Genomic DNA, 72,089 nt, shown 5'->3' with positions numbered 1-72,089 from the left:
GTATAATATTCACTTGGTAAATGGAGCTTTAAGAGATGCATTGGGTGTGGCTGATTGATTGATCAATTGATTGATTGATTGGCTTGTTGGTGGGTTGGTTGGTGGGTTGAGAGTAATAACAATACGCGAGCAGAGTCCGAATTCATATTTTATTACCACTGTAGTTACACATTTAAAACATATGCATCATACATTATGTCTTTTACAGACACTACGGCAACAGAAAAACATGAAGTAGGTGAGTAACAGTGAGAACATAAAGAATTACTGTGGTCATAAACTATAAAATGCACAGCTGTGATGACTGACAACACCTGTTATCAGATTGTGTCCTACCATTCAGTTGTGACATTTAAAGTGTAATATGCACTTTGCAAGATAAGGAGCTTTAAAAGATGCAATGGATGTGATTGATTGGTTGAGCACAGAGATTGATTGATCGATCGATCGATCGGTCGGTCGGTCGGTCAGTCGATCGATCAATTGATCGATTGGTCGATCGATTGGTCAATTGTTTTACTGATTGATTGTTTTATTGATCGATTGATTGTGAGGCATTGAAATTAAACTTTTAAAGATGAAAACCCTTTACTGAGCCAATTCTTAATTAAGTTTCCATCGACAGTGGGGTTAATGTCCTTGTCCAGTCCTATGTTGGATTCTGTGCTAGATTGCTTTTATGCATGAGGAGACTTTTCATTCATGTTTAATACCACTGTGGTTGCATCTTTAACTCATATGTAGATACAGTATATTTACATAGACAAGAGTCATTCATTTTGGTAGGAAAACGTAATGGCCTGAAATGTCTTTTACAGGTACTGCCACTGACAGTCCAGCAGTAAATATGAATGGTGAGTGACAGAGATTTCTTTTGTTTCTGTTATTGATGCAGCATCAGTAACATGGTTGTAACTTCTCAAAAATCTTTTCAACTTTTTCTTCACACATGATCTGAATTCATATTTTATTACCACTGTAGTTACACATTTAAAACATATGCATCATACATTATGTCTTTTACAGACACTACGGCAACAGAAAAACATGAAGTAGGTGAGTAACAGTGAGAACATAAAGAATTACTGTGGTCATAAATATAAAATGCACAGCTGTGATGATTGACAATACCTGTTATCAGATTGTGTCCTACCAGTCAGTTGTGACATTTAAAGTATAATATGCACTTTGCAAGAGAAGGAGCTTTAAAAGATGCAATGGGTGTGATTGATTGGTTGAGCACAGAGATTGATTGATCGATCGATCGATCGGTCGGTCGGTCGGTCGGTCAGTCGATCGATCAATTGATCGATTGGTCGATCGATTGGTCAATTGTTTTACTGATTGATTGTTTTATTGATCGATTGATTGTGAGGCATTGAAATTAAACTTTTAAAGATGAAAACCCTTTACTGAGCCAATTCTTAATTAAGTTTCCATCGACAGTGGGGTTAATGTCCTTGTCCAGTCCTATGTTGGATTCTGTGCTAGATTGCTTTTATGCATGAGGAGACTTTTCATTCATGTTTAATACCACTGTGGTTGCATCTTTAACTCATATGTAGATACAGTATATTTACATAGACAAGAGTCATTCATTTTGGTAGGAAAACGTAATGGCCTGAAATGTCTTTTACAGGTACTGCCACTGACAGTCCAGCAGTAAATATGAATGGTGAGTGACAGAGATTTCTTTTGTTTCTGTTATTGATGCAGCATCAGTAACATGGTTGTAACTTCTCAAAAATCTTTTCAACTTTTTCTTCACACATGATCTGAATTCATATTTTATTACCACTGTAGTTACACATTTAAAACATATGCATCATACATTATATCTTTTACAGACACTGCAGCAACAGAAAAACATGAAGTAGGTGAGTAACAGTGAGACCATAAAGAATTACTGTGGTCATAAATATAAAATGCACAGCTGTGATGATTGACAATACCTGTTATCAGATTGTGTCCTACCAGTCAGTTGTGACATTTAAAGTATAATATGCACTTTGCAAGAGAAGGAGCTTTAAAAGATGCAATGGGTGTGATTGATTGGTTGAGCACAGAGATTGATTGATTGATTGATTGATTGATTGATTGATTGATTGATTGATTGATTGATTGATTGATTGATTGATTGATTGGTCGATCGATTGGTCAATCGTTTTACTGAACGATTGTTTTATTGATCGATTGATTGTGAGGCACTGAAATTAAACTTTTAAAGATGAAAACCCTTTACTGAGCCAATTCTTAATTAAGTTTCCATCGACAGTGGGGTTAATGTCCTTGTCCAGTCCTATGTTGGATTCTGTGCTAGATTGCTTTTATGCATGAGGAGACTTTTCATTCATGTTTAATACCGCTGTGGTTGCATCTTTAACTCATATGTAGATACAGTATATTTACATAGACAAGAGTCATTCATTTTGGTAGGAAAACGTAATGGCCTGAAATGTCTTTTACAGGTAATACCACTGACAGTCCAGCAGTAAATACGAATGGTGAGTGACAGAGATTTCTTTTGTTTCTGTTATTGATGCAGCAACAGTAAGATGGTGGTAACTTTAGGTTTAAGCCACCACCATCCCTACCCCCCCCCAAAAAAAGATAACTTCTCAAAGATCTTTTCAACATTTTCTTCACACATGATCTGAATTCATATTTTATTACCACTGTAGTTACACATTTAAAACATATGCATCATACATTATGTCTTTTACAGACACTGCAGCAACAGAAAAACATGAATTAGGTGAGTAACAGTGAGAGCAGAAAGAATTACTGTGGTCATAAACTATCAAATGCACAGCTGTGATGACTGACAACACCTGTTACCAGATTCCGTCCTTTCATGCATCATACTTAGGATGATGATAAGAGTCACATCCCTTTCTTATTTATTATTTTATATTGCCATATTTAGCCAGCTTATGGTCTATATTTTTTGTGTATTTGATAATGAATCCTATGTCTCTTTCTTAGCATGCTCCTAGCCAGTTACCAAATGCCTCAATTTGTCCAGTTGACTCAATTTTTATGAAGGGGTCAATTGGTTTGAAATGAGTGGGAAATTCTCATTTGTATTAGTGTCATGTTTTTCTGTCCCAGTACCAACTGGAACTGTACCAGGAACAAAAAACGTTCTCTCCGTGTTGCCTCATACCAACTCCACATCATCAGGTAATTGACTTCCCCTTTTGAAACAGTTTTCTGTACTCTTTATGAGAAACACATGTTGATATGATGACCATTTTTGGCAAATTTATAGTTGAAGCAAATAGTCGTCATGAAAGTATATTTTGATGACGATATCAATTGCTTAATTTATTTAGAACTTCAAAATTTATGTTGACTTATGTATCCTTAAGATTTCTGAGTACTGAGCACTAAATATTTAGGCATAAGTAGATATTTACATGAAAAAGTCATAAGCAGCGCAACCAACGGACATAACTAAAAAGAAGTGGTTAAAATAAAAACATAGCTTTATTTATCCAACAGTACTATAGATATAGTCTATTTATCCAACAGACTATATGTGTCATTGAGTAAATGCAGCAGATGTTATTTATGTATGTATATTAGATGAACTGGGTATTAACAGCAATTATTTACAATGGATTTCTGTTGGGAAAAGTACAAAGATAGATAGATAGATAGATAGATAGATAGATAGATAGATAGATAGATAGATGAATGGATATTGATGAACTTGGAATGAATATATGATGGAGACTGTGATGTCAAGACAGATATTTTCAGGGAAAAAAGTGAAAGAAACACAAAATGGCAAAAGAGAGAAAGAGCAAGCCCAGTGAAGTTACAGAGAGGTTTAGTTCCTATTGATGAAAAGGATGGTAGCACAAAGCATCTTAATATTGCTGAAAGAACTCAGGCTTATATTTAGGTGATGGCTTTTTCAAGATTGAATAAATAAATAAATAAATAAATGGCTTCTCATGTCAACTTGTATTGTACTCATAAAGCTTAATAACTTATATAGGTAAATTGTTTTAAATAATCTTAATATAATAGTTCCAAGGGAAAAACAAAGAAATATAAGACAGACAGCGATTAATTTATTATTTAACAATTACACAGTTCAGAACCTGATCCAAAACCTCTTTTTGTGAATGTATAAAGCACTTTGTTTTTTTTTTAATATTAGCATGACCGTCTTTATATTGTCTCTGCAATAAATTTATTTATACAACTATCAATATGTAGCAGTGGTGAAATTACGTAATATTGTATAGTAACTGCCAATATGCAGAAAAGAATTATTCATTCTTTAATACAACACTTTTAAATAGGCTTCTAAGTAGGTTTGGGGGGGGGGGTTTGCCTTTTTTTTTTTCTTTTTTTTTTTGCTTTTTTAACCTAGACTTTTTCAGCACTTTTTAAGTTTCACCATTATACTTGTTGCAATAAATATAAATAAGTACAGGTAGAGATATCCCAAGAGGCAGTGGAACAGAGGCCATAACACTAAAAGATGCTCACATATTCACTGTATTACTGTAGAACTTTGAATTGTTTTTTGACCAACATTAGTGTTTGGTTGGTTGGTTGGTTGGTTGGTTGGTTGGTTGTAGAAGTGGAAAACACCATCAATTTAGATAAATAACAATTTTAGAAAAATCCTAGTCTTAAATAATGAATAAACTAACATCGTTAATTTCCTGTTACCACACTGTAGGAATTGTTAAATATTATGGGTACATTTGATATTTGGAATGAAACCTCTTATGATTTACTCTTGCAGGACTCGGATGAGTGTTATGTTAATATTTTGTGCAGTTACATCCTGGTTAACTTTGCCTTACCCTGCACTCACACCGCCAGCAACTTTGTGGCTGTATGTGGCTGTGTCGCTGTGGCCTAGCTGTCACTTGCAGCCAGCTTGTGGCCGTTGCTAGTGTAGTTTTGAGGAAGTGGGCTACAAATGGATTAACAGGAGATGCATCAATTTTCTAAAAAAAATATGTATATACTGATAAATATTGTAAATATATATAATATTTTATATTTATCTATATTCTATATTTGCGTCGTCTTTGCTGTATTCATCGTGGAGTTCTGTGTTTATATTTACTTAAAGGCAGGCCTATTAATATATCGCCCAATATATGTGTGAGCCCAAAAATCAGGTGCATTTCTGCTGAAAATGTTTTGGTGGGAATTTATTTTTCTATAAATAGTGTGATCTTGGTTCAAGCACTACCGTTTCACCATAGACCGCAAAGTAGCAGGGATGCATCGTACAGGACAGGAAAGCCAGCAACAGCTGCAATCACTTTCTCCTTCATGTCGACTATAGGAACTAAAATGCTAATAATGGAACTAAAGTTTAAGAAAACATTTCACACCAAAAGAAAACAACAGGAACACATATGCCCTCTGATTGGCCATCATTTGACCCAGTTGCTGCTCATTTGCATAAAGATGGAGATGGTCAACTCTTTTTTGTCGCCAAGTTGCGGCGATTTTGTCGCCAGGTGACTCGCCGCGCCATGTCGCTCAGTGTAACCCAGCGACCACTGGAGATGAATGTCAGTTGTCGCTGCTGGCGTCAGCGCAGGGTTACAGTGGCCTTCTGTTCTTGCCCTGTGTATACAAGGTCATTTCATTGTTGACATGAAACAGTAAGAGGCTGTTTCACTAAGTTCGTATGTAGTGTTTCTGGGCCTACTTAATGGTTTGGGGTTTTTTTATGTCTCTATCTCTGACTGGATGGTTCCTTTTATTTTATCACAACATGTACCCTTTCAGTGATACAGTATTTGTTCTGCTACTGTTCTCTGTTTGATACTCAGTAATCTCTCTCTCTCTATCTATCTATCTATCTATCTATCTATCTATCTATCTATCTATATTAATCAGTAATAAATTTGTCAGAATTTCTTGAATCAAATAAGAGTCAATAATAACTGTGCCTTGTGCCCTTTCTGTTTGGGACAGACAAGAGGTGGTGGTGGGTCCTGCTTCCTCTGGGCATTGTCTTGGGGGCAGTAGTAATTTACTGCAAATTCAAGAGCAGGAGAGTCCACCATAATCCAGGTGATTATTGTTTTCAGCACATTTTCAGTAGTGTTGTGTAAATTTGTAGTGTTGTGTAAATCAGTCGTACTATGTAAATTGTGTATGGCCGCATAATCACACCAACTTCTTTTTTTTTTGGTCTTTGCAGAGACAACTGATAACGGAACAGAGAAGTGAGTGATTCCTCTGAAAATTAAGGTTGTTTTTCAAAAGCACTGAGCTTGGCTAAGCCACAAGATCTAAGGGCAGGCATTCCTTACACCAATGCAAACCAAAGACACTGCTGTTGCATGTTAGCAGTCCATCCTAGGAATTAAAAATCAAGGCTCAAATCTGAATTGGAACAGAAAAAAAAAATAAGATGAGTGACAATATAATGTTCCAAATATTGCTGTAGTGCCTTTTTGCTGTTTGCTGAATGCGTTAATAATGTTTTTGTTTTGTTTTTTATCTTTTTTTCTTCATGTTTTTATCTTGTGTTTTGTGCCAGTGCTTCTTTCCAAAGACCTGACAGTAATAAGGATGGTGTTATGTTGCTGGGAGTGAAGTCGTCAGGTGGGGAGGAAAATGGTATGTTTACTAGCCGTGTTTTCTTAAAGATAAAGTAATATTTCACAGAGCATATATCATATATTATATTATGTATAATCTTGTAGGTATCTTACAATGCATGTATAGACTACAATTGTTTGTGGTCTGCCCTCAATGTTCCCCATAAATTTCTCACATATTTAAATCTTACTACTAATTTCCACCCGGACTACAGTCCACGAATGTATTTATTATACAGGTAGACAGATGCTATAGTGCAGTCCATTAATGTAGATGTTACATAAGTAGACAGATGTTATAGTACAGTTTATTAATGAAGATGTTACATAAGTAGACAGATGTTATAGTACAGTTTATTAATGAAGATGTTACATAAGTAGACAGATGTTATTGTACAGTTTATTAATGAGGATGTTACATAAGTAGACAGATGTTATAGTACAGTTTATTAATGTAGATGTTATATATTTAGACAGATGCTACAGTACAGTCCATTAATGTACAAGTTATATATGTTATATAGGTAGACAGATGCTACAGTACAGTCCATTAATGTAAATGTTACATAAGTAAACAGATGCTATAGTGCAGTCCAATAATGCAGATGTTCTATGGGTAGACAGATGTTATAGTACAGTTTATTAATGTAGATGTTATATAGATAGACAGATGCTATAGTACGGTCCATGAATGTAGATGTTATATAGGTAGACAGGTGGTAAGGTCAGTTAATAATACATAGATCCAAATCTAAACCTAACATATCTTATGAAACTTACAAGGAATAAGTGAATGGTGCAAGATCATTCCAGTAGTAATTTTGGCCCATAAGCACATTTCGGGACAGTGTGAAGCCAAGCAGTTCAGCACCTGATTGAATTCTGAATTTGTGTGTAAGATGCTAAACTTTTTAAGGGTACCAAAATTATTCCTCTTCCTCGTTTCCCCAAGCAACCATGCCTCTGTTTTTTTTTCCATTGGATTCTTGACTTTCCAGTTACTTGGAGGCACCCGGTGCTTTGAGTGCCTTATGGTTGCCGTGAGGCTAATGAGTTTGGGTGTTCTGTTGTGCAGGAAAGTGTTTCCAATCATTACCCCCCGCCCTTGCCCTAGCAAACACCGTCAGGAGATGAAAGATAGCCTCTTCGACATACAAACACATGCCTTTTTTGGAATGTTTATGGTGTGTCTCCAGGGACTGTCTTATGTCAGTGTGCCCAGACATTAAAAGCCCCTGCACTGTAATAGTTACTTGTGACTTATACTGCCCTGGAGAGAGAGAGAGAGAGAGAGAGAGAGAGAGAGGAAATGGAGTCAACAGTTTAGAATTTCTCCCAAAATGGAAAACTTGGCTCAAGGGTTGTGCTTTCAGATGACTATTGTTGGTGCTACATCAATAGTGCATTGTGTTGTTGTTCCTATTTACTTTGGAGACTTGTTTTCTATCACACTCTCGCGTCTCTTTTTGATAAGGTTAGTAAACAAGCCAAAATTAGTCCTTAATTTGACATTTTCATTTAAGTGGAAGCAGCACTCTCAAAACTTTTGTTTATCAGAATTTAAACTCTTCCTCTGATGTTTATGATAAAGTAGACCACAGTGTGTTGTGAAACGAGTCAACAGAGGCCACTGAACCTCTGGACTCTAGAAGCCTAATCTAATCAGATATATTAAAAGAAAGAAAGAAACAAAAAAGAAAGAAAGAAAGAAAGAAAGAAAGAAAGAAAGAAAGAAAACGGTTGACTTTCTAAAGCCATGTTTTCACCGAACACAACGCGAAATTTGCAAGCGACATGAATGCATGAACAGTCACTGGCAGGAGGCAAATAGGTAGAATTAATTACGGTGAAACCGTGAAGACCAAAATGGCCGAAATGAGCGTTAGCTTGAGTTAAAAAATGTACGAAAGCCAATCACCTTCAAGTAGGGCTAGAGCCACGCCCCCTTCACAGAAAATGCTTCAGTAGTGTATAATCTGATTGGTGCAATCAGAAATGCTTGCTGTGATGTAGTGCTAATTTCAGTTGTTCATTTTTCAAGGCAAGCGATCAAATCTGCGCGAGGAAAGTGGAGCGAAATTTTGCTTTGCTTTCGGTTTAAACAACCCTTAAAGCCTTTCTTGTACATTTACGTCATACCGGTTGCATGTGCCCACAGATGTAGGCTGTGCATAAAAAGGTTGCAGTGAGGAATGACGTTACCGTTGTTCAAGACCTACCTTTCCCACCGTTTTTGCTGAAGAGGAAGAGTTCACGGGGCACAACGCTTAGTGTAGGATTTTGCAGAGTATCGAACACATCTGACCTCTAGTGGTTAATTCAAGGCATACACCCACAGATACCAGCGTCCGCACACTGAGGTAGTTATGCAGTATTGATGATGGGAATAATTTTTAAAGATTATTGAATTGATGTAATTTTTTCATTCTTTCATTTGCAGCTGGAGCACGATAAGACGTGGGACATGTCTAAATTGGAGCTTTAGGAAACCACACATTTAGTCACAATAAAAATCATTTATGTCATCATTTCACTGAAATGCACACCAATCAAACTGGATTCTTAACTGGATTTCAGCCACCTGTGATTTGAGTATGGATTAGTGTTTGTTAAATATTTCAGAACCTACATACGTACCTAACTATCTAAATAAATGAGTAAATTAAAGTGTTATTTTTAAGAAGTCTTTTGCGAAAGTTACCACTCACTCATTGTGGTGTGTTATTAAAAGTAAGACAGAGCAAGAAAATCATAGTGCGTTTCGTAAGTGTATAACATAATGGATTTATATGTGCGTGTCAAACACAAACACTTGATTTTGTCATTATTCAGTAATACACTGGATTAAGGGAAGTCTGCGAAATATAGACACCTCTCGATGAGAATAAACGTAGCGGTTGCAAGACTACATGATTGTGCCATTGATCTGTTTGCACTGAAAATGACCATTGTAAACCTTTGCTTTGTCTTTTTCAGGAGGCCTTTTAGTACACGTTTTAATGTAGTGGGTAGGTAAATGGTGTAAACACTTTTTGCAGTATAGGTTTAGTCTTTCTTCCCTTCTTGTTTCCATACAGCATGTTTGAACTTTAACATTCTTTCTTTGTATTTTGAAGCTTAATACTGATTTTTGTTCCACTTAACTTTTCATTTTTTCTTGTAATAATTACTACAATAATTCTGAGATGCTCTCCCATTGTGAATATAAAATTTTATGATACTATTTTTACTATTATTCTATATGTTCTTTTGTATTAGATCTTGAAGACCAAAATGTGTGCTTGTTGCATTCTCTATTTCATCGCTTGCATTGTGCCTCTGGTGTAAATATGTGCTAAATCCTTCTTTTTTTTTTGGTGGGGGGTATTATATTTGGTATTAAATAGTATTTAGTCTGCCTAACAAATACAAACACTATCAGTGTATTTGTCATCAACCTTTACACGACTGTTTCATCTCAAGTCTCTGATGTGATATCCCCCTGATTTGTGTATCCCCCTAATTTTTCAGTTCAATAAAATGTCTCTGTGAAAGAAAAAATAACCTGTGTTTAATGAAACGTGATTGACGTGTGTGATAGGAACATGTGTTGCCACCATAAGGTGAAAGAGTGTCACGGTTCTTCTGATATCTACATGATCAGATTACACGCGACAAGCAATTGGAGATCTGGAGGAAGAGGTTTCGCTTAAAATAGTCTGGTATGAGGGCCAGACATGACCTCCATACAGTACCGGTATCCATGTCGTGTCACCGGTATTCAACTCATTGACTTTACAGAATTTCAGACCTTGATATCTCACACTAAGATACGTAATTACGTACATTCAAGAGTGCAACACATTTGGTTTTTGTTTGACAAGAACAGAAAAAGAAGAGCACACACTGTAATCTGTACATAATTGTACAAACAAAGAGACACTATCCTACTAAGCCCATGCTGATTACCTACCTGTTATGACTGTCAAAGAATATTGACACTAGCATACTAGTATACTTTTTAATTAGTATTGTGGTGTTTATGGACTGCTGTCAAGCATTAACTCTGTCCTATTGTCCCATGTAAATAGGAAGCCAAGACCCCCCCCTCCTCTCTCTCAAAAAGAAAACAAAAGAAACTTTGCAGGCTGCTTAAGAGGTCCATTCGTTTTCTGAATGAACTCGTGTTTTATACTGCATTACAAACATATCTACTCATTATGCTGTGTAAAATTTATCATGCCAATATTTTACTGTTTGTTCCTCTTATTTTCACTTTAGACGTTTAATTCATGTATCTGGTCGTTTAAACAGTAATAACTAAGTAAACTACGACACTTCAATCATTTTTTGTATCACAAACTCTTATCCTATTTTGATTATATCCACATCAGTAATGAGAAAGATCACTGGCCTTTTTCACTGAGAATTGAGAACTCATACTCCTAACTCCACTTCGCAGACTCTCCGATTTGCAGTTTATCATTCATCCAGTCAAAGCTTGGAGGTCTGGAATATTCGGATTGATTGACAGGGAATGTCTGATTTATAGGTTCAATGAGGGCCTGCCAAAGATGAAAAATAAAAAAAAGCTCCATTTCAAGGGGCCTTTGCAAAGCAAACAAGAGGCGTTAAGTTATACTCTTGCTGATTTTTCAGTCTGTAAGACCCTGTAGAAATGAACACCGCGTAAAGAAATCGAAACCTGCGTAAACCTAGTGCAGTCTGACAGTGTGACGAGCGTCCACTACTGGCAACCTGCCACGAATGAAACTGTCACTTCGGTCACCAGAGACCCTGCACTCAGGTCACGCTCTTGACGTGGATACGCGCATCACTACACCACGCGTGCACCATGTCATTTTGGCACAGCTCAGCGCTCCCGAGGACACGTGTGTTTGTCGTTAGGCACGAGAGATGAACACATTTACAAGATTTCACCAGTTTATCTTAAAATATATTTAATATGTTGTATTATATGTTGTATGTGTTGTGTTGTGCTGTGTATTTGCCTGCATGTGTAATGAGAGAGAGCCCGGATGAAAAGTACAGGATAAGTTTATTACAATACGCAATCCAAAATCAAAGTCAGAAAGAGGCAGAGTTCAGGACAAGGTAAACAGGCCACTATGGGCAACCACTGAACGAGAGATCGGTAAACAGGCTGAGGTCAATACACACAGAGGCTAACCAAGGACATACGGGCTGAGAGGGGACCAGGCGGCTAACAGGGGAATGTTAGGCTAAAGAGGAACAAGACTAGACGAGACTAAAATTAGCACGGCTCATACACTCATTCAAGAAACCTTGCAGAGAACTGACTGAGATCAAGGTGTATCTGTACAAGTGACTTAATGAGACAACGAATGGGGAACAAGTAAACATGATGATTACATAATGAGCTGACAAATGCTGCTCTGATTGGCCAGAAGAGAGTGAACTTGAAATGGAGGTGTGACAAATACAAAAACAGCAAAAGTAATCAAGTACAATAAGAATAAAAGTATTAAATATTTTTTGTGAAATGAAGCCAGGCAAATGGGTGTTCATTGCTCTGTGTGGTGCGGATGACCAATCAGAGCACCTCTTTTGCTAAACATTTGAAAACCTCCCTTAGAAGAAATGTCTGAGAGAGTCAGTTTATATCCATTGACTTACATATCTGCTTACACATTTATGACAATATCCAATCAAAAGGTGTCCTAGCTGCCAAAACAATAACGACACTCTTATTCATTCCCACCTAGCTTTTAAAAATAAAAGTATTTCTGACAGACTAGCAAAATGTCATATTTCTCAGGGGGCTTTTGCTTTATTTTATCTCAGGTGTTAGTCATTTGTGCTGGCGCAGAGTACAGTATATTGAATTGAACAGTGGCTGTTTGTGCGTGGCAGCTGATTTGTAGTGGTCTGAATGGGGCCTCTGTGTGTGTGAGAGCAGTGAGATGAAACCCTGCATGGCATGTGGTTCACTCAGAGACAGTCGGTCAACGCTCAGGAGGTTTGACCGTGTTTATGTCAGTTCTCAGGGTCACAGGCAGAGGGCGCACATTCATCTATCGGAAGCACATGTCAGAAAAATTGCAATTCATTACCAGCACACACACACACACAGACACACACACACAGACACACACACACACACACACACAGTCAGCTGTGCAAACGCCAGTAAAATAAGGGAAATACACTGAGGTAAATACTAGTAAATACGAATACGAACTTTATTAATCCCGAGGGAAATTCGAGTGTCCAGCACAACAGCACTGTCCAGCACAAATCAAATGCAACAATAAAATAATAAAATAAAATTAAAAAAAAAGTTGCATCTGTCATAAAATAAAAATAGAATTTTTCAATATTTCAAGAAATGCAGAAAACTTGTAAACATCCCAGCTGACAGGTTTTACATGTTCGGTGCAATTAGTGGATTGTTTCTCCGTGTGCGTGAGAGAGAGGGACATAGAGAGAAAGAGAGAGAAAGAGAGAGAGAGAGGGTAAAAGGGAGTTTGTCAGATATGTAGCAACAAGTACAACAATATATATATATATATATATATATATATATATATATATATATATATATATATATATATATATATATATATATATATGTGTGTGTGTGTGTGTGTGTGTGTGTACACACACACACACACATTACACACACTTTTTTTTTTGTCAGCAGAGCTTGAAAAGTCATTTGCTTTCAGTGATCAAATCTGCTGGTACACTGTGTTGACTTCAAATGACAGCACTGTTTGTGAAGTAAACTGAGGTAGATGCAATGGGTGCTTGGGCGGCAGTGGAAGATGAGTCACTCTTCTTCACACGGAGGAAAAAAAACAGTGAGGTAATAAAAACACCAGAGGTTGCCAGCGTGGGCGACAGAGAACACGACAAACCGGCTGAACAAAAGCAAGCCCATCTCACTTGTCTCTTGCATATCACGCCGCTCTGCTCTCCAGTCCAGATTTACCCCACGTAGCAGTGCCAGAGAGAGGAGAACAACAGGCATGTGGCATGTTTTTAGCAGAGTGGTCATCTGTTTTTCTTTCCCCTTGCTTGAGGGCAGCCGGTAAAGCACATTATAATTCACACAATCCTAAAAGCTCACACCTTGTTCTTTAGCTTACAATTTCAGATTTCTCTAATGTTCAAATTACAAAAAAATTAATAGCATATATATTGGTCTGTGTAGTACTGTGACGTGTAACGTTGAAAGCGCACTGCTATCGTAATTGTTATTGCTGTTTCTTTTTGTTACTTTGTATACACACAAACCTCTCACAAAACAAAGTCTGAAAGACTGTCTGTCAAATGTATGATGTAGCTAAAGAAGAAAAAAAAATTAAACTGGAAAACATACAGGAGTCATCCATAGGAACATTGCAATATTTGGGGTTCATTATTACACTTCTAGGACAATCTCAGCATTAAGCCCATTGCTTTGGGGTTAATCAGCTGTAAGCGGAAAGGGGGTGAATTTTAACCAGAGATTCTGCAGCATGTCTTTGGGCTTTTCTCGGTCCAGCTTGGTAATCGAACCTACGACCAACCTCTTGGTCATTTGGCTTGCTTCTTGGCCCTTGTCTCTGAAATGCAAACTCCAGGCACAGCCCAAACCCATAATTGGCGCAGCCAACTTTACAAGTGCTGTTGTGAACTTACTATATGTTGATTTATGTGAAATTCAACACCATGTGTTGACCAATTGCACCGCTAGAGCTGGTGCGACTGGTGTGACGGTGTGTAGCATTTGCTTAGCAGGGACAGTGTATCCATCCAAGGCCTGTTCCTCGTTCGCTTGACCTTTTCATCATGGGATGTTGTTTCCTAATAAACTGCCTGAGATACAAACTAGCTGATTGGTCTGACAACACTTATGAGAAAATTTGTGGGACAACATTTGATTTCTATTGTTATTTCTCTACATTTAAGTAAGAAGTTTAAAAGCATGGCTGCAATACCATTCAAAATCCAAATATTCAAAAGCACTTTCAAACAAAGTATTTCTGTCAAAAATCAAGCCACGTTTCATGGTGACATTTTCAGCTCCACTAAATTTGCTTGGTGTTTAGGTGTCTTTATGGCCAATGAAGGCGGTCTATCCATTCCTAAGCCAACCCTCCACCATAACAAGACAAAAATCATCCACAAAGACTACATGGTGCAACATGGTAACCTTGGATACATAGTTCTGGAGTTTCTTACATAGGAGAGACAGAGAGAGAGAGACAGAGAGAGGAAGACAGAGAGAGCGATCAGAAAGGTGTTCCACAAAACAAGAGGATATTCTACAAAACCAGTGTTTCAGTAAGTCAGGATCTCAGTGAAGTTGAGCAAAAAGACAGCTGTTCAACAGAAAAAGTTTCCCTCACTGTTTGTTTTTCATATGGGCATCACCCTTATACCCTCATCAGAAAAGGACCATTTATTCAGTCATAACACAAAACAATGTGTTGTAGTGGTCCCAGAATCAACAGAATTTGACAAGCCTTAAATAAAAGGGCTGACTGAGTAGCTCACACTCTCTCTCTCTCTCTCTCTCAAGTGGTCTGATAGGCGACTTTTTAATGCCAGAGTTGCCCAATTGTCTTTGTCTGCAGTTGTCTCCAGCTAGGTGGACAGCTGTAGCTAGTTTTTGTTTGTTTATTTGTTTTGTTTTGTTTTTTTCAACTCGTTTCTCATAATATGGTATGGCCAACTTACTGTTCTATCTTAAGCACTCACTATTACAAGACCCCTGACTCAATCCAGGACAGTGGAAATCAACACACCCATCCGGTCAACCACTGCCCTTTTCATCTGCAGGGGTCAGAGTGCTGGAGGAGGCCTGTGTGCTTCCAGTGGGATTTGTCTGCAACTGCACAGGCGCCCAGTTGGTGCTAAGAATCGCTACAGTGTGATACCAAGGTGAACGCCCTGCAAGGCTGACCCTCCTAAAACACGTTCGGCGGTATTCTTCATGCCGCCTGACCCAGCCGGAAGTAACGCCGAGGTCAGAACTCATGACCTGATTGCTGGCGCATAGCACAACTAACTATCAGCCCCCCCTGGCGCCAACATGAAGATTCAAATTGAAGATTTTGAGATGTGTTTCTGGCATTTCACAAGCAGCAGTCCTAGTGTGGAATTTATGCACACATGTTCATGCTCTCACATCACTTATGAGCCAAACCTTGTGACTTCTGATTGTGTGTTTGGACCAGAGTTCAGATGCTGAACCTAATACTGAGTGCTTTGAAAGCATGCGTTGTTCCAAAGTACACAGCAAATCTGGCCAGGTCTTGTCTTAACACACTGGGAAATTTGCTGTGCAGTGCAGTTTCCTTGAGATTAAAGATTGCCATTCTTTACTGTGATCTGATGGAATAAAAATTAAGATTATGAAACTGGATTTCTTTTAAACTTAGACCGAGAACAACACTGTAACTGCGAGGCAAAGTACAACATCTTATTTTGGATTTCAACCCTGAGAAAGAGAGCACATCCATTTTTAAAAAGCTTGAAAACAGATCTTCATGTGTGTTTTTTCATCTGAATTAGCATCATGTCTCCATTACATCACTTCTGCATATTACATTTCAAATGGGCAACATGCATTGTAAATACAGCCACAATCCTGTCCCTATCTGTGAACTAGAGAGACCCCCAATCTATCCTTAGAGTGTTTTGAGAACACATTGTTGACATTACAAAGTATTAATAGCCTGTAGACCCATCACAGTAATGTACAAAAAGGCATGTAGTACCCTGTTAAAATCATTACCTGATCACTTGTTTCTCAAAACAGTTTCTAAATAATTTAGAAAATGCAGATATCAGTAAGTGTCGTTGTGTGTGGATGCTTTGTCTGGGAAACAAGTCAACACAGAGAACACTATTAAAGATGAACTGCTGAACTCGTATGTCATCCTTGTTTTTTCGTTTGCCTGACTGGTTGATTGTTTGTTTGTTTGTTTTTTAAGCCATTTAGTTTTCTAAGAGTAGTTTTTGTAAATCTATCTAAGTGATGGAATACTACCATATTAAGAGGAACTTGTACATAAAATAAAGGGCGACAATTGTTTAGCCAAACAGCAGTTGTCCACTTGGCATTCCCTTCTCGTTTCTGCTGAAACAGTGTGCTTGATCTTCCCTCCTTTCTCCACCATGTCAGCGTCACACTCACAGAGAGGCAGAGACACACCGTGCTGGCGTTGGCGCGTGACTGTTTTCTTGTGAGTATCTTGTTCATGCCATGTGACGAGGAACAGAGTAGCCTCTAGTTTGCTGAATTCCATTACCCATTGCTGTAAAAGGGGAGAGGAGGGGGTAGAAGAGGAGAGGGGAGGAGAGGAGAGGGGAGGGGAGGGGAGGAGAGGAGAGGAGAGGAGAGGAGAGGAGAGGAGAGGAGGGGGGATGGGTAGAGCCAGAGTCAGATTGCAGGCATGAAAAACAACTTTTCAGGCCTAAGTGTCATGAATAGACTGTGTTGACAGTGTTTTGCTCAAGCTCTATGCTGCTGCTAAACGTATGCAGTGTTCTGTGCCGTCTTGTGTACTACAGTCAAATGTTAACAGACACTTATGACTGTTTGTCACTCTACACCATCTTTGGCACTTTAACATAGCAGAGTTAACTTAGCAGAGCGTTAGTACTGGGTTCTCTTCTAATTTCTTTACAGAAAAATATCTTTTTGAATAAATTGATATACCTGGTCTAAAGCTACAAGGTGTCTCGACTCAAGTACTGAAACCAGAAGTAGTGCCCCCCCCCCCCCCCCCCCCCCCAAAAAAAACAACATAGTGTTAGTGCTACAAATTAGCTTAGGGTCCCTCACGCAATCTTGTTTTGTAATCAACAAATAAGTATTCTGAATGATGCTTTATTGCTATGCACCATCATCATTACATACCAATTATCTCAAAGGAGAGATTGTCCTTAATGAAAGAAAATATCTCTACTAAATATATAAATGAACAACAATAAGAATAAGAAGGCACGCTGTCTGGGGTGAATATGCATGTCTAGTACTATTATCAGGCTGGATTTCTAGTCTAATTTAGTATGTGAAATATCCACCCAATCAAGTCCTCTCGTAATACAACCGGACACTACTCTATCTTTACCTTCTAAATTTCCAAACTTGAACCAGTTAGGTCACCCAACGAAATCCTGCTTGTGGGACATGCATAAATTTGCGGGGGGGGGACTTTTCAAAATCCGTGGAATCAGAAGCTTTGGGGAAAAATATCAATTATTCAACGGTTTTGTTTTTATCATAATAATCAGTCCCCAGTTTGCTTATTTAAATACCAAATGCCGTGTTAAAACTGAACAGGTAGCAACAAAATAATGTCGTCCAACAATTGGTTAGTGGAAATTCACCTGTAGCAAATCAGATTTCTCGAATCAAACAGTCGCAAGGACACTCTTAGCTCGCGAGCTGGTTGCCTGGCAAACTTCAGCAATTTCCAGAATGTTAGACTTTCGCTGATTGGTGGATGCTGGTGAGTGTGGTCAGCTGTGAGCATGGAGTCTATATAAACCCACAGGCTGCTCCGAGGCTTTTACTTGGTGTGAATGTGAATGTTTGAGTGGGTGTGTGACGGGATTGGTTGTGTGTGGAACTATTTATATGAAACATTTTCAAACTAACTTAATTTAAGATATAACATAATCGTATTAAGGTAAGTCGCCTTTTTAATATTTCAATACATTTTCTACGCATATGTGTTTTCGTAATCTTGTTTCTTGCACGTAGAATTCACTAGTCTCCTAGTTTGTGTGCATTTCATTGACCGAAATTAGCAATTTGGCGTGTCACTCGTAAAGTTGATGAGTATTTCTTTCTTTCTTATGAGTATTTTGAGAAATTTGGGCGAGTTGGATGTTCTGAGAACCTAGCCAGTGAACTGCTTGTTTGTCCACTAAGGAAATTTAACTATGTGAACCTTAATCAAAAAGCTTTCGCGGGTTACATGGTCGTGCAGCATAACGTAATAAGCATTATTATTAAATGTGATTCACATTTTATCTTCTCATTTTTAGCACTAATCAAAGACGAAACGTTGGATTTTCACCATGGTTGCAACAAGCACACTGAAGAACAAAAACTCTGAATGCGTCTCGGAGTTGATTGACCGAAAATATGACCAACAATGTATTGAAGATGGTAAGTCATTGTCTTTATGCATTGTCTTTGACACCCCGACGATTACGGAGGCGTTCTTGCTGGAAAACATTAATTCCATGCATTGCAGTCTGCTCGCCGCTTATTTATTGCGATGTCAGTGGATGCTGCAGAGAAAGGCAGAGGGGAGGGGTTGCTGGATGAGCACAGTGATGTCAACAGAAAAGATGAAGTCATTCTGTTAGCCAGCTAAGCACCCTTTGTGTCTGTAGCCTTGGGCAAAATTTTTAGCTAGGGTAGAGAGAACTGTGAGATGACCTCTAGCACAGATTTAGAGGTCTGTGTTTTCAAAAAAAAAAAAAAAAGATCAAAAGATCTTGAATCTTAATATTATTTTAGCAATCTTGCTATCTTAACCATGCTAACAGTCTTAAATTTTACATTTTCTTTGACTTAGAGCTGGATTTCTGGGACCACTGCTTGGCCGAACCTCACCCGGGCACAGAGGTGTACGAGGACCGTGCCTGCTTGCAGTTGGCCAAGCTCCTGGAGGGCTGCTTGGCACGTGCTAAGAAAAGCACCCTCCACTGTGCGGAGGTGCTGGTGCCAGAGAGGCTGACCCGACGGGTGGCGCGCGACGTATTGCGGCTGGCGTCGGGCGAACCGTGCGGGCTCCGCGGCTGCCTCCTGGATGTGCGTCTTGAACTGGAGGAATCCCAGAGGAGTTGCAAGCGTCTGGAGCGACTGGCCTGTGACGCCAGCGTGGTGCCCACCTTCGAGCTGACTCTGGTCTTTAAGCAGGACTGTAGTGCTTGGCCAAGCCTGAGGGACTTCTTCCACATAGGTGCCTGTTTCACTCCGGGGGGGTTCCGTCACGCGCTCAAACTCAGCCCAGGCTTCAGGCTGATCAAGAGGAAACTCTACTCGTCCGCGGCTGGTACCGTGGTGGAGGAGTATTGAGCTTGCAGGGGGTGGGAGGAGGGAAGGGGGGCGGGGGGCTAAACGTAACTTGCACTTCAACACCCGGTTTCTGAATGTAGGAGTCAGCTTGTTAAGCGGCTCAGTTTTTTTCTACCCTTTTGTTGTTGTTTATTCTTGTTGGGGTTTTTTTTCTTCTTTTTTTAAACTTTGATAACATGAATGTATGTGCAGGGCTTACACCAAACCCTAGTTCTTGCCTGATTGGAACAAGTGTTAGACGTTTAAGGCTTTTGTAATAAGGGTTAGGTTTCTGTTTTAATGTGCCTGTGCTGTTGTTTTGTGTGTTCCAGGTTTTTGTCCCTCTTTTCCCTTTAAAAAAAAAAAACAAAAAAAAAAAACACCAGCCTGGTTGATGTAAAATCAACACCACTTGAGGCAAAGACTTGATTTTGTAAGACATCAGATCTAGTTTCCCCAGCACAAACCCAGATGTCCACCGTCAATGGGACTGAACTTAGATTGCCTCTTAAGTTCTGTGCAGTTTGCCTGTAAAATTCCATGGTTTCATGAAAACTGTTCAGACAACATCAGGCTGTATGTATATGTTATAGATTTGTGTCTCAGTCGTTTTTGGGGGAGGGATAGTGGGGTAGGGTCAGTCTTTTGAATTGTAGAAGCGTTTGTTTGTAGAATGTGTATGAAGGTAGAGCACATAGATGAACCTATTGGATGTGTAGTTAACAAATATATCGGTCAAACGACTGTCCTTGTGCGCTCTCAGAGGCAGTTTGTCTTTTAAAATGTAAATGAGGGTTAGATTTCAGATGAGCCACTTTGAGCAGTGATTCCAAACTCCAGCCTTGGGGGAGGGGAGGGGGGGGGGGGGCACTGGGTTGCGTTGTTGGCTGAGCAGTAATACACAATAGGTGATTGCAAATTCCAAATCCTTTGATCGGCAGTTGACCTAGGGATGGATCCAAATGTTCAGTGGATCAGTGTTGGTTTAAAGGTTGTTCACGTCAGGAAATGCTGGGAATGCTATGAGAGGTCAGGTTAAAACAAGGAAAGATACTGGAGCAAAAGTTTCTCTGTAAGCACACCTGTTTGCCAAGAAATGATTGTACTGTTTTGTGAAACGCTATAAATTTTTTCCAGCTCTGTCTAGATGGGGTTTTTTTTGTTGTTTTTTTTTTAAATGTGTCTGTATTATCACTGGCTGCACTATTACAGTCACTTTTTTTTTTAAACAAATTCCTGGTAAAGGAAGTGAGCCCTTGTCTATTTGACAATAAAGTGTATTTTCAGGAAAGAAAAATCTTGGCTTTGACTATTTCTTTTTTTAAAAAACAATATTGGACTTTATTCCAGTTTCATGTGAATTCATGTTTTCAGCCCATTTCAGTACATGACTACTGCACTAAAGCATACCAAAAATTCATCCCAAAACTATTTCCCTCTAAGAATTAATGATAATTACTGTACAGTGCAGACCTGTAGATGCCTTGTATTCTCTTTAATAAAATAGTACTGGTAGAGGAATGGCCCAGTAGATGGGTGTGGAAATGGCTGACTGGGTGAGTGAAGAACTCGACTCTCGATTCAGTAGATGGATAGTTGGTTAAAGTCTCTTGATTAAATAATAGATATTCTCCAAAGTTTAGTTTATTCAAGCTAAGGCATCTGTTTAATTCCATCAATTAAGCAAGCCATGAAACATCAAAATTGCATGCTAGGGTTAGAGAACCCCCAAAAAAAGAAAAAGCACAGAATGCCAAAATATTTGGCTATTGGTTTGAATGAGAAGTCTTGAGAGGGACTGCTTTAGGCCTCAAACTGTTGTATGCTCAAGGCTTCCCCTTAAATTCTGAGATACCAACAGAGCACTGTGTTGGCAAACTCCTTCTCTCAGGTAAAAGTAAAGGTCAGATGTGTCTCGGAGGAAACGGCTGGTGTGTAAATAATTCCCATAAAGCCTTTATACGACCTTCTCTGTATTAACCGACCGATCTTTAATGGGAAAAGCACTGTTCTGTTGACACGAGGTGAGAGATGATTAGCGGTACAAGAAACCAGCATCATTTTGCTATGGCTGACAGCCCTATAAAAGAGTGCTATTAAATTTGATACTCCATGGTCATTCCATATTGGCACGTGTTTTCAAACCTGACTCCACAGCCTGCCTGTTCTTTCCAACTGACCTCAGTCTCTCTCATTATTTCTCCTCAAAAATCCAACATTCAGGGTCAGAGCTAAACTACACCCCACATACCAGGAGTCCACAGGAGTGCAACTGTCCATGTGCCTTGGGTTGGGAGGTGAGACAGCTAGGGTATCTGTCTCCATCTTTTTTGTCAGGGAGCTTTGGCAGTAAGGCGAAGATGTAGTCGCACACAATGTCAAATGAATAGTGAATCCCTTACTTTCATTGCTGGGCAATACTCATGTAACTTATAGTCTAGAGAAATGAGAGGAGACTGCATGTGGGAGAGAAGAGGCATGTGCATGTCTCACTAAACCTCAGCTTAAGATTTCTCCCCATGTTTGGGAAACACTCAAAGAGTGGCAGGTACTTTTTAAAGATCAGAGACTCCTTTCTACACACTTTGACAGATGTTAAACGGACATTACACGGCAGGCAACTGAAACGCGTTTTCGCCCCGTTCATACTCACATTTAACTACAGAAGTAACCCTCACTTCACTTCAAATCTGAAGAATAGAGTCACTGAGCAATGCTAACTGAACAAAAGAACTGCAGGAATGCAGTAACTGAGAGGTAAAGTGTTCAAATTAAACTACTTTGTCTAACCTTGCCTCCCAGTCAAGTTAAAACTGAGCCCTGGCACCACCTGCCATTGATGAAAGCTACTTCAATGACAAGAATCAGAGAGATTATGGAGAAGCTCGTATGTTATTCATACTGAGGGGCCTGACATGCTCCCGTCAGCTCACAGAAGTAGAATCCTCTTCACAGCAAGTGTACATTTATCAATCCTGTTTTGTTTTTTTTTAACGTTTGTAATGGAATGACTTCACAAAGTGCAAAACCGCTTCACACAACTGTGCTCTCAATGCCATAACACCTCATTTTAAACTTTGAGTATGGACATATCTTCTACAGTACTTCATTTAGTATACTTAGACTTAATATATATTTCAGCTCTGTTGTTATAATAACTCACATAGGGTATGAGGTTGCTTGTGACAGTAACATTTAGGTTTACATTTGTAGTACATACATTCTTTCTTTCTTTCTTTCTTTCTTTCTTTTACTCTTTCTTTAGAAGGACAGCCTGGTTTGAACTTGGTTTTCTCTGCAGTGAAGCACCTGGGTTCTCTCCAAACAAAACAGCCTAGGACTCATCCACTAGTTTCCCTTGGATACTCCAACACGGGTCAGAGTCATTTGTATCACGTCCAAGTTTTGCCGAGCTACAGCCAACTTCTACGACCAGGAAGAGAGATGTGATATTTCAGCACTTTTATTTATAGCATTGATCCCTCTCGAACCTAAAACCCTGCACTGGACCAGTGCCAGCTGGCGATATGTGAATATACGTATTCAGAGGGGTTTTTTTTTCATAGTTTCACCAAATACTGTCGATTGCTCAAACCCTCTGCATCCAAATTTGATGTTTTCTTTTTCTTTTTTTAATTTATTTTATATATTATACAGCAAATTGTGTGAATGATTACTTTGTGTTGTTCTCTGTGGATCTTCTTTCTGGCTGTCTATGTAGGGAGATTGACCGAGATGTCATCTGTTTGAGAAATGTAATGGTATGACTGCGGGTTAGACAAAGGTGCCATTCAAGACTCTGGCCTAAATAACAGGCAAACACATTTGCAAGTGAAATGTACAGAGGGAAGATTTTAGAATGAAATTTCTTTCATCATTCTCAAAATGCTTTTAAATCAGTTTAGTATTATAAAGCATGGATGTTTCCCTGCAGAAGTGAGTGTTTGTTTCCAGACCTATGGCTTTAGGGTACTGAACCCATTTTTTTGGTTGTTGTTCATTCCAATGCAAGACCTGACTTTCTATGGATTCTATGGGCGTTCCTCTGTGGACTGGTGGTTCTTCAGGAGTTTATTCTAACCATATTACAGTTACCACATTCTAACCATATTACAGCTACCACATTCTAAACATATTACAGCTACATATTCTAACCATATTACAGTTACCACATTCTAACCATATTACAGTTACCACATTCTAACCATATTACAGCTACATATTCTAACCATATTACAGTTACCACATTCTAACCATATTACAGCTACATATTCTAACCATATTACAGTTACCACATTCTAACCATATTACAGCTACATATTCTAACCATATTACAGCTGCCACATTCTAACCATATTACAGTTACCACATTCTAACCATATTACAGCTACATATTCTAACCATATTACAGCTACCACATTCTAACCATATTACAGTTACCACATTCTAACCATATTACAGTTGCCACATTCTAACCATATTACAGCTACATATTCTAACCATATTACAGCTGCCACATTCTAACCATATTACAGTTACCACATTCTAACCATATTACAGTTACCACATTCTAACCAATTACAGCTACATATTCTAACCATATTACAGCTACCACATTCTAACCATATTACAGTTACCACATTCGAACCATATTACAGTTGCCACATTCTAACCATATTACAGTTACCATGATATACATACTGACGCTCTCTGTATGACTTTGATAACTTCATCAAGGCATTTTGTTTACTTCCATTAAATATTAGAGAATGAAAAAACAGTACAAAACCGAACTTCCTCAAATTTAAATATACACTTTCTTTTTCTCTCCCTCTCTCTTCTGATTTCTCCCCTCCTCTCTGTGAAGATCCAGATCTCTCTGAAGAGTCACCCAGAAACTGTTCACATGCAGCTGTGTTTTTTTCCACATTTCCTCAGGCAAACTCTTTACAGGTATTTGGTATTTACAGAGGAAAAGAGCAGCATGCTGGCTCATCTTTCATCTGAATAACAGGCTCTCTGGACATCATTAAAGAGTTTCTTTGCATTTCTGATTGTGGACCAGTGATATAATGACCTCTTTTTGTTAGACTAGCATTTGATGAATTTGACATGAGTATAACGAGTGTTCTGCTTCCTCATTCATTCAGCCACAGACCTAGTTTTATCATCAAAGGATCGTTATAGAAATAGATCTCAACAGCGCCACATTCACAGAGTCCCACACAATCCAAAGAGCAGTCCGTGTTCCTCGATCCATACATAGCATAAACATGCTATCACATCACAGTTCGTGGACATACACTTGGTGATTTTGTTCCACTGTGTTTGGATAGCACAAAGAGTACAAACAAGGTTTTTCAATATGGGTAGTGACATTAAATCAGTACACTGTGGTGAGTGCATACCATGAATTTGCTATCATACCAAAAAAGCCATCAGAAATTTGATTAGGCAGTCATCTGTGATAGTGGAGCTTATGCTTATGGGATACTGCTGTTAAGCCAAAGATGAAGTGATATTCTGAGTTGGCAGTATGTGTAGGAATATGGGAATCTTCTTCTCAAGTCTGTGCTCCAGGGGACAGGGGATACAGGTTGTTTGGGGGTGAGGGAGGGTGGGGTTTCAGGGGCCAGGCAAGGGGAGGTGGGGAAGTGGAGAGGGGGTGGGGGTTCCTCTGCTGTGCATGCTATGTGTTTTTTTTTTTTCTTTGACCCAGATTCAACTAGCCATTCCTGGAAGAGTGAAATTGAATAAATGCTGCATAAGTTGACTCCACTGTCATTGGAGATGATCTCTTTGCGTGTTCTAGCATGTGACTTAAAGATTTCAACAAATCATAATTTATAAGTGTGAGCATGTTTGTGTGTGCATGTGTGTGTGTGTGGTGTGTTGTGTGAGTATGAATGTATACACCTCCATGTGACTTACTATTCAATCAAAAAGTAATTGAAAATGTATTCTCCCTGTTTGAAAGAATATATTGTCTGTTTATGCTGTTTGATATGAATCGTCTCCATCAAGGGTGCACTGGAATGTCTGGTCATGTTTACCTCAGCTCTCCCTCTGTGCAATTAGCCCCTGCTGAATAGATGTGTCTCAGAGTATTATGACTTTAGGTGTGTGTGTGAGTGTATATTCAGAGTATAATGACTTTAGGTGTGTGTGAGTATATAATCAGAGTATAATGACTTTAGGTGTGTGTGAGTATATAATCAGAGTATAATGACTTTAGGTGTGTGTGTGAGTATATAATCAGAGTATAATGACTTTAAGTGTGTGTGTGAGTGTATAATCAGAGTATAATGACTTTAGGTGTGTGTCAGTGTATATTGAGAGTGTATTGACTTTAGGTGTGTGTGTGTGAGTATATAATCAGAGTATAATGACTTTAGGTGTGTGTGTGAGTATATAATCAGAGTATAATGTCTTTAGGTGTGTGTGAGTGTATAATCAGAGTGTAATGACTTTAGGTGTGTGTGTGAGTATATAATCAGAGTGTAATAACTTTAGGTGTGTGTGTGAGTGTATAATCAGAGGGTAATTACTTTAGGTGTGTGTGTCAGTGTATATTGAGAGTGTAATGACTTTAGGTGTGTGTTGATACATGTGAGAGCCCAGGCTAAGCTGAGCTCTAATAGCTGTAAATGAGAAATGCTTTGACTGGCTCTTCACCGAAAGGAATTCAACACATGCAGCACAGACCCAAGGGTTAATTCTGCTCCCCTGTCTCTCTCTCTCTCTCTGTCACACACACACACACACACACACACACACACACACACACACGTGCACACACTTACACAGTCTTTTCTAGACCACCTGTTGTCTTTTGTGTGATCTAGGAAGACCCTTAAAAAGTTTTACTTTACACAAACTAACAACTTCCCTCCAAATCCAGTGGAACGCCACAGAAAAAAAGTATCATATTTATAAAGCTATATTTGTCATAATGTCACTGTGTGATAAACTAGCACTTGCGTCGTTTGACAAATATGTACCAATGAGCTGATAAAGAAGAAAGCACGCTTTGATGTCTCCTTTAAGTGTGATGGTCGAAAGACTGGGACAATGGCAGTCTACTGTGCAAACTGAAGAGTTTGACTGCAAGGCAGATGGTGGTTGTTCAAATGTGGTCTTCAGTTCACCACATGCCTGCTCAGAGTTAGATGCACGACATTGCACAGCCCTGACGTGAGGGGTGTGTGTGTGTGTGTGTGTGTGTGTGTGTGTGTGCATGTGTGCGTGTGTGTGTGTATGTTTCACAGCTGTTGAGCCCTACTGTGAGATCAAGCTGCTGATTCAGGCTTATGTCTGCCAATACTGTACACAAAGAAGCAATACAACACACACACACACAATTTAGTTCTCTTGATTACCTCCATGAACAATTTGGAGATACAGTTACCTCTCCCATAGTTCTTTGGGGAGGGGGCTGGGGTGGGACTGACCTTGCTTTACTAATACAAGGAGATTTTGACACTAGATGACTGCAGACCTTGATCAGTTCATCTCATAACACACAGAGTCCTTCAGACAGTTTGAACTCTTTTTCTCTGTGTCCAGGCTGAGCAGTAAAAGTCAAACATTTCTTCTCTGCGTCCAAGACAAGCAGTAAAAGTCAAACTGAGAACACACACGCTGTGTCAGACTTCCTGATGAACAGAAAATATGCTGTTTGTATCTGAGATAAGGTCAATACTGTTTCCACATTTCTGTTCAGCCCTGACCCAGTACCACAACTGCCTCAGATGCAGCCACTGAATCCATGAGAGGCTGAGTGTCACAACCTGCACCTTCGTTTTGGACTTTTAGTTGGATATGTCTTTGTGCTCCCGTTCTGTGTCTGTCTCCGCCCCTCACCTGTACCTGTTTGTCTCATTATTAACCTTGTTTAGTTTCAACCAATCCTGTGTTGCCCTGTTCAGTTCTCCTTCTATTTAAGTCCTAGTGTTTGCCTTGTACTTTGTCTATCGTTGTTTGTGTATTTTTGCGCACTGTCATGCTGCACCTTTTTGTTATCGGCGTTTGTTACTAGTCTGCACTGTATTTTGGTCTTCATTTTAAGTAAAGCCTTCCGTTTTGTCACCGTCAACCATCGTGTCTTTGCACTTGGGTCCTGCACCACACCACCAGCGTGACACTGAGTAATTCAGCAATTTAATAAGAAGAAAAAGAATGATAATCATTCATTAACTATACATTGAGTGGAAAACAGTATCAAACAAGCTGAGCCAAAGGAAAAATACATTTGCAACTTCTCAGAGCATAAATAATTTTCATTGTGTTTGAACATCAACTGAGATACAGGGCAAACTTCCATATCTAACATGTTGGCCTGTCATTGGAACTATTTCTGATACTACAAATGAGCCAGGACAAAATTACATGTAAAACTATCCTAAATTTTGCTGCTTTTGAAGATGGCCTTTTCCACCAGCATCACAGAAAAGAAAGGAAATAAACAAAATCAACAAAGATTATCTTTACCCACTTCAAGTATTCACCACATGAAATGATTCCAAACCCAAAGAGCGCACTGTTCCACTAAAGAATGTAAACAACGGCCTTTTTGCATCTGTAAATCTGTTCCGGATGACACCGTGTGACCAAAATTCTGAATGGGAACAAGACATTCACTCCCTGTTCTCAAGCTCCATCATTAGCTGTAGCACAAGCTAAAACCTTATCAGCCAGCTCCAAGTTTAACTCAAATGCAAGCAGCTCTCATGTGGTCTTCGGCACAGACACACACACACACACACACACACACACACATAAATGCCTGAAACACAATATTGACCTTAAAGTAGGCACATCCACACACACACACACCCTGGGGGAGGTGTTAGCTGGCTGCAGATAGGAAGTGTCAGCTGGCTGCTAGAATGAATGAATGGATGGATGAATAAATGAATGAATGGATGGATGGATGGATGGATGAATCCTTTCTAAGTTCTATGTGTTCTTTAGGACAGCGTAAGTGATGAAACAGCACTGTTGAGCACTAATGAATTTTTAAAGATGAAATGTATATATATCTCTCCTAATATTTAATGCCCCTTGACCAAAAACACAATATCAGTAGAGAATTTCATATGACACATCCCAAAAACACAATATCCGTAAAGGATTTCATATGACACATCCCAAAAACACAATATCCGTAAAGGATTTCATATGACACATCCCAAAAACACAATATCCGTAAAGGATTTGATATGACACATCCCAAAAACACAATGTCAGTAAAGGATTTCACATGACACATCCCAAAAACACAATATCAGTAAATGATTTCATATGACACATCCCAAAAACAGATATATTTTTTAATGTTCATTAATAATCTTCAGATGCCTTTTCAGTCTTGGATAACAGATATGACTGGATTATTCATTACGAGACAATTCAAAAACCCAAAACAAAACACTGAATGAATAACAGCTGCTCCCTAGCTTTGAAAACCTATCATCTTTAAGTTTATGAAAACACACTTAAAATAGTACTTGGTGCTAAGAAAATTTTATCTAAAAGTTTAAAGCTATTTATCAAATACAAAATACAAGTCATAAACTTTTCCTTGCGTCTTTTTTTTTCTTTTATTGGATTCATCTCACTTCTAATTCTTTGAGAGTTGTCACGTTAATGCCTGCTCAGGGTACCAAACCATGGGCCTGACCCCCGAGCAGGACTGGCAAAAAGGAAGGATAAGAAAAGATTATCTTCCTAAGAGAGGCCGGCGAAGGTTTCCCCTTTCACAGCTCTCTGCTCATGCACTACTGAGTTCGACATGGCAGCCAGCCTTGGAAAAATAAAATCTACAAATTAATCATTGGGTTTAAGAACATCAGGAAGGTGAAACCAGCTGGATCTGACTCTGCTTGTCTTTCTCTTGGGGCATCAGAGCGGTGGTTTTTTTTTTTTGGTTTTTTTTTAACTCAGCTCTGTCCCTGTTACATTATGTGCCAAATAGAACTGGCGCGGAGAGAAGCTGTAAATCAACCATTGAAAAGAGGTGGTCGCATTCTCCCCACCGTGACGAGGGCGGATCAGGGCACTGCCCCTCACTCTGCCCCCGTTTGTAGGTGTCCCGGATTTAGGCCAGTGGCGCCAATAAAAATCACCCCCCTGTGAAGACAAACCAGAGCCAACACATTTCCTAAGCAATGACTTGGCAAGCCCAAAATATCAAAAATGTCATTGCATAACCAGTGCCCTATATAATAAATCAATTAGGGTATTACAAAGTCCTCTTTTTTGCCCTCTCACAGGCTGTAAAATTGGAGTAGCATTAATTTACAAGACTAATGCTCAGTGTAATTCCAAACAATTTTTTCTTTTTTAGCCAAAATACAGTTTCACAAGGTCAAAGGGCCTTTATGGAGTTCTGCATACCTGTAACCGTTATTGTATTGTCATTTTTATTGTTTAAATTTTGAGTTATTTACAAATTTGTTCTTGTAATAATGCAACTATGGTTATATTTAGCTTTAAAATGACAAGGAATATATCATACTCGTATTGTTATACAGACTGTTTTGAAAAGAAGTTTTTAAAAATTGAATTAAACAATATTTAGTCATTTCTGACATGGAGGCTGTCCAAAGAATTCCATAATAATCTCCTGTGAATTTTTTTTCTTTTCTTTTTTAAAGGAGAAGAAAAAAAAAAGAGTTTCCTCTCACATTTGTCATTTTTTCCTCGCCCCTCATTCTCTGGGATAAACCTGCTAAATCTGATCATTGTTACTTGAAATACTAGCTTAACAACACTCCACTGTATCTTTGAACTGTTTTAACAGAGAGGGGTGCAGATGGGGTGAGCTCTCTCAGGCGTGTGTCAGGTCACGTCTCCATGGGAAACCCGAGTAACAGGTCTGCACAATTAGCAAGACTGCACTTTTTAAAGATATCAGAGATACTCACTGGGAGACAAGAAAGCATTTAGATTCTCTTTTATTTGATGGTGTGTGTGTGTGTGTGTATGTGTGTGGTTTGAACATGTCTGCTTAGATTAGCTTAACCCTCTCCTGTGAGCAGTCGTGTTTCTATAGCAGTCACTGGTACTGTCTTGCATATCCAGATTACATCAGATTTTCTAAAAGCTGTTCAGACAAGTCAGGTTACAAGTCCACTCTTGATGCTATAATCTCTTTGTCATCACTTAAGGTACTTTAGATTTAAGGACTGACATATGTGAAAAGCTCATTGCAGGCGACCACTGATTTCTTAATTAAACAACATGCTTCTCTGTACTGCATCACAATCTTTCAGATAAAGAAAATTTAGAGTAACAGGCTTTGAGTCTCGTGGCTAACCCCCATTAATATTGACAAAATGACAGGTTTTCAAATGTTCCCAACCTAAGATGGGTCCTGTGGTTTCACCTCTCCACATACTTTTCAGCATCTTTAGAGTTTTACAGTTCAGTGATCGTGATTAATTATTTCTCTATGTCATCATCATGGTTTCACTTTTTTTTTTTTTTGCTGAGGAGACAGTGGTCAAAGTAGGTCAGATCTTTTTGTGTTGGACTCCAAATGACAAGCAGATATATGTGAAATGTGGGATCAAGGTCTTAAGTTTCCCTCTTTCTGGTCAGCAATAATTTAAGGAGTGTGTGTGTGTGAGACAGAGAGCGAGAGAGAGAGAGAGAGAGAGAGAGAGAGAGAGAGAGAGAGAGAGAGAATTATATATTACCATATTAGCTACATGCAGAATGCGGCACATCTCCCGAGTTCATACGTGTGTCCTATTTTGACCCTTTAATGCATGGCTCACGCGTAGTCATGTACCAGAGTAAATGTGCATCGGAGTTCATTTTGTCATTGTGTTTAAACGACATTTTTATTCAGACAACGCCACCACTGTCCGATTATAATGGATGTACTGCCACCCTGTGGATATGATGTTGTGCTTACGATGACAGACAAATAAAAGACGCTTGTGATCAAACGAGCCGTTTGCATGTAATGGAAATGTATTTGAACATGCAAAACTGGTAACATGAACGACGGTTCAGTTTAACATAGGAAACTGACGAACCAAACTGAAGAATCAGAATTGATGGAGACCTACGGATCAACGACTGAGACAATTACCCTAATGTTATAAATGTAAATTTGCAATGACAGGGGTCATTTAAAGACAGTAACAGACTATTGAAATGTATAAGATAGAGCAATCTCCTGTCAACAGTGTCTTTGTAACAATCAAGAATCGGCCATTCGACATCGAACTTTCCTTGAGCCGCTCGCTTGTCTGACATATTTCAAGTATGGCCACTGGCACAATTCTTTTCTTGATTATTTTAATTATATCTGACATCAGAAAACTAACATAGCTGCTCTACATCACAGAAAACGAAGAACGAAGTATTTATTTTCTCATACAAAAATGTATGATGGTTATATTTATGCAGCTGTCTTAGCACTTTGTTTTCATAATGTTTCCAAAGACAGTGCTTTAAATGAAGTATTACGGCAGTGGATAAATTAACACTCGTAACCTTCAAATATAACAAAAAATCCACTCAGTCTACACCATGCCTTCCACCACATATTGTGTATGTATATTTTTACAGCCAGTTTATGTGATAAAAGAGAAAGGCATGTAAACCAACTGTTACACTGAAAACAGAGCATATGCTGAATCGTTTTGTTTTGTACTAACTGTTCAGTGTAGCAGGCTAAGTAAAATGTATATGGGTATACAAGAAAGAAAAAAAGATAGAAAAAAAGAAGAAAAAAGAACGATCGTTCATCATTTCAGGAACATAACACATAAGTATTACTTATTAAAACTAAGAGAGATTAATCATTTGCTGTAGCGTGGTCTATAATTACTGTCGATTGTCTCCACGTTTTTCTAAAATTGCGCCATAAAAATAAAGAAACCAACACAATAAACATAAACTACAGTACCCGAAGAATCTCAGGGGTCACTCCCCTTACTTATACATCATGACTTTACACGATTTTGATTGGTTTACGTTCAAGTCGAAGGACTTACTCATTGGGCAATGAGTGTCCCGGATGAACAGCTTTGGCTGTTATATTGTTAAATAAAGGCGCGTAACTTATTTCGGAACGTACGAGGATAACGTTGTTGTACGTCTAGTCAAGCGCTGAAAAGATATGGTAAGTAGTTTTTTTCAGTTGGGTTTTGTTTATTTGTGTGTTTCCAAACTTTGTTGAAAACTCTTTCATGTGTCTCCGAAAGGTTTCGGTTATTAATCGTACGTTCGATTTATTGTATGTAAAATGCTAGCGTCGAATGTATACTCAGGGGGATTCGGAAATTAATGCAAACGGTCTTTAATAAATAGTTTAAGTGCTGTTTGCACCGTATACCGGTTTGCATGAAAGACAGAGTCATGTAAAATATAATTTGAAATCGATTCGTTTTAGGCTGGTGGTAAAGCTGGAAAAGACTCGGGTAAGGCCAGGACAAAGGCTGTATCGCGCTCTCAGAGAGCCGGACTGCAGGTGGGTCGCTTTACAGCATCGCTGGAACATCACCATTCTCGCTAAATGACCTAGCATCTGCAGCTAATTAGTCGACAACAACGCTACATTCTGCAGATAAAATAGATTTTGTGCATAAAATTGTAATATCAGTATTTTTAAGGTGCACTTTCGAAAACACATTTGCATTTTTGAATGTTTCAACCGTGATTTTCGTCGTAAACGTTTTTCCCGCTTTGTCCCTGTTATAAACCGCAGTTCCCGGTGGGCCGTATTCACAGACATCTCAAATCAAGGACTACAAGCCACGGACGCGTTGGAGCCACCGCAGCGGTATATAGCGCCGCAATTTTGGAATATCTGACCGCTGAGGTACTCTCTTATAGCTTTTGTGAATTACAGTAAAACCCCTTTTTCTGAAACGGATAGATTGTGTGCAGTATAATATTGGCGATCTCCTGAAAGCCAAATATGAAATTGCGGCGTGTGAAGGAGCCAGAACTCCCTAATGAAAAATATCTTATATACAAATCAAGTTCGTTTTGACTTGATTTACCGTTAGCGTAACCATGTACCGTTTTCGTTTGAAGGTCCTTGAGTTGGCCGGAAACGCATCCAAGGATTTGAAGGTGAAGCGTATTACTCCTCGTCATTTGCAGCTTGCCATCAGAGGTGACGAAGAGTTGGACTCCCTCATCAAGGCGACCATTGCTGGTGGTGGTAAGTTCACGAGACCCAGTTTTAACGATCATCACTATACGTAAAAACTGAAATATTCGTCCTCGTCTTATCTTTAGCAGACTTCGTTGAGCTGAAATTTGACGATTTTACTGCTACATGCGTCAAATGATTCTAACGGTTTGTTTTCGCGTTTCCCTCTCTCTAAAAGGTGTCATCCCTCATATTCACAAATCTCTGATCGGCAAGAAAGGACAACAGAAGACAGTATAAGCTGTTTAGTGACCTGTATGTGTTTGCCACCTCAGGATTATTCTGGAAAGGTTTCAGTGTGTTCGGTTTTGCTTCTTAGACTGGTAGGTTTATAAGAAAAAAATGTATTGTTGAGCTTTGCATCTACTCATTTCTGGGGTGTTTTTTTAGAAATGGCTTCAGAGAAGCTGGTTTTATTTAGTAGTTGTTGAGTTGGTGTTGTATCATAATGTGCTCTGATAACCTGTAAGCAGAGCATTGTGCTGTGTTCCTGTGCCCTTTTACGTTTTCTTTGAATAAAGCTCAAAATACTACATACTGCCCTCTGTCATTCTTTTTACGCACTTTGAGCTTACTGGAAGATCACTCATTCATGATGTGTAAACATCATTCTTAAGTTCATCATAAACAAAAGATAAAAGCAACTGGGTATCTGAGACTGGTATGTATGGTGGCTAACTGGAACTGAGCCTTTTTTATGTCACACAGTGCAGCGCAATTAGCATTAGTTTATAAAAGGAGAGGGGGTTGGTGATTATAAATTCTCAAGTGATCAGTGGAACTGTTGGTTTCAGTATGATTTCATGCTATCTACTGATCTTGAAAACTAGTCTTTTGTTTTGCTGTTTGTTTTAAAAATATGTTTACAGCCAAAGATCTCCTGTCTTCACCCCCCTCATACCTCCCTTCCCTTGTTTACCACATACCCTGTACCCACAGTAAAGCTGAAACAGATAAACTTGCTCTGTGCTCTGATCAGTCTTCTTGGATGTTCCCCTACACCTGTTTCTAAAACTACCAGCCCTGTAATGAGTGGGAACCTGTTTGTTTTGGTGCAGAGATGGGGCAGAAATAGCCTGTTCTGTGCATTCTGGGGATTTGAATTGCGGGGAAGATGTTTAAAGAGAAGTGGACCAGAGGCTGAAACATATGTAGAACCGGATTATTCCAGTTGCACTTCAGGTAGTTTACATTAAAAAAAAGGGTTTATTTGGAAATTCAGAGGGGGGTGTGGTCAGTGGGAGGACCAACCTACACAGACTAACATGTATATGTATATATGTATATGTATGTATATGAAGATGATCAGCATTAGCTGAATGTTGTAGAGTAGGTATTGATTCATCCATTATTAGATCACTCTTACTGATTTCTCTTGACTCTAGGCATAGACTATATCACACAATCCAAAAGAAAGACATTTAATAACATTTAAAGTTTAAAAGACAGTCTTGGTGTATTGTCTGGATTTGCTGTCATGAATTTTCTTTTTTTTTCTGTTTTTTTTTTCCTCCTCTTTTGTCTTTCTTCCACCTTTGTTTTAAACTTTGTGGGTGTGACTCAAAGAAATACATGACCGAACCCTCTTTATACTCATTAAACAAAAGACGGGACCTGCCCACTTGTTTTCTTTTCTTAGTACAGCCCAGGGAAGGGCCAAGGATTGAAGACATACAAATTTCCACACTCAAGAGACATCTAAGGATAAAATCAAGAAAGACTTCCTCTTCACCCCGAACGGAAAAATATATATTTAGATAACTGAGCCCGCGCATTTGATATGACAATCTAAAAGAAGAGAAAAGCCACTTGACAGTACTAAACCTAATTTTTAAAATGACTCGCTCTTGGGAGAGAACTGGCATTGCAGACAGCCTCGACAGTAAGTGAACCTGCCACTAGGTGGCAGTATCAAGACAGACTAGATCCGAGAACATTTCATAAATATTTGAACTAAATTCAAAGTCGCTTACGATCCATCTAAAAAAAAGGCAAAGTATATCATTAAAATCCAAACGGTTCCCACACAAGTATTAAATGAAAACGTAAAAGACATGTTTTGCGACAGGCTTGTTTTGAGTTTTTGCTTCGGCTGAAGCAAAGGCCGTGTCTTTCGTGTTACACAAATGCATTTGAGCCGAGTTTATGCGTTGCCCGGGGCTTTAACTGTTCAATGCAAAAAAGAAAAAAGTAGTTGAAAGGTTAATAGTGTGGCAGCTGTAGGCTAAAACTGTACGACTTAGAATGGTGAGCGTTTAGACTTCCTACAGTCAGACTGGTGGTCACCATCGATGCTGAATTTCATAAAAAAATGTTAATTATAATTAATTAAGTATTAATGAAAATTGCAGGTGGCTCTAAATATGGAAAGAAAGAAAGAAAGAAAGAAAGAAAGAAAGAAAAGAAAAAACTGAGGATGAAACTTGAGTGAATTCCTGAGTGAAACCAGACGAGTCTTCCATCACATAGGCGTATCTGATAATAAACACTTTTTGAAAATACATGCAGCTGATTGAGATTGAGAAATAATGTTAATTATAATATCGACGATAACTATGATTATTTTTGTTTTGTTAACATAGTTTCTCTGTCTCTTGTTAAATTCACACACCAATGCGTCCTAAACTGTGTCACGCAAAGCATACAACTGTGTGTATTTATATTTTGAATAGGTCTGGTGCAGACTAATCTCGTTCTTAAATCCCAAATTCTTGTTTTTGGTTCTTGTTGATTGTTGATGCATGACTATGGCCACGGGAGAGTAAATATTTTCACAGCTTTAAACGAAAGAGAGGCAAAAGGTCAAGACTCATTTTTTTGCCCGCGAGGAAATATTGAGTGTTGATGCCACAACATCTGAACGGGGTTTTTGAAGTCACTCGGTCGGACCGTTACCTCGCGACTAAAGCAGACAGAGGTAACCTGAAGCTGCCGTATACCCACTGAGTCTTATGAAAGACATCACAGTCACTGTCTGCGAACAAAAGGAATACGTGTGTTTGTATCTGCTGCTGTTCTGCGTTCTCACTTTGCATTGACTTGTACTCTGGTCTCATCTCCGTTTCATTACGGTGACATCAGAGTTTCGACTTCAAGAGAAGAGAGGGAGAAGGGGTGTGTTCTCACTTGCACAGATGCAGGATCACTGAATAAGTTTATAGCAGAGCAGGTAAATGTTTGGCGATACATATTCCATTATATCCAGAGCCCAGTGTCGTTAGCATAGTATTTGTAATGGAAATGCAGATAGAGTTATGTTTTGGACCTAGATCATTTCACTGAGAAAAGCCAACCGGTATTTAATTATCTTGATGTAATGTCACGCACATTTAACGGCTGAGATTTGCATGAGGTGTCGCTAACATCGCTGTTTTCATTAAGAGGAATTCACGCTCGTGTAAGACAGAAACAACTAAGGATATTATTGGATTTGTCGGATGTATGGACCATTAGAGTACGCCGACACCAAATCGCGGTTTAGGGCGGGGGCGCGCGCGCGAGTGCACGCAATCAGGTGGATAGCGTCAACAGGTGCTTCAGTCATTTGCTGTGCATGGTTCACTATGGATCTTACATGAATTCAAGAGCGGGGATTATCTCAGACCGTACGTGTCTTCATTTTCAAGGGACAGCGTTATATTTTATACCTCAACTTGGTCTTTTTTTCCAAAAAAAACAAAAACATTTTTGCTAAAGGAGCTCATGCTCCAGGTGTGCACATACATCAGACGGACTTCGCTTAACCATCTGCCACCAGATTTCCGTTTTTCTACCAATAGACACTGTGATACTTCCCAAAGAAAGTTATTTTCGTTCCTAGGCGGACCAAAATCGTACTTTTTTGCCTGTTCGTTTGCAACTGGTATCTTCTCATCCGTTACAAATGGTGCGGATTTGATCTTGTGTTTACAGATTCAAAATACTCTCGTGTTTTTGGTGTAGAACATGTTTTCTGCAACTTGCACGAAAATGAGTCTGGAAACATTCTGACAATTTGAAAACCAACTGGAGACTCCTAGACGGACTGAAGGCTTTAAATGGAATTAAACTGGATGATGATGCCAGCGTCCTTTCGGTTTTCACCATGGCTTTGGGTTATCTTGAATACAAGTAAGTATTTATTTATGACTGAGTTACTCATTAATCGTGCCGATTTACAGGGCTTTTTTCTTACTTTGCTGGGTTGTTGACTAAGTTTTTGGGTTGGTCCACTGGGACATGACTGAACAACACTTTTTCAGTTGTCTGATATTTCAGGAAAAACTGGTTGTTGATCGATTCTGCATGTCTATGATTCAGTCTGACAAGTGAGTCCTCCCAATTAGACACGCGCTCTCTCTCTCTCTCTCTCTCTCTCTCTCTTTCTCTCTCTCTCTCTCTTTCTCTCTCTCTCTCTCTCTCTCTCTCTTTCTCTCTCTCTCTCGTTCTCCCTCCCTTATGGATCCTCTCTCTACTGTTTTCTTCAGACCAAGGGTTGCCAGATTGAGTCATGTTGTACTGCACAGTGATCACTGATGTGAATGCATGACCATGTTTGCTAGGAGAGCATTTAATCCCTGATTACATTTGTGTGTTTGTGTAAGTGTGGGGTATTGTCTGTGTCTGTGTATACCTGTATGTCTCTGTGTGTTCATGTGAATACGTGGGCATTTGTGTATGTGCGTGTGTGAGTGTGTGTGTTTGGTGCGTGTGACTTTGCCTGTGGGCATGCTCGTGTTTGCTGTTGCAGCGTTCCAGGGACGGGCAGTGCGACAGTCCGGATGTAGAGTCATAAAGAGTGATATTCCAGTAATGCCATACAGTCAGATTCCCTCATCTGTGAACCACACAGAAACCTGTCCTCTCTGCTCACTTCTCTCTACAGTTCAACGTGAAAATATGTCAACGTGAAAATATGTCTCAACAACACAAACAACACACACTGTCTGCACACACTAAATACACTCAGATCAATGAGATTCAAAGTTACGGTGTACTTTGGACTTTACCACATTTCAAACAACACATTTTTTTTTCAGACTTTGAGGAAGGTTATGAAGGCAAAACTACCATGTTTTCAAAAACTTGAGCAGTTAATAATCTGAGATAAAATATAAAATGTTAAGTACACGTCTCTATTTTGTACCTTTTGTAAAAGTACAACATAAAGTAATGCAGTTCTTTTTAATTTCTCTCAAGTTTTTACTATTTGATATCAACCCTCAGTTGTCTCGAAGTTTAAAATCAAAACTGTGCGTGTCCAAACCAGCTCTAATACTACTGCTATTCAGAACAGTTCACAGGAACGTTGTGTGTCTAGCAGCTCCTTTTACAGGTGTGTCTGATTAACCACTCACAACATATGGAATATGGATCACATTCCATGAGTGTCACCAAGGGGTCTTGCAGGTGTCCTTAATCCCCTGAGTATTCCCCAACACACACACACACACACATATACACACACACACATATTCACTCACACATACACACTCAGTCACTCACGCTCTCTCTCTCTCTCTCTCTCTGTCTCTCACAGACACACACACACACGAAAACACACACACGAAAACACACACACACACATTCACTCACAAAGCAGGGACAATTGTCAGTCTGTTTGTAGTAAAGAGGGAACCATGACACTAACAGTATTAGTGATTATACTGAAAAGATGTGATGAATCACACATGGAAGAAAAACAAAAAAGAATGTTGGACCGTTGCCCAGACAACCATTCCTAACAATACTGACCTTGCACTGAAACAGCATCAGTGTGTTGGTTTCTGGCTTTTCACCCTTTAGTTTCCTCATAATCAAGGCCCATTGTAAACATAGAGCAATTCTCTGCAGTAAAGTTCACAGTAAGCATGGCACACCGCCCATGACATACACTTTACTTTTTTTTTTTTTATTATTATTAATGAAAACTATGCTATAGGCTGTATCCTTAGACTGTGATTTTTCAGTTTCATCCTTTAAATATTGTTCCAAATATGTCCCAAACAATTAACAGATCTTTAAAAAAAAATCAATCTAAGGTCTCCTCATACTGCTACTATGGCTATGCAAGTGTAAGTTTGACAAAAATAGAAAAACTTTAAATGTTTTATCTTTTTTTCAGCTGTTAGAGAGAGTGCTGGTTACTTCATTCAAGCCCAGGGATTTTACATTTTTTTTTATGAGAGTTTGTTTTTCCCACTTCTTGTTGTAATCGCCCTCAGAATTATGCACAAACAGGTGTGACTAACATTTCTCTACGTGACTGTACTCATTCAATGACGCTTTCTGGCTAATAGATATTTGAGTCACACCCTCGTGGCTTCCCGTTCGTGCGTCTTTATTATCACCGTGAGGGTGTGTCCACTGTGGTCGTCAACGGTTCTGGCCTTTCAGCCTGTTGGATGGGTCATGTGCTGTTCTGGATGTTTTGAGTGGTCTGAACGTTAGACGTTGTCTGTGAAACATTTCCGACTTTAACGGAAGACTCACTTGGCTAAAATACGCAGTCCCATCAGTGTGAGACTGTTAATTCTACAGTGCTGCTTTTTTTCCTCCTAATTGTCACAGTCTAGGAATTCTACATATGCATCCTCAACACAATACTTGTGTATTGATGGGTTGTGGAGTTTGGAGTAGCAAACACACTGAACTGTGATAATCTGACATATTTTGTATCATAAGCCTTGTCAGGCAACCACTTCCCCTGTGTGTGTGTGTGTGTGTGTGTGTGTGTGTGTGTGTGTGTGTGTGTGTTAAGCATTAGTTGTAAATGGCAGTGCAGAAAGGTAATTAGTGATTGGAATAACAAGTTGAACAGCATATCTGCACCTCGCCCATTTTAATCTTTTGTAGACACCTGTTTTTCTTTTTGTTTTTTTCTTCACCCTTTCCTTTCGCTGCCTCTTTCCTTTCTGACAACCTCTCCTTTTCTCTACCTGTAGTCCTTCTTCATGTTGGTTTTCTCCTGTTCAGCAGTGAGATTTGTTTTCAGATGTGTAGGTGTGGTTAATTCACTGATCAGGTCAAAAAAACATAAACGCCACATAGTGTATTGAGTTTCTGTATATGGAGATCTGAAACAAATTCTGTTCCTTATGCAACAACAAAACTATTAAGTGTACATGAATCAGATGAGTGTCATGGTGGAAACTGCAATGAAACATAGAATGAAACACCTGTGAGCTGATTGAAATGAAAACAGAAGCTAATGAAATCGGATTACGTCATAAAAGAGTTCTCTAGTCATCCTCCATTTTTCCCTTATTTAGATATGAATATACCTCAGAGTTCATTGTTAACAAATACCCTCTCTCTCTCTCTCTCTCTCACAGTGGCCTGTGTAATGGGAGGGGAGTTTGTGGAGCCATCTTCTCCCTCAGCTGAGCTTCGTTCCCTGGCTGAATCTGAGACACATCTGCCCTGCAAGTTCCAGACGGATTCGGATGAGCAGGTGGTTCAGGTGATCTGGAGTCGAGAGAAACCTGACGGTACCAAAGAACAGATCATAACAGCCCACCACACAGAGGGACAAACAGGTAGAACCTTCACACCAAGAGATGTTTACCTCACACAGCACAGGCTTAAACACTCACACACACACAAACTTACCTTCATATTGTCCTGAACCCACCCTCCTGCCCTGCAGTCAGGTTTACCCCTTCTTAAGTCATTACTTGTCAAATCAATAGCTTAGACACGAATATCAAACCTGTATATGATGGATGTTTTAGCTCAGGAGGTCATTTACTTTTGACATGGCTGTTTCCTGTACCAGAGTATGGTTAAGTTTCCTCTCCAAATATGCCAGAACTTTGTGACACTCCTGATTCATCTAATCAGTGTCCCAGGTACGCCTGCAGGTTTAAATCTGGGGCAAAGATACAGACAGTCTAAAACAGTTTTCAAACAGTCACAGCGTCCACAGAAATGTTTTGCAACTGATTTGGATCTCGATTTCACAGCCATAGCGGAGTACAGATGAATCCGTCTTACAGAGGAACAAGTGAGGTTTAACACCATGTGGAAACCCTGTTATTAGCTTCATGGAGGAAAAAACAAACTAAAAAGATAGATAGATAGATAGATAGATAGATAGATAGATAGATAGATAAGAAATCTTGCAGTAGCAGTAGTCTAGGACAGCTCATCCCAATCATAACTGTTAGGTTTGTCCCACCAGGATCATGTGACCAATAATGTAAACATTATTCTCACTCTGCCGAAAACTCAGGATATAGTGCAAAACCCGCCTGGCAACGAGCTCCAAGAGCACAAACCTCAACAGATACAAAACACTGACCGAACAGGTCATCTCATCTTAAATGAATATAAATCCACCCGGGAAAGCTTTCCTCACTCATACCAGATACGCACAGTTACTCTCTCACCTCTCATTTACACTGTATCCGAATCAGAAATGCATACAGTTTGTTTTACACAGCAGTGTAAGCAGAGGTTCTTGGAGGCATTTAACTTCAAAAGAAGAATACACGTCACACACGGAGAACTGAAAGGTAAACTCAGATGTTATGCCAGACTAATCTAATACAAAGTTAATTGAGCATGACGCTGAAAGCGGCCGTGTGCAACAATGACATAGTAACGAGTTCCCAGACAAAGGGGAGAGAGATTGACACGTGGCTGGAATAGCTAATCCCACACAATACGTTCAGAAATAACTCAAAACTAAATAGTACAAAACACACTCGTCTACCAGCCCTACAGTAAGTAAGCATTCATAACTAATGCAGCCTGTAAGAAGTAACTTACAGTTGTCAGCACTGGAGTGTAGTGGAGCGCATACCCACAGACAAAATCACTGACCTAGTTAGAGTGTGAAAAGATGAGTCTTTAGACTGTGTTCCAGTCCAGGCTGCCCTGGCTGAAGCTGATTCAGCAGGATCATATCAGCTTTTTTTTTTTTTATCTCCATCACTTTTTCTCATGTCATGTCCTGAGATTGCCAAGTGGAACAAAAAACAAAAACTGCTGTTCTTGCAGATACAGAGTGTGGCAGACGCGTGTAGGGTCATGTACCAATCCTGCTGTTACAAACCTCCTGGTTATTTTGTCTGTTGCTCATCAATAGTCTGAGAATCGGAAACCAAAGCTACATGTTTTGAGCGTCTTTGTGGCCCCAATGACAAACTTTCAGTCAAATAAACAAGTCCTGATATATCACATCTCTTCATCTCTTTCTCTCGGTCTGTCTGTCTGTCTCTCTCTCTCTCTCTCTCTCTCTCTCAGAGTTCCCTGGTTTTACAGGGCGTGTGAGGTTCGAACACTCCAGCCCCATCCTGAACTCTGCGTTGGTTATCCTGCACACAGAGGTTTCTGATGAGAGTACCTACATCTGTCAGATCACCACCTTTCCCTCGGGTATCTCCGAGACTCGCCTGTCTCTCACCGTATGGAGTGAGTCATCCACACACCCCATCCTCCACTCGCTCACTACTGTCTCATTACTGTCTCATTTCCACCTGTACTGTATCTGTTAATGTCTCATTCCTGTCAAGTTACCGTCTCGTTTCATGAACACAGCCTTCACTGTAACTTTGCTGTACACGATCATGATCTTGTCTATCTAGTATGTACATCTGTAAACAATGCATTCTTAGATTTCACTAGCATTCAAATAGAAGAAGTTAACTAACTTAAATACAGAGAAAGCAGCTGTCTTGCGACACCACTCCTGATTGTAATTTATGGGGTTTTTTTGTGGTATTGATTTGTTTGGAAGACTCAATGACCCTGGGGTAACAACAGTAACACAGTGCTAACTAAATTATCTTGTTGTCTTGGTAATGGTCGATGGCAGTACCGGCTGTATAGAATATTGCTATCTTGAAATGTAACCTCGCTTATCTGGCTCAGTTTTATTCGTTGTAAAGGACAAGAGTTAAGCTCTTAAAGGAGTCATGTTGTGTTCCAAAAGCCGACGCCCTCTTAGGAGGTCTAATGATTCTAAGGATCCTGACCTTTGGCGACCTTTTGCTCCTCAGCCAAGCCCATAGCCACACTTGACCCGGTGGTTCTGGTTGAGGGTCAGGTGTTCCGACCAGCCGCGACCTGTCGCTCCATGGCCAGACCTCCAGCTAGACTCTCCTGGGACTCTGACGTGCCCGGAGTCCCCCAGAACCGGAGCATGGACGGTGGGATTACCTTCAGCCAGTTCTCCCTGCACCCTGTCCGCGGCATGAACGGCCGGAAACTGGACTGTCTGGTCTGGCACCCCTCTCAGAAAAGCCCAGCCCGGCTGACCAATCAACTGGTCGTCCACTGTGAGTTTCCTCTTACTGCATAGACTGTGGATATTACACACACTGTTGTTCTAACAGGGAAGAGTTTGAAAGGAAGATGTTGTGATCCAAGCAGGAACAGAATAGAAAAAGGCATTACAGCTTAATGAGGAGAATTCCTGTGCTTTTGTGGTTAACTTATTTTTATGGTAGCTATTTAGGTTTTCTCCTTTACCTAGTCAGAGATGACTGAGTTTGGTATAAGACTGTAGCAGTCTGTCATCACTGACATTGCAAATGAACACCGTCACTGTCCCCATCCTGAAGACTGTCTCTGGTTCTAACGTTGACCAGCAGAGAACACTCTGCTTAACATGGCCTGTTAATGAAAGTCTCTGTGCCTGTCACAGTGACAGGTGAATTTTTACAAACTGAATTTTTTTTCCTTTATGATTTTTTTAATTGAGTTTTACAGGTTCACAAACTCAAAGGGGGAATGGTCACATTTCGTTAACAGTATCCTAAGGTAGAGTCAAACCTCAAAGACGCTGTGGTTTCGAATGTTTTGATATAGTTCTATGAGTGTAATCAACACAACATATTGGGGAGTTTCCGAGATGATATGACATGATATGGACTGCTAAACATTTTACTGCTTAACATTTTACTACATTTAATCCGTCATGAGTTCTGTTGATTGTGTTTGTTAGATAGTTTTTAGAATGTGGGCTCTGACCAAATCTTCATATGAGTAGGAAGTGAAACACACTGAGCTGCTGTTGTGTTGCTCTGGTACCAGGTGCCTAAATCGGGATGTCTAGCACCCATTTTATTCAGGCATTGATGTCGTGTCAAACAGGATGGCAGGTGCTAGGTTTTCCCTTGCAAATGTATCCAAATGGACTCCACCTCACTGTTAGACACAGAGGTTCTCACTGTCTGTTTCAGTGGGACTTCATGTCTGCATTTAGGGATTTTAAAGGTATTCTGAATCTTAAACATGAACTGGGATTAGCTTATCCTGAGATGTTGTATAAGGAGAAAGGGAAAAATCTGATCAGTCACTTTTTGGGACCCTACACCCCTAAATTGCTCTGAAATGTTTGCTTTTTGAGCTTTGAAATGCGGTGTTGCAGCTCTGACTTTGTAATACTGCCTGACTAACCTCTACTCCTGAGGTTTACCCACTTTCTGGTTAACCGAGTATGTTTTGGTTTTCAGTGGTGAATTTCAGTGATGCAAACATACTGAGACATTTTTCCCAGACCGTGCTTTCTTGCATCTCTCGTAATTTCCTCCACAAAAATGTCTTCTAGTTGTACTTTTCACATACTCTCCTTTTGCTATTTTATTTTATATATTAACTCAGAATGGACAGAGAAAACTTGTCTCAACCTTCAGGTGTATTACTGTATCATCTCCCTGTGACTCAGTAGTAGTGAATTAATTGGTGTTTTGTACAGTCTAGACAGAAAACCACCCAATTTTTTTGAGTTGCCCTGGAATTAATCAGAAATTCAGTCTTGTTGACTTCACCCTCTGAAGGGCGTTTATCTTTGGCCTGCGCCCATTTTCTCTGCTTATTTATGGCTAATGTGCTGATGGTGCATGTTTTACAGGTCACCTGTGCTATTTATTTATTTATTTTTTTAAATTCACTCAGGAACATTTGAAGGGCACGAATGAAATACTAAATTCTGACAACTGCATCATCTTTCAAAACTCTACAGCTAAAAATCTTGGTGTGATTTTTGACTAAGGTCTGTCGCTAGTCACTCATATTAACAACACGACCAAAAGTGCCTTATATCACTGCCGTAATATCGCTGAAATTAGGCCCTTTGTAAGTATGACTGATGCAGAAACCATTGTTCATGCATTCGTCATGTTTCGCCTCAATTACTGCAATGTTCTGTACTCTGGTCTGTCTGCCTCTGTTACCAGTAGTCTTCATCTGGTCCAGAATCCTGTTGTCAGAATCCTGAATTCATGCAAGGGCAGATTTTAAGGTCCTCTTATTAACATATAAAATTTTACACGGGCTTGCGCCAGCCTACCTATCTGACTTAATTACACCCTATAACCCACCTCACACCCTGAGCTCTCAAGATTCTGGATTAGTAGTCGTTCCAAAGTTAAAAAGAAGTCTGCTGGCAACCAAGCCTTTTCCTACCACTCTCCCTTCCTCTGGAATGGTTTACCTACAGAAATTAGGGAGGCAAACTCTCTCAATACCTTTAAAACCAGACTAAAGACTTATCTATTTTCTCTAATTTATGGATAATATAATTTTGATTTGTCTTTGTTATAGACATGTAAAGCCCTTTGAGACTATAAATAGTGATATTGGGCTCTAAATATACTTGTATTATTATTATTATTAGTATTACTTGTGTTATTATTATTATTATTATTAATAAATACTATATTCTATGGTAAACTCACATTATTTTCTTTCCTTTTTCTTTGGTTTAAATCAGTGTTGCTTTTATTTTATAAGCTTTGATGAAGTTTAACATGAATAGGTGAACAGTTCCCCTTAGTCTCAGATTATAGAGTGGCCTTGGACATGCTGGCTTGTGTTGGAAATAAGAGATCGGTGTGCGGAGTGTGTGTGTGTGTGTGTGTGTGTGTGTGTGTGTGTGTTTGTGTGTGTGTGTGTGTTTGGGTGGGTCTGTGCAGGTCTGTGGGGGGGGGGGGGGTGTGTGCATATCTGTCTGTGTGTTTATGTGGGTATGAACATATGTGAGATGAAATATACAATTTCATCTCACAGTTTGTGTGTGTGTGTGTGTGTGTGAGTGAGACTGTGTATATGTCTGACTGTGCGACTGTGTGTGTGTGTTTGCGTCTGACTATGTGTCTGTATTCCCCCAGTTCCCCCAGACGCGACAATCTCAGGTTTTGACAGAAACTGGTACGTTGGGCTGGAAGGCGCAGAGCTCAAATGTGACGGTGGAGGAAACCCAAAACCACACAATTTCACTTGGACCAGGTAACATCTGCCCCCACCCTCCACCAACCTCTGTCTGCCTGCCTGCCTACCTGCCCCAGGCCCTGGGTGCAAGTTTGCTCCCCTAAATTCATAACAGCCTCACAACTTAACTTCACAGTGACAGATTTCACTCCACCTTTGGAAGCATGTTAAGTTAGATTTCCATTCAATTTTGATATTCATTTTATACTTAAACATCTGGGTTTTTGTTTGTTTGTTTGTTTGTTTTTTGCTTTTCTTTCATTTATTTTTTTATTAATTGTGTGAAAAGTCACACAAGGTTTGATTAGTCACACACTCACATGCATGTTGCAAGTTTCCGTAAGAAGGAGTGATTAAGAGAAAAACACACGCACATTTAGACAGTCACTAGCTTCCTTCATCGCTGACACACATACACGTTTGCAAGGAGGCTGAAGGGAGAGAGAGAAAACTTGTTTGACCATTTTTTTTTCCATTTGAATGGGAAAACAAGTGAAGTAACAGTGCCCTGGTGTCGTGTTGCAGCTTGTGGAAAGAACGCACAATGCACACTTTCACACGAAGGAGGGAGGAGAGGGTGGGGGGAGGGGTGAAGATGAGGGAGGAGAGGGTGGGGGGAGGGGTGAAGATGAAGGAGGAGGAGGAGTAGGCGTAGAAAAAAGAGAGGAATATATGATTTTTATGATGAAGAATAGCGTGGCCAGATTAAGGGAAATGGAGGGTTCTGTCTGTGTGTAGAAGCCCCCAGTGTGGTTAAACAGACCCCTCTGGAAAAAAAAAAACCTCTTTCACACTTATTTTCTTAAAAGCCTGTTTCGTGCCATCTGTGTTCCTTTTTGGACCAGAGAACATCTCTGTGAACCAGTAAAATCTACAGTCCTGATTGGCTGAACATTATTTAACTTAATGTGGGGGCACTATAGTACACCATGTCTTTAGGAGTTTCACACAGTTCTCGGACTTAAATTGGACCGATCCCAGAGTTTCAGAGTAAGTGTTGGTGTCTGTGTCACTGGGGGCTGTGACTCTATACTTTCCAGTGCTGGTCCTGGAGACCCACTTTGATTGCCTGTTTTCAGTCCGGCCTGAGTTTAACACACACTATTTATCAATCAAGAGTTTAAGGTTTAGTCAGGTGTGTCAGCCCTTTTAAAGAGCAGACAAGAAATGTCCTGTTATGCGGTCAAGGACTTGAGTCAAGAAACACTGCTACTGTTCTCTGTTTGACATTCAGTACTCTCTCTCTCGCTCTCTCTCTCTCACTCTCTCTCTCGCTTTGTATGTCACACACAGAAAAGGTAACGGCTTGCCAGAGGGTGTGTCCATAAGAAATAACTTGCTGCGATTTAATAGGCCCCTCAGCTTGACGGACATGGGAGTGTACCGGTGTGTGACAGTCAATCCAGTTGGGTCTGGATCAGCTGAAATAAACATAACTATAGCAGGTGAGTTTCCATGGTTGAATTTTGTGAAAATCGTGACATCCCCCCACCCCCTTAATAAATTTTGTCAACACATTAATACAACATATGTACAGTATAGTGTACAGAAACAGGAATTTTACCCACCCACTCACACACGTATTTATCCAGGTTGAACTATATTTGAACGATGTTCTCGCAATGCTAACTGTGGTAAAAAAATGCTATTGGCAGAATTAAGAAACAGCCTACAGTGGGAGCATGCATGTGGATTGAGTTGGTTTGAAGATTCCTACGTGATATGTGTGCTTGTGTTACAGAGTCACCTGAGAGACAGACGAGCTTTGACAGCCTTCTGATCATCATCATTGGCGCGGCCGCCGGAGCGGTGGTGCTCATCCTGGTGATCATCGTCATAGCAATGAACCGTTACCACAAGCGCAAAAACAAACAGCTGGCGATAGAGCTGAATGTGAAAAAGTAAGCTTGAATTTCAAATACATCAGGACCAATGAACTGCATGCAAACTGTGAAATTCTATCATTCAAACCTTCCTTTTTCACCTCTTTCTCTCTCTCTCTCTCTCTCTCTTTCTTTTCTTTTTCAGCGAAGAAATCAGCACTCTCTCTAGGCAGGCATCCATTAGGAGGGTCAACACGTCGAGTACAGAACACAGATATCAGGTACACTGCTGTTCTGCTTAGTCATGAGAATTTCAGTAGTGGAATCAGAAACGCCCAAAAGTAAAGGTGGGAGTGGAATGGTAGAACAACTTGTGTTGCCATAGAAATAGCTGAATTTAATTTTTATATGAGATATTTTTCACATGATTTCACACAACTTTTCACACAATCCATTCATTCCTCTGTTACTTTTTCAGAGGTACACACACACATACACACACACACACACCCTGTTCGCCATACACACCCTGTGAATGCTTTTGCCTGGAATCACAGCCATTATTTGTCAAGTAAAACTGAAAATAGGAGAATGATCAATGACCTCTTTATGGTTCTCAAGCCACAGACATGTTTTAGGCTTTAATAAGTTCATTTGACAAGAGCAGAATGTGGTAAGCAGGTGGTTTAGGCTGAACAGAGCCATGTTTTTCTCTCATGGGTGTGTTGTCTAAATGCATTCACAGTTGTGTGTGAACATGAGTTGAATGTTGAAAAAAATTCTACATTCTCCTGTGTCTGTCTGTCTGTCTTTGACCTTAGGACGACCTTAAAGTGGAAGGAACGTTACGAACCAGTCTCTCCTCCCTGGCTGTAAGTTTGTCTTCTATTCTTCCATTGCTTTTCTGGTCATTGTGTTGTGTTTTTAATTGACGATTTTCCTTGAAGTAGTCTTATTTTTTGTCCCTGTGATTCTAAGTCAATCCTTTGCCTTGACTGCATCACAGATGTAAAAAACCACCTAAACCACCTTTCATGGTGCCTTTTAAGAAACAGTGCATTACACCCATTATCTGGGCATAGACAGGGACAATTTTGACAGATTTAGTTCAGTAAGTCAACATTGTTTCTTTTTTACTCGTAAATGGGACTGTCAAACCAATCAATCAATTCCTCATTCACATGCATTAACACTCACTTATACTCCCTCTCTCTCTCACTCTTCACACACACACACACACACACACACTCAGGAGCGTCCTCGTTCCCGGGACAGTCGCTCCACTGTGGGTGCAGGCAGCGTTGACTTCCTGGGTCGCCCGTCCATCTACAACACATCTCGCAGAGGACGAGAGCGAATGATTGACAGAGACGGAGAAACCAGCAGAATGATGATGGAATCTTATGTAAGGAATATTTGTCATTGTCCTCTCTCATCCATATTGTGCATGATCAGATGCTGTGCCTTGGCAACTTGCACCTTAAACGAATCTTTGACGCAATTTGACTGAAAGTAGAAAGTGTTTGAGAAAATAATTATTCATTCAAAGCTGTTGATACTATCCTCATTCACTTTGTGAGAATTTTGATGTTGTGGGGAAAAAAATTATGTTTATTATTATATTTGGGGAAATACATTTCCAAACTGATATTTTGATATCCATTTACTTCAAAATAACCTGCCAAAAGCCCAGTTTTATGTCACAAGTTGAACTTTACATTTTTGCTTTACCACTTTTGCTTTTTTTCATATTTGCTTTTCTATTGTTTTCAAATCTTTGGTTGCTTGGTTAAAGTGTTTTAGTTTATTTGACAATATCAACAACACTCTTTAAGGTACTTTTTTTTGATAGTTAATTGGTGATTACATGAGAGTTCTACTGGATTACCCAACAGGTAGACTTAGATGAACAAGTGAAAAAGTGAAACCCATACACTCTAAATTGCTGAAGCGTCTTCTTTTAGGAGTAATGTATAGCATGAGGGCTTTTCTTGCTCCTCTAAGTGAAGATATTCTCACAGGTGAATGAAACTGAGAAAGTTTAATTGTATTTAGGAACATGACAGCATTTTCAGTGAATAGTTTCTACATATAGTTATGAAATAATGAAATGATGTGTATTTAGTTATAATCCAGGGGCCTCTGTATTTGACTTTAACTGGGAAGTTGACAGCTTCTGACATAAGCTTGTACTGTAAACCTTGGCTTTGCATTTATTACCTCAGATTTTCCAAGGTTCTCCAGGTTTTCCAGTCACTTTTTTATATCTTGCTGTTTTTGTCCATTAAAACCACCCACAACAACTTAAGTTATTCTTAAAGTACACTGTTCACCATGACAACACTATTTCACCATGACAACACCAATTCACCATGGCAGTAGTCATGGCTGCACTGACAGTAAATTTCCAGTCAAACTGTTTCCAAATGGCTTTCTGTGAGATGTGTTACAGTGTTGAGACTCTTCTCACTCATTCTCACTGACTGACAGACACAGCTAACTCTTTAAATATTACTTTTTAAGACAGTAGGTAGAGAGATGTTTTCCTAGGCAGCTGTGTGCTGCTGTACCTACAGAATACGAAAATGTAAACAACAGAACATATGATAAATATTCATTTCCCAAAGTAACATGTCAGAAAAATCCAGAAGAAGATTTCATTTCAAGTTTCAGTCGTCAAATCGAACCCATATATTGTGAGTGACATTCCCCGTGAAAAAAAAAATCGTGTTTGATTTCAAATTTCGTCTTTTTTCCACTCATCTTTCAGAATGATGGTGACTTTATCCCTCCGCTCCACCCATCTCCGTCCCCCTTTGAGCAGACCGCTGAGATTAGAGCTCTGAACGGCAACGGTGTTCTGCTGTCCGACGGGAGACCGCGCTCTGGAGGTACCAGTAGGGGGCAGCAGTCACCCATCAACAACTACCCACCGCTCACAGACGAGGAGGAAGAGGAGAACAGGATGGAGCCCGCCCAGGACGAGAGGGAGAGGGAGGAGCTAGGGATGCCCAGGGGTTTTGAGGAACCTGACGGAGGAGAACATTTGGACAGCGAGGCGGCCTTGTCTCAGTATGAGTGTATGGTGGGGTTCGGGCAGAGGAACGGAACACTGCCCTCCAACCTCCGCAACTCCACCTTTCACTCCCCTCCTCCACTCACCATTATCCCCAAGGCTCAGATCGTCTAGAACCTCAAAGTTCTCCAAAAATCCTCTTTCTCTCAGAGATTCCAATATCTCACGCAGTGTAAGAGTGTTCTGCACAAGGAACACAGGAGTCTGATCTGCATTTGTTTACAACAGCTCTATAAAAATAATTGAAAAAGGAAAAATTATGCTTAGGAGTTGGATTGGAAAATAAAGGTGAAGGCGAACAGTGAGACTCCACAGGTGCTGCATCGGGTCACAGGCCGTCCCCATGTGGCATGAAGGTGGGATCTACTGAACAGAGAATGGATGTACACCAAATATTGTTCAAGAAGACCGTTTGTATGGATTGTATTTTGAACACTTGGTTTTTTTCATCACTAAGTAAAGCTTTGATGGAAGAACGAGGGAGACTAGAGTGGAGTGCTGGACTGGTTTGTCTGTAAATCTTGATAAGGACTCTATTTCTTCATCTCAGTGACACCTCCGCCTGAGTGTTTCTCAATACCTCCTTAAAAGACTGAGGGAATTTACTAATAATTTTGTACTAATGATATGTGTGTGTGTGTGTGTGTGTATACACACACACACACACACACACACATATATATATATATATATGATCTAAAACATTTTGGCCACACTGAGTATTTTTTGTGATCTTTTTTTTTCAGTAAGTATTAAAATGTATTTCTTGCATGGTGTATCCTGTGACAGAATGGGAGTAACTGAGATTTCCTGTTTTTCGTTTTAATACAAACATGTCCAGACTGGTATAATGTCAGGCAAAATCATAATTTGGCAATACATTACCCGTTACGGGAGAGTTTTCTGAAACTGTTTGGCAGTTGGTTACCTGTTACAGAGGACATATCTGAAACCGTAACATCAGACCTGAATATTCTGGAGATGTTTTGTATGAAAAAAACTATTCACTGTGACATTGCACAGCTGCATTTCTGACCTAAAACGGCTTTAGGGCTCATGCCCCCGCTACATATTGGGGGTGGGGGGAATGACCATGCGTAAACTGATATGAAGTTTTGGTCTTTTTTTTTTAAGGGGGGGTGTATTCATAACCGAGAGACTTTTTTTTTTCTATGAGTGAGGTTTTAAACACCCATGAACCTATGCCATCAGTATCTCTTCAATTTGCAGTAATGAATATGTTATATTCTTGCATTTATTATTTATTACTTGTCCCCTCTCAGTCTTGGGGTCTGGTGTCTGCGCTTTAGAGAGCTCTGGTACAGAACCACAAAATGGTTACTTTTATTCCAAAACACCCCTAAAACCAGGTCTGCTTTGGCCAGTCAGCGACTCGAATCTGACCATAAACCGTTAAACCTCTCAATTTGGCATTTGAAAAGGTCACAACTGCATTCATTTATTTTCATATGTGTGTTGCAATGATTTCTGTATATTTGTATGAGCGTACGAATTTGTACACAGATGTAACGCCGGACAGGCCAGTCATGGTGAACCCACACTCTGTGTGACCATGTATACTAATTTTGCTCAAGCTCACTCTTGAGGTTTGTAGTATTATGACTGGCATCAAGGAACGGAACACAACTGAGGTAGAAGCTTAAGCCACAGAGAAACCTCAACAAATATAATAATCACGTAAGACAATCAGTAGGGATCCCAGGAGCGTCAAACAACACATGCTCCAAAACAAAGAGGAGACCACACAGTCAGATCATGTTATCTACAAATTAACATCACTAACACTTTTGGAGGAATGTTTATTTGGAACAACTTCCTGTTTGAACCTGTTGGTACATGCACTGGTTTTCCTTGTATGGATGGCGTCGATTCAAATGAAAACTGCACAGTTTCAGGGAAGAAGTTATAAAATTGTTACATATATGGTTGAAAAACCCTTTTGGCATAGCCAAGTGACATTTATATGTAAGGGTGCAAAAAAATTACATAAAAAGACAGATTTTACATTATGTCTGGAATTTGAGATATCATCCCTCTTTTTGCTTTTTTCCACCCACCCTTTGGTTTCAGCATTATATTATAAATGGCTTTTATGTTATTTTAGCACTGTGTGGAGTCCTTGAAATGCCTTAACCTGTGTTTTCCCGTTCTGTGCTATCATTGTAAGTATTTTAAATTTAATCTGAAAATGTAAAATGTTATATGATGTAAACTATTTGGGTGGCTGTATTTGAATCCAGTGTTTTTGCCTTGTAGTGTGTGTGTGTGTGTGTTTATGTGAACTTGTGTTTGTGTATGTGAGAGACAGACAGACATAGGCCTGGTCAGGTCTCATGACACACTTGTGTATTTCAGTCTTTCTCCTGATGAATCTTCATTCTGCCCTATGTGTATCGTCTCTTCCAGTCTGTCCCGTCTGGCTCTAACTGAAACAGTGCAGGGTCGAAGATGGAATAGAACGGAGTGCCATAATTAGCCTTGACCAGGTTGGCCAGGCACCCTCAAACTTACTGAAAGCACTGAACTACATAATAAAGACAAAATCATTCTTCAGTCTGACGGTTTTAACCTCTGTGGGTGACTAGTGATATCATCTTTCACCGTATCAGAGGTTCAGACACATCTGTGATTTTTATCATGCGGCCAGTGGACGGTCTGGGGCTAACAGAGAAATGGTAACGCGAGTTCGTGTACATGATCCGCTTGACGTAAACTGACTTCAGACTTGACTCAAACTCTGAAGCATAAGCCTCGTTCACATTGCATCTCTCTTAAGGCGAAGATTGTTTAAATTAATAAAATGGCTGCTTATGAAAGTCTCTTCCGTCGCTGCCCCTTTTTTTCTAACGAAAGCGAACGACAACTAATTTCGTCATAGCCACGATGCTTTACTGAGGTGTTTGGTGGTGTCGCAACGGCAGAACCGCCGTGGTGACTGAGATATGTTAAACTGTAAAAATGTTCATTATGTTGTCATCCAGGTATTCGGCTGTTAACGCAAACGCGTCCGAGTTCATGAAAGTCATGACATGGTCCAAAAAAAACTGAGTTCAGACACTGCCACTCAGACTCACTCTGCTCAGAGGTATCTTTTGTGTATTTGGTGAGTGCATTTTATATCACAGTATTTCTGGTACTGCAGTTCTTCATCCTCGTGTTTTAAGAAGTTTTCTTTATATCTTTCAGAAGTTCCCAACTTCAGCTATCCTCTAACAAGCCCAAGAACACCCCTCTACTTTCCGTGAAGGGCTCAAAAGAAAAAAAAAAGGAAAACAAATTATAAAGAAAAGTGGAACAAAGACTCTTGGTTTTACACTCCACTCTGGAACTACTGCTGTGACAGTACTAATTACAGAGCCATTATGGTAAAATCTCCTTCAGAAACCCCAACTGATCCCACTAGCATTTATTGCATTGCAAGTTTCATCCTTGTGGACACTTAGACAGATCGAGCTACAAGGAGACCGAGCGAGAGGACTTTAGAACACAAACGTAACATCTGCGTTGACCACTCTTAACTGTACATCGGCAAAACATGACCAGATCACAAACACTGGTGGTGATATGATTAAACACACCTATTGTATCACTCTTGAATGACTCCTTAGGCAATATTCTTCACGTTGAGGATTCAAATAGGCCTACAGTATATTTACGTATTTTACTTCTTAGTGCGGGCGACATCTTATGGTATTTTGTGGAATTGCAACAAATAGTTCACGACGCTTCCTAAATTCTTCGTCCCCGTTGGGCTTGGCCTGTTCTGATGAAGTCCACGTTTCGGTGACTCCCTGTTTCCCCCGAACAAGTCATTTTCATATTGAAAACTCATATCTGTGCGAGGAATTTTGTTCTCCCTCTTGTTCTCATTTTTTCAATGAAAAATATACACACAAATTTACTGAATAAACGAGTCCGCATAAATGAGTCAGAATTCAAATACAGGCTCATGTTTAACTCTTAACATAAATAACAAACAAATAATTAAAAATACATACAAACATGAATGCTGAAAAAGAACACCGACCTCGTAGGTTAGCTTAGGTGTTAATTTCACGCGAAGCTGCCCCTAAAAAAGAACAAAACCTAACAGCAGCTATAGCATCTGCTATCGCCTCGAACCCAGCCCCTAGCACTCTTACCTCCACAACCCCATACTTAATATTTTATTTAAGCCTTAAACAGTGCAAAACCGCAAGATTAAAATGAAATCGACGAAGAAAAATCATGGAAAGCGATAATGAAGAGTTGAGCTGGAGAGCCGACGAAGAGTTCCAACTTCATCAGCAAGCAAAGTGCCACAAGCATTCGTTCTCAGTAAACACATTGGATTGTTTATTGTTATTCTTAGAGGTTTCTATAACTGGAGGATGTTTCGTTAACAATCTGCTCCATTGTTATACTGGATCTGCGGCTCATAACTGTAGCTCCAGTTTAACGGTATGTTCTTGGCACTAATGATAAGGATGGCATTGGGATATTTGCAAAAGTCATCAGTGAGTGGGAGCATAGTGGAATGTTGGGAACAAGAAATTTGGAGATCGTATCTGTCTGCGTTTTTGCGGAAATGTTGGGTTACTGTGTGAAGCCAAAAAGTGAAATTAATTAGGTTTGGTAATGTTTGCGTCAGTGAAGTTTATTTTAATTTACCTTTGAGGAAATCAGATGCTGAAAAATTGTTGAGACACGCGTTTTGTATCATTTCAAAAGTTTTAGGAGGATTTCAGAGGGATGGTCTCTCCCTCTTTGGTAAGCGTTTATGACGTCGAGGAACAGTGGCTTTTATTTTGACATTTTTGTAAACATAAAGAGACTGAATCTCTATTCCCGTATCCAGCATTGTACTCCGGAGAAATTTCCTTTGCGGGACGAGTGAAAACTGGTGAAAATGGTACTCCTGTAATTTATTTGTTTTGTAATTTCTAAGTTTTTATCCAAAAAGATAACAAGGAAGCCATTGTAAGATTTTTGGAACGTGCCAGCCAAAGTTGAGTGAAGGCACCAATAATAAGCAGTAGCCTAATATGGAAGTGGTGACTTACAATTTCTCTTATACAGAAAGTCCATTGTTATAGTTTTGAGGCTTTATTATTGGAGGTGACTTTATGATGGGAGGAAAAAAGCAGCTGTAAGTTCATGAGTTAGGTTGGGACTTGAGACATCTAGACATATAAATGTAGAATTTGTCAAACATACAGATGAGATTTAGAGGATTTCCGAAATCTTTATCAGTTTCGACAAAGTGAAAATGTACCATACTGTCAGGGATATTAATGAAACAGAAGAACATGGGCAGTAAAACTATAGACAATTGACCCCAGACATATTTAAAGACAAATGAAAAAAAAAAAAAAGAAGAATAGTTTCATCCTCAGCTGAACAGAAGAATTGTAGAGAGCTGTTTTCATTCCATTTTATTTTTTTGTTAATGATTCATGATTTTAATATGTACCTCTTATTTTATTACGAGGCTTGAAAGTAAGATATAACAACAACCCTTTGACATAGGAATTAGTTTTTACACCATTCCAGGCAGCCGTAGAGTCTGATGTAGCGATAGAGATTCTAATTAACCGACTGGCACATTTAATATCTCAGGTACCAGTTCTTTGTATAGAAGGCAGAGGAACATATTGAGCAACATTGCAATAAATCATAAGATTTAAAAAATAATAACAGATTGGTAGGAATGCATTTCAAAGTTGTCTAGCAATGTTTACTCAAGATTTTGCAGCAAAATCATTGACAGTGGGGACATCTACTCTTACAATCAATTCTGAAACAAATAAAATTCAACCAGTCTTTAAAAATAAACAGAGAAATTAAAAGGGTTACAGCTTGATAGTATAAACTGAGTGTTCCAAATAACACGAGGAGAAACGTTATGCTTGAAAATCAGTTTCAAATAATCAAGGGCTTGTTTGTGGAACCCAGATAACTTAACGTTTAATCAACACACAGGCCATTTCAGTGATAACTGATCCTTCCATTTTTGTTATCGGTACTACTTTCAACTTATACAGCTTCTGTAAACCATAACGTTCATTTATATACAAATATGTGCCTACATATGCACAGAGAGAGAGAAAGAGATAGAGAGAGAGCGCTTAGAGTTGTTACTGGGCGACACGATACACTTTGGAGGACCGTGTTTCTTAAGTGTACTGGCGACATAAGCACAGGTCTGTGTCTCAGTGAAGATCGTTGAGTGAGGGAGGGAGAGACTCCCCCTGGAGTACTCCACCGTCGGATGGACCACAATTGGGAACCTTTACTTTGAAAAAAAATACTGATGAAATCTCGCGCTGTGTATGACTTCACGGTATTCGTGGACGCAGCGGTTAGTACCAGGCGCATTCTCAGGAATTCTGCTCTTAAGCAGCATCCATTCTCTTTTCGCTAGCACAGGTGTCTGTGTTGTCTTTGCACTTTTAGTCTCTGCATATCCTTTTTGTATATGTTTTGTAACACTTCAAAATTCAAGTTTTAATTTAGATAATGTGAGCACGGGAGTGGTTGGGGATTTTGGGATTACGCTCTATGACCCTCAGTTTAATTAGTAGCCGATTATTTTTTTCAGGAAACGGTGCTCATGTCCTATCGGGAACACAAGACTGTGCGTCTGGAGAGGATTAAGTTAGCTGCCTTTGGTGACGGATTGTTTTGTTCGTAGGCTTTCTTCCCGATTTCCAGTTCTTGTTGTCGATCTCTCTTGGTTGATCAACCAAGTACTTTGAGGGATACCCGAATTTGAGGTACAGTGGTTTATAGTTAATAATGCTACCTCAGTCTAGTCTAATTCACAGTTTCAATAGTAGGCTAGCTGATGTTGCCGATACATTGTTGGATGCAAAGAGATACTGGCGGTCGGGTCCTGTCCCATCTAAATTATCTGTAGCCGACACCTCACGCTTTCTGTGCAGATTGATGTAGAACCTTTTGGACGCTTTGACTGTTTTGTATGCCTAACGCGAGCGCCACTCCCACTCTAATCTGACATTCAAATTGCGATGTTAGTCGGCCTGCGCCCTTGAATTCTCCAGTGGTGTGAATAGGATTTGTGCGCGCGCAGCAATTTTTTCTTAACCTACATTACAGGCTAGGCAGTGAACAGTTCGCTGCCCATGCGGCGACGTCAAGCCCTGTTCACCCGATCTGAGTACATGAGAACTCCCCATTCATTCACCGACTGTCTCGCATTTCATTCACTTACCAGCATCCTAAGAAACAGCGTGCTCGATATAAGACCGCAGCGGAAATACATGGGAAATTCTAAAAAACAAACAAACAAAATGCACATAATCATGAAACCTTGTAAACCACCCTGTCAGCGAACACAACTCTCGGATGAAAATTACTTAACTCAGCTTTTCGATACTGGTCACAGATCACTTAGCACAACGCATACAGAGACAGATTTCTTATATTGAACAAGTAACTCATTTTGAGTGCCCGACCGGCCCTGTCTGCCAGATGTAGACAACTCACAGGCCTGCTCGGGTCTTAGCCCAGTACAGGTTTTGGCATGAAGGCTTTGCGGTATTGAGTTTAGCTCTTTAACGTCTGTTTCGGTTTAAGACCTTAAAAGAGTGTAGAGAAAACGCTTGTCACGTGAGAGCGCCTTAGCTTCTTGTGTTGCAATGGACAAAAAGCAGCCAGTCTCACTTTGACACCCTTGATAACACACTTAGTAGTATATATGCGACCGAACCCGCTACAAAATGAACAGTTAAGTGGCAAGTCACCTCAGAAAGATAAGATAACAATTGCCAACTTTATGTGGTGCGGTGGGACGATGTAACCTTTTGCCCATAACAGAATTACAAAGCTTAGATGCTTACCCCTGAAATGCGCTGTTCTCCTGTTTATCCTGTGAGACTACGTGTTTTACCTAATCCAGCACTCACACGGCAGATTATGTCAGTCAGAGGTGATTAGTGTATGACTGCACCCGCATGGTGCTGTAGGGTGAGTATTAATTAGAAACCTGTACAATTTAGAACACACTGAAATCAGTAGACCAGTTTAAGGCTTGACTGAAGTAGACTATGGAGACTGGATCGAGGGCTTGCTCCGTTTAGAGCGGCTCCACAGTAACTCAGTATACGTTTGTTTTTAGGTCAGTTCTCTATTCCGTTGGCTGACGTATCAGATTTCAGATTGTGATACTTTTTCTATCTCTTTTCACTCGCAATTACATGCTCAATTTGTATTTACAGAAGTAAATTGCCAGAGTAAATAAATAAAGTAAATAATACTTCAAATGATCAGATGGACTAATTTGCTGTTCTTCTCGCGAGTGCTATATTAGTAAAGGAAGGAGTGAAATATTTAAGAAAAAAAATTTTTTGTTATGATGCTCTGAACTCTATATAGTGTTCCCATTCACGCAAAGCGCTGTGAAAAGAATTTTTTTTGCGATCTTGTCATCCGCAGAAATGTCTTTCCGAAGGGGCGTGGTCAGGCAAAGCAAGTTCCGCCATGTGTTTGCTCAGGCCTGGAAGGCGGAGCATTGTCTTGATGACGTCAGGGTGACACGGGTCACATGGGAGGGGCCTCTGTGCGCAGCCAATCCTAAATTCATAGCCGTTATCGTGGAGGCCGGAGGAGGCGGAGCCTTCCTGGTGTTGCCCATCAGCAAAGTGAGTGTCTGACGCACCTTCTTAGTTTACCTATAGATTCGTGATAAATAGAATTTCATTTATATGACTTATCACGAGCTACTTTGTCTTTAGACATTGAGTGGAGGGAGTTCAACTCAAACAAGCTGAAATAAAAGAGAATGTATGTAAAGAAATTTCAAAAGAGCTAGAAAATTGCTAGCTATATTTTGTTACAGTAGGCATCACAGAATTGTTGCTGCTAGAATATTTTTTGACTGTGAAAGACTGTACGTGATGTAAACGGACTTTCAGTTTTCTCAGTTAAGCAAGACTTTACATACAGGCCTGAACCAACACATATCCTTAATCTGTTCACCTGTTATTTTCTGTATTACATTACCCTCTGATGAATATTTAGGGTAATGACTTTTCAACTTTCATTGATATCTGTGTGGCTCTGTTTTACCCCAGAGTGGGAGAGTGGACCAGACGACACCAACAGTCTGTGGTCACGCTGCCCCAGTGCTGGACATCCAGTGGTGTCCACATGATGACAATGTCATCGCCAGCGCCTCAGAGGACTACACGGTGAAGGTGAGGACCTAGGGCAGGCAGTGTTACGCACAGACATGGCTCTGTTTAACAGATCTAAAGTGCAGATTCACTGATACCAGTTGGCATCCAAAAATGACTTGCCCATTAGACTCTTGTCTTGACGTGGAGGTTTCTTCTCAGTGTTAAAGCCGAGAGAATTTCCCTTTCTTGCTGTTAGGTCAGGCATGCTCATCTGGGCTTTGAAGCTGGGGATTCTTTAAAGCCACTTTATGACATGCTGTGCTGCAAAAAGACCCATGAAAAACATTTATTTTTTGTTTTTTAAATGTTGTGTGCTAGTGGTCGGTTTGTGTTATTTCTGGGTTCTTGTAGCAAGTTTTTCTTGTTTTTTGTGTTCTTGGGGCAGGTTTCTATTTGTTTTGTGTTCTGGTGGTAGGTTTGTGTTATTTTTGTACTCTGGTGGAAGATGTGTGTTATTTTTGTGTCCTGGTGGCAGATTTGGCAGATCCCTGATGGGGGTTTGACCGCGCCCTTGACAGATGCCATAGTGACTTTGGAGGGACACAGTAAGAGAGTGGGCATCGTAGCCTGGCACCCGACTGCCCTCAACATCCTGCTTACTGCTGGTAATTTCCTACTCTGTGTGTGTGTGAAATCAGTTCTGAAAGCAGCCACATATAAATTATCAGACTGCTAACATTCCACATGAACGAACTCAAAAGATTTCATTAAATTAGATTTCTCGAATATGTTGGTAGCATCAGGATTAAGTGTTATGTGCAACTTTATCAGTCATACAACTGTCTCTGTCAAGGGAAAATCAGACAGAATTTGCATTAAGATACAGAGCCTACTCCCTAAAATGCAAATATACAGTCTGCGGGTCAAGGTTTGCTAGTTCTTCTGCTGAGCTGTGAGGCCTATCTCACTGTTATTGACTACCGTTTCAATGCCACTGCACATTTTCCAGTCTGATAAACTGGGACACGTTTCTTTGGATGTTACCAGTGAAGAAATTCCAAAAATAAAATGCAGACAGACACAGGGTCTCCGTGGGTCATGGAATTAGTGGAAAATTGTGAAAAAACTTGAAATCTTCTTTTCAGTGAGAGAATTTGTTAATGTCATTTAAAAAGTCAAGTAGACGAATCACATTTTATATGAAAGAAAAATTGCAAGTGATCAACTGCCATTGCAGGCTGATAAATAATTTCTGTTTTTTTGTTTTGTTTTGTTTTATTTTTTATAATCAGATGACGTTTAAAAGTGATGGACTTTGGAGTCTGACTTTAATTAGAAACCCTGGTCTAACATGTTTCTACACTGCTGTGTGTGTGCCCGTGTGTGTGCGCGCATGTGTGCGTATCTGCCTGCTAGGCTGCGATAACGTTCTGTGTATATGGGACATTGGCACCGGTGAGTTGGTGTACCAGCTTACTGATGCCCACCCTGACCTGATCTACAGCGTGAGCTGGAACAGAGAGGGTAGCGCCATCTGTACCACCTGTAAGGACAAAGCGCTGCGCATCATTGACCCACGACGCGGAACTGTCCTCAAGGTGGCGTTCTTCTCCCGTACTGTCATCCGAGAATGTGTATCCGGGCGTTTTCAGAGCAGTCTGTCTCACTGGCGTTAACTTTTTCTTTGTTTGTTTGCGATTTGACATTATCCAGGTCAGAGAGAAGGCACATGAGGGCTCGAGGCCAATGAGGGCGGTGTTTTTAGCCGACGGCAAAATCCTCACAACGGGTTTCAGCCGCATGAGCGAGAGACAGTTAGCACTCTGGGATACGGTGAGGAGAGGGGAACCGTGGACTTCCACAACGTTCTCTTAACCTATCAGAACTTGGTTGTTAATGGTTCTGATTCAACCCTCTGTATCTGTATTACAGCAGTTGTTACACTGTAGATTGGTAGAGAATAGCATTCATACACTGACTTTTTTTTAGAGGTCTGTGTATTGCACAGTTTTCCTCGTGTTTCCCTTTCACACCCGAACTAGCATCCCCATGAGCTTAGCACTGAATGCATTTGCTGTCATAATGAAAGAGTTCTGATTTGGATTTCTGTTTGTTCAGAGGGATCTGTCTGAACCAATGGCGGTTCAGGAAATGGACACTAGTAACGGAGTTCTGTTGCCTTTTTATGACCCAGACACGAACATGGTCTACCTCTGTGGAAAGGTAAGTCCATTCATGCTGCTAGTTTTAGCTTTAAACACAATACACGGCACAGGTTTCACTTGTGGGACTGAGAACTGAGGTTTACCATTTCAAACATGTTCCCAGTGCCAACACAGAGAAAACAGTAACTGCTGCAACTTTGTATTTGATGTCATGTAGTGTCACGCTAAGAGTGTACTTTGCTCTATCTGATGTATAGGGAATAATTCATGCTCATCTTATTGAACTCGGTGGGTCTCTAGTTTTCTCCAAGTCCACCGAATAATGAATCAGAAATTCTCAGTTACAGAATATCCTCTGTGGCAGGATGTTTTGGTTTAATCTTCTCTCCTGTTCTCTGTCTCACAGGGCGACTGTACCATTCGGTACTTTGAGGTGACAGATGAGTCACCTTATGTACACTTCCTGAGTCTGTACAGTAGTAAAGAGCCCCAGAGAGGAGCTGGCTTCCTAAGCAAGAGAGGAGTAGACGTCAACAAGTGTGAGATAGCCAGGTGCTTACCTTATGCTAACACAACGTCTGTTTGCGGCTTTGTCCCAGCTCCTGTTACTGAAAAGACCTGTGGCAGCTGAACTGAGTTTAATGTATCTGTGTATTCATAAGTCAAGCAAGTTCACTTCCACCACTTAATTTTCTCCTTTTTCTTTTCAATCTTCCTCTCCATCTCTCTCAGGTTTTACAAGCTTCACGAGAGGAAGGTGGAGCCGATATCCATGACAGTGCCGCGGAAGGTAAGGTCGACATAAATGACAGTTGGATGTGTGCCAAGTTATCCATCCAGGAGAACATGGCTGTGGCTTTTTTAGAATACCCTGGCACTGTCGGCAAGTACAGCACAGCCGGGATTTAGACCACAAAGCACCTGCAGCCTCAGAAAGCACCTTAACCAGGCGTACCACTGGGGAGCCTAAATGTAGAACTCTTTAGTACCGCTAAAGTGTTTTCGGCAAAATAGACACAATAACAGTTTTACACAGAAGGAAACTCTGAAGAAACTAAGAACTATCAAGAGCAGCTCTGCCTGTAAACATTGTTTGGAGACAAAGGAGTCGAGTAAAAAAAATAAACCCATACAATATCGTTTATCACTCATTACACATGTATGTGCATGATGCGACACATTTTAGAATTACGAAAAAGACTGCCACAGACTTCAATAGAAATTGTTCCACTTTCAGTGAGTCAGTGCAGCATGATATGGACTTTAGAGAAGTGTTAAAAACAACTTCTCTCTGTTATCCTTCCAGTCAGATCTTTTCCAGGGAGACCTGTATCCTGACACCGCAGGGCTGGAGCCCTCCCTCTTAGCAGAAGAATGGATTGCGGGACAGGATGCTCCCCCAGTCCTAGTGTCTCTCAGTGGTGGGTACACACCACCCCCCTCCAAACACAGAGACACTCTGAGGTCCAGGCCTAAACTGCCTCATCAGGCAAACCCCACGACAATAAAGGAGACGGAGAACGAGAGGCCCGGGCAGCCAGTGCTTAGCAGAGAAACTGAGGAGGCGGCTGAAAAAGTGAAGACCGAGGTAGCTGCACTGCACTGTTATTCCAAGTGTTTTTGCAACACTCAACTCTGAAGTGTGATCTTAAAATAGGCTAAAAAGTTTTCGGGGAACATTCATATGTTGCGCTTTTGTGAACATATATTTGCATGAACTTGAATGCAAAGTGGCCTCATCCTAGTGATTTCTGCCCGGTTAAACAATATTTAACCGAGTGTAAAATTAATAGAGGTAACAGAGGAGCTAAACTCTGGTCATTGTGTAACACAGTCACAAATAAGTTACAAACCCTAAAGCTAGTTGTGCGGAAGACATATAAACAAATAAACACATACACAGTTGGAGTTATTTAATTTCTTTGTTAGACACGTTCTTCTGTTCGTTCTTGTTTTGTCACTAAGAACTTCATTTAACATACTTTTCTCTCTCCTCTCTCTCTCTCTCTCTCTCTTTCTCAGGAGGACCAGCTGTGCGAGGTCTTGGCGGAGGTAAGAGCCCTTCGTGCCCTGGTCCTTGCCCACGGCCATCGCATCGATGCACTGGAGCAGCAGCTGGCACGCATTGAGGATGGCGACGTGTGAGACCACAATGCCTACAATACCCGTGATACCTTTAGCCTTACTTTAGCTCACAGTAGCTTTTACCTCTGCAGTGAAGGAGACATGGAAATGTAGTTCAGTAACCAAGGGACAGTAAAGCTACAGATCAATTAGACTGAATAGATTACAGTTAAGTGGTATTTCAAATCCTCATAATGCTGCTTTCATAGAACACAACAGCTCATTGTGTTTGGAAATGATAATGTTTAGTAGCTTAGACAGACCATATTATAACTGTCAAACAAAAACAACATGGACGCTAAGGACTGGAATGGGTTAAATAGAACGGAAGTTCACCTCTCTTGACATATTTTACATGGATGAGGGCTATTTTATCATATCTGCTGCTGAATACAAACACTAATCTATTTTTGAGAGATGATAGGTTCAGAATATACGTCCACCCTCAAGTATATCTGGACTCCATCTAATCTTCCAATGTATTTCATCTAATCTTCCAATATATTGTGACTGTATTAACTTAAAAAGGAATGGCTGGACTACACTGATGTGCTAGCATTATGATCCCACATGCTGTATTTAATTGTTAGAACTGGTCTTCATCAGTACTCGAGACTGCGTATCAGTGTTTTGACTGAGACCCAAATGCTGTCAGTAGGGACTGAATACCTATGTAGGTCTTTTGACTTCACAGTTCCACTTTCTCCACCAGCAGTTCTTTGAGATGGTATAACTCTTAACAAATGTAGCTCTTGTAATGTTTTTTTTTTTTTTTTCATTTGTTTGGTTTTTTTGGTCCGTATCTCTTGTATGTACTCTGTGTATGTTTGTGTTTTCTCATTATAGAAACTGTGTATTGGTTAGAAGGAATTCAGTGATGATTGATTGAAATATATGATTAAAAAAATGAGATCATATCTGAGAATAACTTAAAGGCAACTCTTGTGGTTGTCTGGTGATTATCAGACACAGCTGTGTTTGCTCTTTATTTGATTATGTGTTTTGTTTGTAGTATACCATATAATTCTTCCCTTTAATAATGACTACTACAATCAAGGATGTGCTCAAAGTCTTCCTCATTTCTTGATTTTCTTAATTAATTTTCTGGTGTGTGTGCCTGCGTGCTCTGAACTTTGCAGATGTGTGTCAAAGAGATTAGTTGTGGCCTCATGACAGACATTCATCTGAAAGCAGAAGAAGAGGTCTGGTCCAGTATTTTTTAAATTATTTCTGTTCCCTTGTGCTTTCCTGGCTTTCATATGTGTTATCATTTACACATAATATATAAACATAAAACATTACACCAAGTGAGAATTGGGGGGGGGGCTAAGATGTTCGAATACAGGTGAAGTCCAATTCTTGTGTAATTCATAGTTTTGGCAAACCAAAAGTACTCGAATGTTGAGGGGTGGTCGAGTATTTTGTTAGTGTTTTTTACTGTGATATAGATATACTCTGCTCTGGCAGGAAAGTGTGTTTTCCATTGTTAATGTCTCTGTCATCGGGTTTCACGAGGTAAGAGCTGGGTCTGTACTGAACGAGGTTTGCTCCACAGCTCCTATGTACAAAATTATTAAAAGTAAACTGTGCCGTGTGTTAGCTGAGGGTTAGCGTTAGTCAAGGGCTAGCCCGTGGCTGATTCTAAACATTCCACTAATTCCCCTTTTAGAAGTCTCTTGTTTAACGCTGCTTTCCCTGGGTTTACATGATAATTCTTTTATGTTTGTGTGGAATTCAAAAATTTGGGCCAGGTCAGGCTAGGGGTTTTGGCTACTGTGTAGATGATCATCCAACTGTTTAGATAACTGGAAATAAATAAATTATAAACCTACTCGAAAATCAGAATTTTGAGAAACATTTTGATTTCATTTGTAGTTTATAAGTTTTCTTTGTTGTGACACTCGTCACCAACAACACCCGCCCCCTTTTACGAATCTCAGGTTTTCATACCCTGCCTTACTCATCCCCCACCGTTTCTGCTCAGCCGACACGACTGCGGCTAAGAAGGGAAAAAGGTATCCCAAAATAGACGAAAAGTTTAGTAAGTGTGCTCTATCTGAGTTCACTCGTGCAACAGTGATACCTTCGCTATCTGTATTTGTAATTCAAGTATGAGCCAGTCGGCTATAGAAGAAACATTAGCGTCCCCATAACTACAGCTCTTTATCTTGCTACGACTCAGATATAAAACCTAACTTTTGAATCTCTGTCTGCCTGCCAAAACGAATCCAATTCACAGGGTATATGCGCGCGTTTGGTACTTAATAAATGATTTTTCGAGCTGCAAAAAAACGTGTCACTTTTGCGGTACTGTTGAGAGGGACTCAAAACAGGATGTGGTGAGAGAGAGAGAGAGCTTTCAGACGCGATCACACGCGCTAGCTCTAAACTCATGTTCCGACACACATTTCCTGTCCTCGTGCCTCCTCAGAGACAGATTATTTTCATAGAGTTTCTGTTCAGTTTTCAACTCCTACGAGAAGCTTTGCAAACCCACGTCGTTCAGTAGAGCATTTAACATGTGTTACATGTAGGAATAATTCTGCAAAATTCAAGTGAATTGTAGGACAACAGAAAAATTGCATTAATCTCTCACTCTAAAAAGGTTAAAGTTGTTTGTGTATGGCTATTGCTGTAGAAAAAAAAAATCCTCCCTCGTGCCTTAAGGCTGAAGTTATTGGACGGTCCGCTAACATTTTTCATGACATTTCTTACTGACACATTTCTTTTAAAAAAAAATGATGTTGCAACTTCTTACTAAAAATGGTAACAGAGATATTGTCATGGACAAGTAACCTTCCATAACACTGCTTCTCTCAGTTTACAGTTATCGTATTAGCACTTTGTCGGAAGCTGCTCAAGACTGTACAGTATTTGTTTCTTTGTAACCCCACCCATTTTCTCCATCCTCCCCCCCCCCCCCCCCCCCTATATGTACACGAGACACCTGCGCTGTGCTTTTTTTGGATGCCTCGCTAGGGATAGGTCTCTTTCAAACCTTGGAGGGTCAGTGAATTTAACGGTAAGTTTGTAATCAGTGCTTTGTCTGCTAACATTTATCCTCCAGCTTTTTACCTGCTTTCGGTCGTCTTAGCCTTGACTGCCAGTCGCCCTGTATTCTGAGTAAACTGAGTTAGTGTAAATATTTTCCGGTATAATTTACCTCCAATTTGTAATTCGCAATTAATGAACTGCAACCTTCCCTCCTATTCTTACCCAATCTTACGTCTCTCTCTCTCTCTCCTTCTCTGTGACTTCACTCTCTTTTTTTGAAAGATAAATTGCATTTGCCCTTTTCTATCATCTGGATTTGCTAGGAGAAATGTATAGAATACATTCACTGAACATAAATGCAACAGTAGTGTGTTTGCCTATGCAGCTGTAGCAACAGGGTGGTGTTTTCACATTTTGGTTTGTAAAATGTCTTCATGGAAATTTTACCAGTCTGCAAATGACATCATTGAGTGTATTGTGAGAATGAGGGCATCATGTTCTTTTTCTTTCTTTCTTTCTTTCTTTCTTTCTTTCTTTCTTTCTCAAGCAGGACTCCTTTTCTCTTTTTGATATCAAATTTATTCCTTTGCATGTATGTGAGAGCAACACCTTGATCTTATCTTCTTTCAATGAAAGGAAACATATAATTTATGTTACTAAAAATAAACCAATAGAGAAAACCTTGAAGGGTGCCAATGGAGATGTCAGTTGTAGGAACAAGTACTTTTTTAACCTGAAGTAACAGCTTGGCATTTTCTCAAATTAGATGAATTAACATAGTCAGTGTTTGCTAATGATGAGTTAGCATGCATAAAAACTTGCAGTCTTCCTGTTTTAGTTCAAGTCAGACAGCACAACCCCTTCCTGCATGCAAACTTTACTGCCCTCAACACAACTTTTTGTCCATTCTTTGTGGCTGTGACAGAAAATTGGTGATAAAGTGTAAACTGGTTGTTTTGTGGTTTCTGCCCACCTGCTACAGTTCTGTTCAGCAGAGTACCTTAGTTTTCTTGAGTTCATAGGCTTTACCTAAAGAGAGAGTCCATGAATAACCTTAAGAAACATTAGGACCATGACATTTGTTCCGTTTATTCCTTTATTCACAGATTTCTTTCACTGGGGGCCATATGGATCACTCCAGATGTGACCAATAATTTTCTCTGTGCAGAACACTGGATTTGCAGGCAAATTTTTTGGATTGTCGAAAGAGCAAAAAGTAAGAACAAGGCAAAGTTTCAGTCCAAGAAGCTGATCTAAGTCACTTTTAAACTTTGATGTGGTAAGTTTAGCTCACATTTAGCACAAATGGATTTCGGTAAACACTGATGAATGTAGCTTTGGGTATTTATGTTTTGCCTCAGTATTTGGCAATGGAATGTGGGGAAATTAACTGAAATTCAGTTAATGAGCTGAAGATGTTTTGTGTGAATATTTTTCAATATGATTCACAGCTTAATAGTTAATTTACAGCCGATAAGCTGTGTTTCAGTTCACTAATTGTTTTGGACAAAAACAAGCATGCAAACATGAACTTTAACAAACTGATGTAACCTACAAAACTTCACAATAGTATACATGAAAAAATAATGTGTTTATATCTAGTATTGTAATGTGTGTATGTATATCATATAAACACATTGCAGTGGAGTGGGAAAAGGCCGGGGCGGGGGGGTGGGTAGGACTGGACGTCTAACCAAATGATAAATCTATGCACCATCAATTAACACTACAAAATGTTGATTACCAAGTTATGTGTGTCTTGCCTCTTCTCTCTGTCGTTTTCCCTTTTCATTTTTCTGCTCTAGTTATAATGTCTGAGGGGTGTGCCGATACAGATGCCTCTGGGACCGATCCAGCTGTGGTCCTCTTTGTCTTCCTGATCCTCCTGGTCATTCTGCTAATCTGCTCCTACAAGTACCTTAACCGCGAAACCGATGGACGCTACACCATTCGCCGGCTCGTTTACCAACCGGGTGGTGTACGTGACCGTCTGCGAGACGGGGTCAGGGTCGTGGAGACGCGTTTTGGGGTGCACTTGTGGCCAGAACCAAGGGAAGACGAAGAGGCCATGGGCCAAGGTGAAGGCCAGGGAGGAGAGGAGGAGGATGAAGAGAAGGCATGTGGCGGAGCTGGAAGCGATGCAGAAGAGCAGGAGGATGGGGCTGGAAAGGAGGAGGACAGGGAAAAGGGAGATGATTCTTCAGATGACTATTCCAGCATAGACCTGAGAGAGAGAGCCAAGCTCAAAAATGAAGATAAAAAGGAAGCAGAGGGATCAGATGAGCAGAAACAGGAGGAGCAGAGGGCTGAAGAAGGGGAGAAAAGTGAGGAGAGAGTAGGTTTGCTCATAGACTTTAAACCATTATCAGGAAGTGCACTCTGGTCTGGAGAGAAAAAAGATGATGAAGAGAGTGCTGACCTCACGGCACTGTGAATGGCTACAGAAGGAAAGGAGTTGGAAACAATTTTTGAAGAAGAGATTAAAAAAAAAAAGATTCTGAGGTTGTTCCATAGCATACTTTTATTTTAAAATATAGACTATTAATGTCTGATGCATGTTCAAAGTGTCTCTGAATATTCTGAATTGCTTTTCCTTATGGGTATTTCTGTGTGTGTGACATATTTCAAGATTTACACTTTTTTCAAGAAAATTGACCAAATGTCTGAATTTATGTATTGTGTTCTTTTCAATAAATCCTGCTTGTTTCCAAAGCAATGGATTAAGTAGTTGGATTGTCGTGTGAAGGGCGTTTTCCTGTACTTCATACGACTTTTCATCCTCCTTAGCGAGACAACAAAAATGATAACTAATGAGTTTGAGCAATAGCTGTAGCAGAGGTCTAGTCTTCCGAGATGCTACTGTGCATAAAGTATCGACCCGAACATTTTGAGAGCAGCGGAGAAGCGCTGTTAGATGCGAAGACCTCTTGAAGAATCCCGGGCTCGCGACTATACCGCGCCCCAAGGTTTTATTTCACTTTCATGGTCCCACCTCTCTGTACTGCGCGCACGACACCATCCCTTCGCACGATTCTTCAACACGTGAAACCCCACAGGAATAGAGATGCCCGTGTTAAGTAACCTGAGTGTTAGTCTTTTAAAATAGGGTGGCGGTAGTCGCATTAAATTAGATATAGTTAAGCAGAACTCTGAACTGATAGTAAATGATGAGCCACAAAATAAGTATAGATTATAGGTGGTTCTTAATTCAACATGGGAACATGGATTACGAGGGAAGGATAGTCTAAAATGTCTTCTGTGTGAATTAATGTACCCCACAAGACTTATTTCGAGAACTGTCGTCTACGTGGTTAAAATGTAGCCTTTAAGTACCGCTCTCTACATCTATCTCCTCAATGTTGACCACATCGAGGTTTTGCGCCTCACAGCTGTCATGCACACATAACAGATATTTCGCTTAATTAATGTTTAATGTTTAATCCTATATAAATTTATTAATTCAGTCACTTACAACCTGAAAACACAAAGGTTAGATCTGATAAGAGTCTGGTGTTTGGTTGCGTTTTTAATGTTAAATTCTCGATAAAAGAAAGACGTACTAATTACTTCCCAATCGAAATGCCCGTCTCTGCACATTAACTCTATATTCTAGTGCAAGACATGATGATTTTCAGTTGCAAATTGCAATTAACAGAGAAATGTAGAACTTGTTTGAATTTTATCTCTTAAACGCACGAAAGTCTAGAAGGCGCTGCTACACTCGCAGTCACGTTTGTTTCCCATTTTGGGGAGAAAAAAAAG

The 72,089-nt window shown here is 39.9% G+C and overlaps 5 protein-coding genes across 5 annotated transcripts; all 5 read left to right on the top strand.

Moving 5' to 3' along the window:
* Positions 1 to 18,638: 18,638 nt before the first annotated feature.
* LOC115817628 (DNA damage-inducible transcript 4-like protein) lies at positions 18,639 to 19,650 on the top strand. Its single transcript, XM_030780959.1, has 2 exons — positions 18,639 to 18,732; positions 19,148 to 19,650. The coding sequence occupies exons 1-2, from the start codon at positions 18,642 to 18,644 to the stop codon at positions 19,648 to 19,650; spliced, it is 594 nt and encodes a 197-aa protein (XP_030636819.1). The 5' UTR covers positions 18,639 to 18,641.
* Positions 19,651 to 33,037: 13,387 nt separating this feature from the next.
* Positions 33,038 to 34,072, top strand: LOC115817028 (histone H2A.Z-like; the record flags this gene model as incomplete). Its single annotated transcript, XM_030780268.1, is given in 4 exon segments — positions 33,038 to 33,118; positions 33,356 to 33,469; positions 33,688 to 33,817; positions 33,987 to 34,072. Coding segments are annotated over 4 exon segments (387 nt in total), but the record flags the coding sequence as incomplete, so codon positions are not given.
* Positions 34,073 to 38,515: 4,443 nt separating this feature from the next.
* On the top strand, positions 38,516 to 52,018 carry nectin4a (nectin cell adhesion molecule 4a). The gene is made up of 12 exons (XM_030779126.1): positions 38,516 to 38,570; positions 39,829 to 39,855; positions 41,122 to 41,325; positions 43,037 to 43,204; positions 43,792 to 44,070; positions 46,906 to 47,023; positions 48,299 to 48,450; positions 48,747 to 48,906; positions 49,034 to 49,109; positions 49,650 to 49,700; positions 50,084 to 50,233; positions 51,599 to 52,018. Exons 1-12 carry the CDS (start codon positions 38,516 to 38,518, stop codon positions 52,016 to 52,018), a joined length of 1,860 nt encoding a protein of 619 aa, XP_030634986.1.
* An 8,342-nt stretch (positions 52,019 to 60,360) lies between these two features.
* Positions 60,361 to 65,354, top strand: coro1b (coronin, actin binding protein, 1B). The gene is made up of 10 exons (XM_030780120.1): positions 60,361 to 60,567; positions 61,000 to 61,122; positions 61,580 to 61,709; positions 62,461 to 62,642; positions 62,758 to 62,877; positions 63,163 to 63,267; positions 63,616 to 63,761; positions 63,942 to 63,999; positions 64,516 to 64,797; positions 65,232 to 65,354. The coding sequence occupies exons 1-10, from the start codon at positions 60,364 to 60,366 to the stop codon at positions 65,352 to 65,354; spliced, it is 1,473 nt and encodes a 490-aa protein (XP_030635980.1). The 5' UTR covers positions 60,361 to 60,363.
* Positions 65,355 to 69,553: 4,199 nt separating this feature from the next.
* LOC115817590 (cilia- and flagella-associated protein 251-like) lies at positions 69,554 to 70,772 on the top strand. Its single transcript, XM_030780913.1, has 2 exons — positions 69,554 to 69,606; positions 70,133 to 70,772. Exon 2 carries the CDS (start codon positions 70,138 to 70,140, stop codon positions 70,759 to 70,761), a length of 624 nt encoding a protein of 207 aa, XP_030636773.1. The 5' UTR covers positions 69,554 to 69,606; positions 70,133 to 70,137; the 3' UTR covers positions 70,762 to 70,772.
* Positions 70,773 to 72,089: the final 1,317 nt, after the last annotated feature.

The sequence above is a fragment of the Chanos chanos genome, chromosome 7 (genome assembly GCF_902362185.1).
Source record: "Chanos chanos chromosome 7, fChaCha1.1, whole genome shotgun sequence".
NCBI classification, from domain to species: domain Eukaryota; kingdom Metazoa; phylum Chordata; class Actinopteri; order Gonorynchiformes; family Chanidae; genus Chanos; species Chanos chanos.
This window is presented reverse-complemented; position numbering and strand designations above follow the sequence as displayed.

Excerpts from the sequence above, each read along its gene's own strand:
- LOC115817590 (XM_030780913.1), top strand. The coding sequence starts at position 70,138 with ATGTCTGAGGGGTGTGCCGATACAGATGCCTCTGGGACCGATCCAGCT.
- nectin4a (XM_030779126.1), top strand. The coding sequence starts at position 38,516 with ATGCTCGTGTTTGCTGTTGCAGCGTTCCAGGGACGGGCAGTGCGACAG. Across the intron at positions 48,451-48,746 it reads AATAAACATAACTATAGCAG|AGTCACCTGAGAGACAGACG; the intron begins GTGAGTTTCCAT and ends CTTGTGTTACAG. Across the intron at positions 49,110-49,649 it reads GTACAGAACACAGATATCAG|GACGACCTTAAAGTGGAAGG; the intron begins GTACACTGCTGT and ends CTTTGACCTTAG.
- coro1b (XM_030780120.1), top strand. The coding sequence starts at position 60,364 with ATGTCTTTCCGAAGGGGCGTGGTCAGGCAAAGCAAGTTCCGCCATGTG. Across the intron at positions 62,643-62,757 it reads GACGCGGAACTGTCCTCAAG|GTCAGAGAGAAGGCACATGA; the intron begins GTGGCGTTCTTC and ends GACATTATCCAG. Across the intron at positions 64,798-65,231 it reads CTGAAAAAGTGAAGACCGAG|GAGGACCAGCTGTGCGAGGT; the intron begins GTAGCTGCACTG and ends TCTCTTTCTCAG.
- LOC115817628 (XM_030780959.1), top strand. The coding sequence starts at position 18,642 with ATGGTTGCAACAAGCACACTGAAGAACAAAAACTCTGAATGCGTCTCG. Across the intron at positions 18,733-19,147 it reads CCAACAATGTATTGAAGATG|AGCTGGATTTCTGGGACCAC; the intron begins GTAAGTCATTGT and ends TCTTTGACTTAG.